General features: G+C 35.5%; 2 non-coding genes across 2 annotated transcripts; one reads left to right on the top strand and one right to left on the bottom strand.

The window, feature by feature from the left end:
• Window positions 1-5902: 5902 nt before the first annotated feature.
• On the top strand, window positions 5903-5974 carry Trnam-cau (transfer RNA methionine (anticodon CAU)). Its single transcript has one exon. It is a non-coding gene; the product is annotated as a tRNA-Met (tRNA).
• Window positions 5975-33591: 27617 nt separating this feature from the next.
• Trnav-aac (transfer RNA valine (anticodon AAC)) lies at window positions 33592-33664 on the bottom strand. Its single transcript has one exon. It is a non-coding gene; the product is annotated as a tRNA-Val (tRNA).
• Window positions 33665-72089: the final 38425 nt, after the last annotated feature.

Consider the following 72089-nt stretch of genomic DNA (forward strand, 5'->3'; position numbering starts at 1 on the left):
ATTTCGATTAAGTTTTATCAAAAACCTTTTAGTCGATTTTCAAGAGTATCGATATCACCACAATTATCGATGGGAGCACTCGAGGGCCGAGATTGCAATCTCTTGATAGGTTAGTTTAATCCACAGATTTATAGCTTTGGTTACCATACTTTAAGCCTTTCACTGGGGAAAATTGAGTATATACTTTGCTTAAAACGTCACTAGTAACTGTTACTTACCGACTTATTTTTGAATATGTAGTGGCAAGATCATAGAATTGATTATTTCATGAAATGTACTTTTCTAAGTAGGTATAATAATTTATTTATTTATTTATTTATTAACACAAATACACAAATTAACACAAATTACATAGACATTACAGGCAGTCCCAATTCGACTATGTAATGCAATTATAACATTAGTACCTAACTAAAGAATTTAATAACTAACTCCGTGAATTCCGTCAACGAACACGTAAATAGGTCGATGTCAGTACACTGCATGCTGAGAAATATCGTTGATGGTCCTAAGTGCGTGCGCTACTGGAGCATATCTGCCGATGTTGGATCGAATCCTTTGACGACACTCCACTTAACTCTAACTTGGACTACGTCTCATATACATACGGCTTCCGAAGGATGCAATATACGATCCTGACGACCGGATAATTTTAACCATACAGGCGGCCAATCAGCCTGCGACAAAAAAACACTTCAGAACCGTGATATAGACCCCGACGACGTGGTGGATGGTTTTCCCTCATTCAGTGCTTACCGCTATCAGACCACTCGCACTGAGGCTCCTTAAATTTTTGTACCGACTGAGAACCCTCAGCGCTCCTCATTTGTCCGACCAAGTAGTTAATGCCATTTGTGACAAACCTACAATAAGTCACGTTAATATAAAGTATAGTAAGTACAGGTAAAGTCACGTTCAAAAAAGAAACGTAATCATACAGGACGTTTTTATTACAAAAAATACTGAATATATACTGTATCTTTGTCCACCTCGTAAGGAAATAACATGGGAAGTAATAAGTACCTATAAAATTAGAGCAATAAACAAATTCACACTTTATTAGATAAGTCTAAAACTTCTATTTCAACAGCTGTCTTTGCCCTGTCGAAACAGTTGGAAATTCCAAAGTTGTGAAGGTACTCAGCACGCAGTGAACCATACTAGGCATACTTCCTTTCATTTCTCGGTTAATTATGTTAATAGGAATGACAAACTTAAATTGAAATAAGGAACACGTTGTTTGACGTAAAGTTTAATAAGATTTGCACTTGTTTAGTCTATCCGGTTAGCATTCCGTATTAAGAACATTCTTGGTAGAATGTTTCCGTTTGCGACGATGAAAACATGTTATATAATAATTAACGAAATTTTTGAAAAAATAATTATTCTTGATAATGCTATTTTAAAAGTTCTTCAAGTTGATGTTAAAGAACTTTAACAAAAAATTTCTTTTTTCAAAATTTCGTTTTAATTATAACTATGTTTTCATCGTCGCAAACTCGATATATGGATAATTTTCAAATTACTTAATGAATAAAGAACTAACTTTAATGTGAAAATAAACCTGTCTACGTAAAAATAGAACTCGTAACAATCAATATTCCCTACATACTATTTAGTATTCCATGGAAGTGTTGCAATGCATACAAACTACACAGAAGTATGCAATAAATAATCGAAAAACACACGGTAATTTCTTTGTTTTTTCGCAAAGAAATGTATCCATGCCATGATTATACAAAAAGCGTTCTTACAAGCACGAGTTGAATAATTCTGATGACTTAATAAGACCAATGTCCGAGTTAACAAGAAAATTGCAAGTCGCAAAACGTTCGCTGCATCGTGGGCCAGGACAGCAGAGCACGGAACGAAAGGTTCGGCCGCTTCTAGAGTCGCTTTTTTCAGTCTATCCATCTCTCGCACAGAGACCGTGACGTCACAGACAGCTCACTGACGTCAAAGCCTTGTAAGTAGTTGACAATGACCGCTGGCTGACACACGGTTACGTATATTGTGCAATAATTTGAATATAAAACATGACTAAAGTTAAGTATGTTCCAAGTTGTCAATCACGAATGTACGTAGTACGTACGGCCTCCGTGGTCCAGTGGTGAGCGTTGGGCTCACGATCCGGAGGTCCTGGGTTCGAATCCCGGTGGGGACATATCACAAAAATCACTTTGTGGTCCCTAGTTTGGTTAGGACATTACAGGCTGATCACCTGATTGTCCGAAAGTAAGCCGATCCGTTCTTCGAAAGGCACGTTAAGCCGTTGGTCCTGGTTTCTACTTATTGATGTATGTACGTAGTTGTCACATGAGTCATGTCAGGGGCCTTTGGCGGCTCAATAGTAACCCTGTAAGGTGTTGGAAATCCACCTCACAACCCACACGATAGAAGAAGAATGTAAGTAGTGACCGACCTAGGACCGCTAATCGCCAACTTGGTCGACACTATTACGACTGCCGTCTCTAGTACCGGCCTAGCTTAACTAACTACCATGCTCTATGGCACGCCAGAACAAACAGTATCTCGTAATTATTTTATGTAGCGCAATTTGGTTGTACCAAAACAACCGCTGGTTATGGTCTTAAATTACCAAAGAAAAAGTTGTACAACAAAAATTTCTGAAAATTCCGAGAGATTTTTCGATTTTTGATTGCTCAATCAATGTGTAAGTTGGCGTAAGCAAATACGTATATATAAATATACCACATTCAAATTATTAATATACTAACTACATCGAAGCAGAACCTGGTGATGTGTCGTCTTATGATAGGTATATATGAAATTCTATTAAAAGGATAATTATGTTCTCTGGACGACGAAACATAAGTAGGTATTATACACAAACACCATGACATGCTGTTTTTTGTGGAAGACTTTATGTATTAAATGACTCAAATATTCCATAGCCGCATTTAATATACAGAAAAATTTCGATAGGATAAAATATTATAACGAGATCAATTATGCTAATTATTTTCTATCATAAACATTTGAGCGGTTTATAAAGCGGCCACTATCCAATCCACCCACTCGATGACATAGATTATAGTTTTCGCCGTAAGGGCCTTTATACACTGGCGACTTTTATAAACCAGCGTCATAATGCGTCATTTTGTAAGCAATCCCTAGCGGGGCAGACAGAGCTACACGTCATTACAAGAGGATTTGCAACTTTAGCTGACATTAAGTCCGAATTAATAACTAAGAAGAATATTAAGTAAACAAGTAAGTAAGCAGGGAGAATAAGTTCACTAGTTGACGCGATAATAATTACTACTCGTACGGTCACGAGCATTAATATGTATACACTTTGGTACCATGTCACATTAACTTTTTTGACAAATTGAACTGTAAGTCTCACTAAATGGCAAATATGTTAGTGCGACAGAGTCCTAAAGTGGGCACTTTTTTTTTGACGTGACTTATTGTAGATTTGCCGCAGATGGCATTAACTACTTGGCCGGAGTGGGCACATTATACTTATTGCTCATGACTGTACGAATTTCACGCAGTAAACACATACAGGCTGTTAGTGACATCGTAACGAAAACTTTGAGGGGTGATTCAGACCAGGATTCTGAGTTGATATCAAGCGCCATTTTCCGTAATTAAAAAAAAAAACACTAATCTTTTCTTGGATTTTCTGAGAGTAAATTCCACTTGTTGTCAACACAGAATCATGGTCTGAATTATCCACCTCAGTATTTGTTACGATGTCACTAACATCCTGTATATAAGTATTAGGTATTATTTATGTTTGTAATTTACCGCTTATTATACCGAATTGTGCCGCCAATTGTACTTCTCTTGTTACATTTGTAACTGTTTTTAGTGTTGTGTTTATAATATGTGCAATAAAGCGTTATTTTATATATAACAAGATCTTTACGTCAGAGAAATGAATGATTTAAATACGTAAGTATATTATTATTTATCTGTACAAAACGCACGAGCTACGGTTCTATGTGGCTCCATGAACACAACAGTGAACTTGCTTTAACGTATTATGCCTCATGCTTCGAGCGCGTTGCGTTCTCGTTAATTTCCCGCCTCGCTGAACTAACGCTTGCAAATCGCCAGTGTGTACAAGAACCCTAAACAGTAACGGCAGAACCAATAAATTATTCCTATAATTCAATAAACACTTCAAACTAAAGCTAAAATACATGTACTCGCAACGGTTATGGTTAATGAATTCTGTGCCGAATAAATACTCGTATAAATGATATTTAAGTAGGTCGAGTTAATAAACAAACCGAGCAATTTTCAGTGTTATTATTACATTAACGTTTTGGTGACTTGTTATTGTTTCTATTCCATGCACGTTTTGGGAGTTATCTAAATTTGTAAACATATGGAATAAAAACATGATATGCGTATCATAATTTGCATGTCGCAAAAATCGCAATGTAATTCTACTTTGTCAAATTTCGTATAACGTGATTGACATAATTATTACTTATTTAAAGCCTAAAGAACTTACTACAAAACACATTGGTTCCGATTCTGGCAGACACAAACATATTTTTTTATTTGCCGCTTCCAAAATTAGCTCTATCTCCTTCTTGCACTTATCGTAAGTAAAGGACGGTGCTATTTTTAAAATGTTCAAAATCGATTGACATTAAATTTTGTTCGCCGGAATCAGCCTCATTACGTCATCTCAAAATTATTACAATACATAATTATTGTCTATAAACATTATATGCATTGGCACAATACAAAGCCACACTTCGCAATAATAATATGAATCGTCGCCTTATAGCGAAAATGACGTCAGCGTCTTTTTGAAAAATCTCTGATTTGATTCTCTTCAACACAACCTCAACTTCTTTCTATTGCATAATATTCTATTCGGGTAAATGTCTTGACCATAAATCCATTTAAATTGTCTACTTTAATAAATGAAAACTTACGGGAATTCCCTTATTCTTTTTCACAATAAGCATATTTAGTTCAAGTGTATAAATATAAACCAACCGTCCGTATTACGGAGTTTATTATTCAACATCTCACTGATTTGTTGTCGTCTTCAATTTATCGGTGTAATTATTTTCTTCCGCTTAACTAGCGTCGAACAAAGACAGAGCACTGTTTCTTCGAGACGAAGCGTTGTCCCGTGAAATTGACAGATGTACAAAATAATAACAGAAAGTCACAGTCGACCGATTACAAAAGACCCTAATTGGGTCGCCGATGGATTTAAATTAATTTTGGAACAAATTGCTTTCTTAAAACAGAAGCCTTTATTTGTAATTCACATGGGTAACGACATCTAATCAGGGTCGTATGTTTATTATCTTCTGAAATATTGTTTACGTAATATCTATAATCTCAATTTCTAGTTTGAAATAAAAATATCTTTATCAATAGGAAGTAAACAACATTATTTTATTCTTATTCATAATTTCTACAACAAGTTCGGCCTCTCGTAGAAATCGGACACTTTCTGCCTTATCACAAAACGAACTCTATAAAAACAAAACCAGGTTTAAAATATTGTCAGGAAAGAACTCCATGGATTTTATTGGCAACTAATTGTCATAAGAATTCTATGTAGGATCTGCGACATTAGCACCGCGGCCGCGGGACTTCTTTAGTTTTCATTTTTGTAATAAAGCTGCTAGTGTCGTATTTGTATATGAAAGCTATCACGATCAATTTAGTTAATAATTATTATTTTAAAATTCGAATAAGTATTACTAAAGTGTTTATCTTACGTCCTTAATGATAAGCGATGTGAGCGTATTCATTTTATCTAGTTGATACGTATTATGATACGAAGTACTGTTATTTTAGATAAAATACCTAATCCGATCACAGGCAGCTCTGTGCTTGTTGGCCAGCCATATGTGCAGGCTTTGGGTTGCTAATTTTCGTCACTGCTCCAACCAGCAGAGTGGCGCAGTGGAAGCGTGCTGGGCCCATAACCCAGAGGTCCGTGGATCGAAACCACGCTCTGCTAAAGAATAAATTATGTTTTTTTTTTGCATTTTATTTTTGTTACACGTGATAACTAGCTTTACAATTTTATTCATGAAAAGATTGTCTAACCTTACACGTGATGGACATTAAGCTCCCGGAAAATTACAGACAAATAAATAATTTCTTGTTATATTTAAGATTCAGAAAATATTTTAAAACCAGAAGCCAGACTGGCTTCTCTACTTCCTACCTTACACGAGAATTTTAAGCTCCCGGAAATCTACAGACATACAAATTCTTCCTTGTTGCGATTCGGATAATATTTTAAAATCAGAAGTAAAAATTCAATTTCGAGTTCTATCTGTTATCTCCAGACTATGTATCCAGGGGATTTCGGCCTACCTGTGTTTACTCTCTGGTATTTTATTACCCTGGCACCGACCTATAATAACATTTTATGATTTCGGTTCTCTATTTGTATAGGATTGCGTAACGAAATTCAGAGAAGTACAAGGTAACATTTGGTGGTATATGTATTGTATTATTGCGTTTGCGACGTCTATTGTGTTCGGATTCCGGCAATCCAGTTTTTGCGGGCTGACTGTGAAGCCGCCTGATTACGTCAGAATGGGTGTCATTACGAAATGTCTGCGACCACCCGCGACACACTGCCTAGCTGGTTCGAAAGTCATCTAAATAAGTAGCTATTTACATATTAATGGAGTTTTAATTTTAATTTGGACAATGTTGTTGCTCGAGACAATGTTTCTTTTTGAGGAAAAATTCTTAGCGTGACAATATAGGAGCATTGTTTAGGAGTTTCTTATTAAAGTAAAAAGCAGTCTGATTAACTAATTCAGGGAATAACTTATTGAATAACAGGTTACATACAGTGCGAGCAAGATGACATTCCATTAAGCTTGGCTATTGTTATGTGACAATTGAGTTACCACTGTATTTAGCTATGTAATTATAATTACAATAATGAACGCCAATTCAAGCAAGTCCAATTATATTTCCTTGCAGGCCCTAGGTATAGGTAATGCAATAGACACTTACATAATAAGAAAATATAACAATCTTTTATATGAATAAAATCAAGTGCTGTTCGTTTGTCTCGTTAAAACTCGAGAACGGCGGAGCCGATTTAGCTGAGTTTGATTCCTTTTAAAATATTAGTTGTAGTCCAGGAAAGATATAAACTGTGAGAAAACACTACAGACACACAGAATAAATAATATAGACATATGTTCTGGCTACCCGTGCGAAGCTGGGGCGGGTCGCTAGTATTATATAAATACTTACAATATTTGAGTGTAGACTGATATCTTTAAGTTTAAATAATAAGACTCTAGGATCACTATATCATTACCGTCAACTGAAGGAGTAACAGACTGACAGACTAATAATTTCAAATGAAATTGTAAGAAGGCCGATTACGTGGGCATTATCGACAAGAAATGCCCTCTGGATCGCGTCGTTGGGGGTAAGAATTAGCGAGGCCCGCCGACCCACTGCCATTCTCATCGGATCGTTGGTGGCCTTCGGTGAGGCTATTCCAAATATTCTACAAATTGCAGGCGCGTTGTCGCCGCGGTCACGACAAAGACAGCGTAGATGTGGCCAGATCGATTCTTCGGCGAACCGATTGGTTTCACGATATTGTGTCTCGCAGGCTCGGTGGATGTATCCGCAATATTAGAGGATTTACTTGTGTGCTCATATTTCAGGATTAGTTCGGATAACAAATAGTTGAATATACCGCATACCGCATGATTGCTAGTCAGCTCATAAAACCTTGATATGGCATCAAATTTTACTCATCCTTTCGCATTTAATATCAAATAAAAGTTACTGAGCAATACGGGAAACAAAGTCCAAAGTTTGTGAATTTGCGTTCTAATAAATAAGCACAACAGCGCCGGACGAAAGCGAAATATTTCAATGACAAATGGTTTTATCCTCTCTAAGCTTTCTTGATAAATTTGCTAAGAATTTATTTAATTTTCTCCATACAGACGCCAGCGTTGTTTTCTTTGAAATATGGTCCTGTCGAAATTTCTTGGAAATAATTGGCCCAAATTTTTCAAGAATCACATTTCGACGAGCTGTCATCCTTTAGGAAGCTACTCCTTATTGTAGTCTGTAAATAATTGGAGAGAACAGGCAGATTTCTGGAATATAATACTCAGAAACCGTGACCGAAAAATAAGTCTAGGATTGTTTCATTTCGAAAAAAAAATATAAAAGTCACTCATTTATTATAACTAGCTTATTTATTAGGTAGTACATTGAATCTACATACAAAAGTTGGAGGACTTGAACTTAAGAACTCAAACAACCTCAGAAATACTTGCAGAAATTAATGCTATTGGTATACTCTCCAAGGAATCCTAGACACAGCTTCATCGGTGTCTAAAAAACGATGGCTGATGGAAGTTTTCAATAGCACAGGATCGGAATAAATCAAATAACTCCAGTGGATTCGCTGTCGCTGGCAAATGTGTCTCCATTCATGACGGCATACCGCCTCTGGAAACCGTGGAGATGCTCCTTCGTCACAGAGCTACATTTTAAATGACTGCTTTTAAATTTTAATGATGATTCCTTAGAGACTTAAACGGGTTGTTATTTAGTTTGGGAATATTTAGTCGGGTTTTGTACAGAGGAGTTGTTGGTGGCGTTAGTTAATCAACTGCTTAGGTGATATAAATGACGATACAGATAATTATAATACACTGCCAAGCTTTAAAGATATTTTCGCCTTCATATTATTATGTTATTATATCTTTTCAATCTTACATGTATCAATAAATACATCTCGTGTTTCACCAAGCACAAAAGCTAGGAGTTTAAAATATCTACAAGTTATTTTATTCGAAAGTTTGTTATAATCCGTCAAAAGAGATGTAAACAGACTTACCAGATTTGCTAAATTTTACAGTATACTCTACAATCAATTTTGTAATTGGTTGGTTAAACAATGAGATTACGTCCTAAGCTATTTTGAGAACAAAGTTTACCTTACCTTTTTATGCTGTGGGTTCTACGAATCTGATTTCTATAACATGAACTTCAAACATTATCTGAAAATCATGTTGCTTTTTACCTTTAAAAAAAATAACTTTGTTTTAACAAAACTCAGTCTAGTGTTTTCATTGGTTGATATTTAAACAGCTGCATGGCAAGAGTATTTTCAGACAAGCATATTTCAGCAGCATCAGTTTGAGATGATCATATTTATTACATAGATAACCTATACAGACTGATATTAATTTTAACTTAGTATATCAATCCAAAAATAATTATAACGATGTCGACTCCACGATTATTCCAATGACAGACACAGACAGGTTTGAGCAAAAATAGTCACGTCGCGATCAGTACGTACGGTCGGACAATGCATTCATTATTGAGATGCAACCGGCGCCCAGCACAGATGTGCAGTTACTCGGCTGAAAACTAGAAACAGAAAAACGGCGCGGCTTGAACGAGGCTTCGAAATCGGCTTATAGCTTAATTTAACGACACATGTCATATTAAAGTGTGAATCATTCAATTGAAACAAATATAGCTGAGTGGATTTTTCTTATTGTGGTAGTATTTAGTATGTTTACTTCATCTATACTTATAATAAATCTGTAGAGAGGTCAATTCTGTACATTAAATATTTTTTTCAAAATAACTATCAGGGGTGATAAGTGATCGATACTGATGCCAAAAATGCAATCAGTAAAATTTTTGTCTGTCTGTCTGTCTGTCTGTCTGTCTGTCTGTCTGTCTGTCTGTCTGTCTGTCTGTATGTTCCTTATAGAAACAAAAACTACTAGACGGATTTTAATGAAACTTGGTATAATTATTCCTCACACTCCTGGACAGGCTATAGTATACTTTTCATCACGCTACAATCAATAGGAGCAGAGTAGTGAAGGGAAATCCTTTTGTATGAAAAATCTAAACCACTCAAGTTAGACGTTTGAAATTTGGCATGCAGGTACCCTAGATACCGTAGAGGTGCACTAAGAAAGGAATTCCCGAAATTCCTACGGGAACGGGAATTAGCGGGAAAATCCTTTTGTATGAAAAATCTAAACCACTCAAGTTAGACGTTTGAAATTTGGCATGCAGGTACCTTAGATACCGTAAAGGTGCACTAAGAAAGGAATTCCCAAAATTCTTACGGGAACGGGAATTAGCGGGAAAATCCTTTTGTATGAAAAATCTAAACCACTTAAGTTAGACGTTTGAAATTTGGCATGCAGATACCTTAGGTACCGTAGAGGTGCACTAAGAAAGGAATTCCCAAAATTCTTACGGGAACGGGAATTAGCGGGAAAATCCTTTTGTATGAAAAATCTAAACCAATCAAGTTAGACGTTTGAAATTTGTCATGCAGGTACCTTAGATACCGTAAAGGTGCACTAAGAAAGGAATTCCCGAAATTCCCACGGGAAAAATCTAAACCGCTTAAGTTAGACGCTTGAAATTTGGCATGCATGTACCTTAGTTAACTTAAAGCTTAGTTGCAACAGGATATTGCAAAATTCCCACGGAAACGGGAGTTAGCGGGAAAAAAACATTTGTATGAAAAAATCGAAACCGCGTAAGATAGATGTTTTCAATTCAATTCAATTAAATTATTTATTACGTACATTCCATTTAGTACAATGGGGTGTTACATAGGCATAGGAACTAAAACATGGACCCTGTAGGGCACAGCAACGTTGAAGGGAAGAGAGGAAGTGTGTATTAAAGTTAAAACTCAATGAACAATCAATTAAAAAAAAATCAATTCAATCAATTGATTCAATCTAGCATGCATGCATACCTTAGTAAATATAAAGTTTATTTTTGGCTGTATTTTGAAAAATGGGAGTTATGGAAAAAAATTGTATGAAAAAATCTAAACTGCATAAGTATGCACTCCCACACACACAAAGATCTCTCTCTTATATAACACGCCACGCGGACGAAGTCGCGGGCAAAAGCTAGTTTCTACTAGGTATCTTATAAGTAGACAATAGGATGGGTCTAAATACTCGAAGTTGATTATGAAGAGATACCTGTGTTGTGATAGATAATTATAATATATTATACCAACTTACTTAGTTGGTTCATATATGTCATACATTTAGAGACAGCATAATGTTGAATGAATTACTTGTAAGAAAACCAACAAACAACATTCTTGACAACATTTATAATAGCGTTTACAATGGCAGAGATCATTGAAAATCATATGGTACAGGTGTCTAACTATTCTCACGTGTCGTTAGTGCCGTGTGAATCACCTATTCTCTTTTCATAGACACCGTTACATAGATCATTAGATACCTAATTGTTTTAGAACAATACGTGGGTAAAGTTACGTTCTATAGAAGTTGTAAGGTGGAGCTATGATTAATAAGAAATTACTTAAGCTCTTTGACACTTCCTACTCTAGTAAAATGAGAATATTACGCACTTGTGTGGAATAATATTGCAAATACAATTCAATCGTTACATCTCACGTTATTCCCTCATATTAGTCTTTTATGAAAGTAATTTATTCACGACCAATTCCGGTCACGTTTCCCCAAATCATTTTCTTTATCTGGCGTTAATATAAAGCCGTTCTATCGCGCTGCGTTGTAAAACGAAATAATAGTCAAAGTTCAGCATTCAAAGACCAAAATAGTATTGGACTCTATTCAAAACTCTTTGGAATTACTACGCTATTTGTTGCCATCGCCCATTCAGTAAGTCAACGCGTCTTGTAATTTGTTACGAGTGGAATTCGACAGATATTAGTTGGGCATAAATTTCGGGGTGTCGACGGCTAAGGTCTCTGTTTACATATTTCTCCGAAGAATTCATGTGATTCTAACAGTTTAAAAGTGGACGCAGTTTTTCGCTGAAAAACTTATTTCGGTGAATACTTGACGTAGATAAACATTTCACGATTAACCCTTTCAATTAAGCCCAAACGAATGAATCCTATTTCCAATCTATTCTTTGTTATTTGAAATTTACATACTTAAGTAACAAACTTGTATAATAATAGTCACCTTTCTATTGATTCTTGCTGGATTATACGTAGTTACAAGAATTATTATTGCCACATATTTGTAATTATAGGAATAATATCATATCGGAAATAGTAGTTATTTCTTATTCGTGTTAATGGTTATGATATATTATATCAGTAACTACATTATATTTTGATGTTTTCATTACCTAATAACTGTAACTTTTTTATATAAGCGAGTTCTATTAATTATGTTTTTCATGTGATTTGTCGTGATAATACGTGGGAGAGCCAGCTCTCTTCAGCTCTTCTGCGTCTTATAATGGTAACACAGTATTTCTAATATCGCGTCGGTTTCAAATCGGTAATTCCACAGAGACTTGAGTAGCTGGCCGCTCGCCTGTGAAGAGTCTTCAATATACAATACGGTGCGGGTTCTAGATACTAGGTCTTGGAGGGTGTCCTGATAGGTACATACATAAACAAGCGCCCGTATTCCTTAGTCAGGCAAATCCGAAAGTAATGAGAAGATGACGTGTACTTAGCCACTTTTGATTCGTAATCTTCAGGCGAATTTAAAAAAAAGCACTTAGATATTACTACACTTACGATTTACTTAAAAAAACCGACTGTTGCTTTTTGTCTCATATCGTTCAGAAAGGAGCTATTGTTCGGCTTGTAACCAACATAACGTCTTATATTGAATCTTCTATATCGAAGCACGGAAGCGATATTACACGCGCACTGGGTTTTTATAGGACTTCTCTCATTTTATGTGAAGCACGTGGTTCAGACCAGCCGTAAACAGAAACAGGAAATAAAGTTACAATGAGTTCATATTCTGCTTGTTGAGGCCCGCATTTGATCTTATAAGGCCGTAGTAGCCAGTTGGAAGACCGCCTTGACTCTCATTGTGAAGTGGTAAGTTCAAATCCGCTCCGGCTTAAGCAAAAGTGTTTCGAATTTATGTTTGGATCATAAATTTTTATTTTTATTATTTTTTTTTTGGGTATACCATGGGTATATACATAAAACTTTAATTATACTTAAAGTAAAATTATAGGAAATTGAATGAATTTATATAATACACGTAATTTTATATTTAAAGTTGGTAAGGGTTTCGTGGAAGATGTCGATGTTATTTGTACATGCTTCGTTATACGTTAGGATACAACGAACGGTTTAATGGAGAGTATTTGCCAACATTAGTGCGATATCGGGAGATGTGCAAACTGTTGCGAATAGGGAACCGTGGAGGCTTTCTAGGCACCGCTAAGCCAATCTGAGACAAAATATTATAAATGATTGTCACGGGCTCTGTGTTGAAGGAAAACCTTGTGAACTTCTAGAGAAATGCATTTGGATATGTATTGTGACCTAACCTAACCTCACGATAGGGAGATTGTTATAAGATTCGGTGTTGTAAACTTCATAATATTCAAATTGAATCACATACATTGATAATATAACCTCAAGGATATATTTCCAATTGGGTAAATCAAAGCTACATCTATTGCAAGATGATCTAGGTATCCACGCTTCATCGAGCTGTCTGCGAGAAAAGTATGATAGATGGGAGGTAATTACCAAAGTTTTAGATATTCAATTACAGTTATATGTATAGTACCATTACCTTTCGTCATATACTCTATTATACTACGTTAAACAGGGGGTCTATAAAGGCTACATCAATTGAATCAATCAATAATACTTTATTGCACAACAACATATGTATATAAAGGATATAAACATACGAATAAACATAAGCACAATAGGCGACCTTATTGCTAAACAGCAATTTCTGCCAGGCAACCTTAGGGTGAAAGAAGATTATTCATTGTATTATTTATTCAATTATTCACCTTAAAAAGCAATATTACTATTTGACATTTGTTGACATGGCGCTCTTACTTTTCTTTTTTATATGGGCAAATGTTAAATTGCAAATTTATTTTAAGGTGAAGTGCTTTATTGTGGCCTGTTTAGGTACCTACTATAATGATCTTGTAATGGACGTGAAACTACAACACTTCAAGCGTTATAAGAACCAATTTATTTAATGAAACGTACCAAAACTGTATTGAGAATACATTGTTAAGGGACGAGCTTATAGTTTCGCACGCCATTTAAATCCGCATTTACTCCGCTGCAGCGTGCAACTGACATTTTACACATTAATTACGTTGAAAAGGAAAACCACTAGCGCTAAACAAAAGGTAATATACATTCCGCTTAATCTGATTCGTATTATTGCAGTCGTAACGCAACATTCCCTACGATTTATTGCAAAAGAGCTGTTAAGAAAGTACTTTACTTCGAAGACGGCATCTTGCACTGAATCGGCAAAATGAAGCGTTAGAATGTTTTAAAGTAAAATGATTTATCGAGTACGCCCCGACTTAAGAGCGCTTTGATGCTTACGCGAACTTACTTCGTGCAAAATGGAATTCTAGTTTCACACGCAACAAATGTACTCATTATCTGATGAACTTTGCGAAGCGTGCCGGTAAGTGTACAGAATAATTATGACTGCAGAGAAAAGCTGTAAATTGCGCTTATGTCACTTTTGACGTAGTATGTATGCACTACTTAGTAGGTACTTACTTAAACAGCCTATATACGTCCCACTGCTGGGCACAGGCCTCCCCTCAATCAACCGGAGGGGGTATGAAGCATACTCCACCACGCTGCTCCATTGCGGATTGGTGGAGGTTTTTTTACGGCTAATAGCCGGAACCAACGGCCCTCCGAAGCACAGAATCATCTTACTTTTTCAGACAATCAGGTGATTCAAGCCTGAAAAGTCCTTACCAAACAAAGGACAGTCTGTGAGACTGTCCTTTCCTTGTCCTTTTTTTTAAGTGTTTTCGACAGTGAGCCTAACGCTCTAACCACTAGACCACGGAGGCTGTTACTTGGTAGGTAACGACAGTTTTATTATAATCGAGGGATTTCGTTTTGAATTATATAAATGATTATAGTACTACTTATATTGTTTGATTGACTTGCACGAATCGGAATATAATAAGTCCAAAATTAACAGATGATAAAATTACAAACCTTTATCATACCTTTGTTACACACCCACATCCATAAAAGTTACTAGCTAAATAAACACATAATTAAAATAGATTGCAAAACATTTTTTTTTACAGATTCGTGTTTGTTCACAATTACAGATGCAGCCTAAAACGGAACACGCTTACCTACCTAGTTCGTCAATTTGAAACTCATTCAGAGCTCCGTAACATTTTACTAAAAGATTGTGCAGTGCAGGTACTGGCTCCAGTACAAATTAGAGCAGTATTCGCACTATTCCATTCCTTGCAAATTGACATCCGCCTCTGGGACCCATTACTCTGTGTCCCCTGCGTGTCGTCGCGGCTCGATTCGCGATCGAAACGCGCAATGGATGAGAACCTGGATCGCCCGCAAAATTCCCGGCAACCGCAGATATCATTACGATGATTGCCCATCATGCCGTTAATTACTTTGTTCTTCAAAAAGTAAAAATGGAGGTTTCTTTGAAAGGCATGAAAGGATATGAACAACCAGATGCCTTTATTTATAAATTATCATGCATTTGCGGAATATTCAGCAACTTAGCTAAAAGTGAAATTCATAACAGGACTACCGCTCTTCAGAAAAAGATGAAAAATAAATATTTAGATCTAGTTAGGTTAGGTTATTAATGCAAATTGGAGCACTGTTATTTGCATTTTTTACCATTCGCCTGCCATGACGTGTAAGAGGTGCAATCCACAACCCCAGATAGCATGGACTTCTCAAATACACGTTTGATTTTGTTAACAACATTACATTAGGTTTTACAGCCGTGTACGGTCACGAGTACTAATATGTACATGTACACTTTCTGAAACCATGTCACATTGCCTTTTTTGACAAATTAAACCATAAGTATCATTAATTGTCTGATATGATGTGCGACAGGGTTCTAAAGTGGGTACATGATATTGCTCGTGACTGTACACCACGAACAGGTGAGATAGACATTGATCCGTAAAAGTAATGGTTGGGAGGCAAACGAAAGTCCATTCTTTAGTGAGGTAGTGTTTGGTTGCTCCATCATGGTGTTTTAGTAAGAGGACCATTAATGTTAAAAAATGACTAGTCTTTTATATTGGTTTAACTACAAATACTATTTATTTCAAAGTTAAAAAACTTAGCGTAAGACAAATGTAAAACTGTATAAAATTTTAAAGAAGACATTATTATAACAGTTACAACAAAGAGTAATTTTTCATTTAAAAAAACAATGGTACTTTCACAAAATTTTCTTTTTGCGACCAGTTCCAGCGCCATTTGAATAAGTTTCAATATTACGAGTATCTGTGCAGCGTTCCATTACTTTTCAGAATAAGTTTTTTAACGAATGTAATTTGCATTCACAGTGAAACTCTATTCGAAACATAGTAGAGTTGTTGTTCACTTTTTGTGTGACCATTATTTTTGCAACTGTGGGAATGGCGAAACAAGCAAAAATCTCCAAAAGCCTATTATCAAACCGCTCAGGGGCGCTTAGAATTAGATCAGGAGCGAAATTCTAAAAACTTCATAATGATGTTAAGTCCACCAAAACATGCACTTCGAATGGAAATTATGCGGAATTACGAAAATTTGCCCCAATTATCGTTGGAGATGGTTGCTTTTCTGCCGGCGGTGGCGAAACACTTAACTGTGCCCGTGGGCTGATCTGCTCGCGTGACAGAAGCAAAATATTAATAATTATTATAAATAATTACGGACGATCAGAATTTCCAGAGTCCACAATCTTGTTTTTTCAAGCGAGAATCGTTTATTTTAAAAGAAATTAAAATAAAATTAGAGCGGCTCTTAAGTGCGCGCAGTACGAAAATATTTTGAGCATAAGCATTAATTACAAACCTTTTCGACCGAGCCTTCGCGGAATATGCAACATAAAATTTTAATTTACTTGGAATATTAAGGTATCGTCTGACACAAAGTACGCCGTTTTATAAGTGATATCTACTTATTTGTCCAACGAATGTATTCCTCGAAATTAACAATGGCTAGGTGTTATTAGAAAGTCAATAAACAGAATTTATAACATCAATCCGTGTGAATGTGAATATGAAACTGATACCACCTGTACAGATAATCAAAATAGATGGAGCGTAATCAAAGCTTACCTTTAATGTAATAAAATATCTATTTTCGATATGTGTCAACATTATAAGATATTCTTATTTCATATTTGTGTGGTCTACGAATCATAAGACGAGGATTTATTTACAAGTGCCGGCCGAGGCGGTCGTACGGGGATTATGGACCCGTCTCAAATTTTAAAAGAGAAAAAGTTTAATGTAAAGATCACTGACAAATTTGTAACAGAACAATGAATCGGATATTAAAGTATCTCCTTTCATGACACGGGCGAGCGGATGGGATTCTAAGGCTATGCACTCTGTGGTGCAATACACTGCAAAACAAAACATTTCTTCATCATTTGAGGCGATTATTACATGCATAATCGGCAAATTATGCATACGAACGCAAATCCTCAAAATTCCAAAAAACAAATCGTCAATTTAGGTAATATGATCAGCGAATTAAGATAAAAGAATAATAATGGTATCATTTATTATGAATTCAACGTAAAATAAACCAAGAATTCCATTCTAGAAATATATCTATGGTTTTCTATGTCAGTAAAATATTAAAATGTGTTATTTAAAAATACTTAATATTGTAATAATGTACGTGTCAATATACAACATAGACAAGTTTATATTATCAATTCCATTGAGTTTTGCAATTATATGCTCCAAGCCTTAAGCCACATGGCTTAGTGCTATTATTATCTTCTTCTATAATCAGACCTTGCAAAATCCCGGGTGCGTGCCGCTCAGCAGTCTCCTATTAGATTACCGTCGCGACAGTACCACTTACTCGTGCTAAACTATCGACATTCACCAAACCCGCATCGCTCATCGCTCCGCTAATGCTCAGTACACACGCGATACCTCCTTGCGAACCTCTCTCAGTGTTAATGTATCCGCCTGCTTGTATCAAGTTACTACCAAAGGCGTGGGCATTGACATGTCCAGCTTGTTTTGTTCTGTTCACAGCAAAGGTTGGCTTTCTACGCTCATTGACGTGACGTCCCCGCTTGAGTTACGTTAAACTTTATAGAAGACGCTTGTCAAATGTCAACTCGAAGCCGTTACAAAGTCCCGGACAATAAATTCGGTGTTGGAAAAATAGACGACAATTTTTGGTTCAACTTTGTACCGTTTGGATGCACATTTTGCTCCAATCGTACAAGTACATTGCCTTTGTCTTGTACGCAATCAATTTTTTGTTTTAATTTATTCGCGTATTCAAATTAATGCAGTCGTAATTTCAGAGTACATCTGAGTGTTTCCACGTAAAATGTCGTTGCGTTGAAAAATAATGACAGCGCGTTGAGAATGCGTCATGCTGGGCGTACACGACCCTTCATCGGATTATTAAGATGTTAGAGTTGAACATTCACCGGGTTGTCTCTCATTGTTGACTGAGCGAAGATAATGCCAACCGATAATCGGAACATCCGAACTTGGACGACTCATTTAATGCTTGTCGGGTTGAATAATCTGCAATTCCAATGGCTATAATTAATTTTGCGGATTGTTGTTCTCAGTTGTACGAGTCACCCTTTACCTTATAAAATTGAATTTGTTCTTGGTATTATTAGTTTAGTTTTATACTTAAATTTTTATTTAGTTCATTTATATTTTAACTCATGAGAATTCTTGATGGTTTTGTTGAGTTATTTAGATGGAAGTTACAAAAATAATGTTAGGTACACAACATATTTTCTCAGGTCAGTTTTGCTTAGGTACGCAGAAATAATATTTTATTATGATAAATAGCTTAAAAAAACAAACCATCCAATCTATACCATCTTTACGATACACATTAAACTACCTGAAGCAACCCAATGCAGCATTACATTATTCATAGTCTGTCCATGCATTACTTTTATAACAACATCAGAGAAAACCCTTTTATGACGTAATAAAGAAAATAATCATGTTTTATACTACCATGCATCATTTATGAGGTGATAAGGGCAAGGAACTTTGACTGAACTATAGCTCCGTTACCATCATATTGTCCGTGAGACTGTACTAGACATACTACCACAATCCTATCCATACTAATATTATAAATGGGAAAGTGTATGTGTGTGTCTGTATGTTTATTTGTCCGTCTTCCACGGCAAAACGGAACGACGAATTGACGTCTTTTCGTCTTTTTGTCTTTTTCTAGTCCCCACTTCCCTAAAATGGGGGGTGGAAATTTATATGGAGCATTCCACAATTTTCAATGTAGAAAGCTAAAAATTTGTACCTATGCGGACTATTTGACTAACAAAAAAATCGTTCTTATTTTTTCTGGAATTCTGCCATCAACCCCTTCCAAGAGTGGGTGAAATTTTATATAGGACTTTTCGCAGTTTTCAAGGTAGGACGTTAAAAATTGGTACATTAGGAAAGGGGAACCGTGTTACCCCGAATTTAACGCGAGCGAAACCGCGAACAAAAGCTAGTTGGTTTATAAAGAAGCTTTACTATAATCACAATAGTGCCTAGATAGAGCCACAAAGCATGTTGACAATGTTAACACTATAGAATATACATTCCTATATTATGTAGATGTAAATATGACCGTGGTTTAAAGTGATTCACGACATGACTTGAAGCGTAATGGTTTTATTATAATTATTTTTTACTACTGTAATAATAGGTAAAATATAAACAGTTTACGCACGTTCTATTATTAGGCACAGACCTAATATCAACTGGAGTGGAATGTCATATATTTGTTAATATTATACAGGGTGTTAGTGACATCGTAACGAAAACTTTGAGGGATGATTCAGACCATGATTCTGAGTTGATATCAAGTGGAATTTTCCGTCGCAAAAGTATGGATAGGCAAATAAATAACAAAAAAACACAAAAAAATTCATGAATTTATTGACAAGAAATTCCACTTACACCCCTTACAAGTACATACGTACTTGTAAGGGGTGTAAGTGACATCGTAACGAATACTGAGAGGGATGATTCAGCTGATTATTCTGAGTTAATATCAAGTGGAATTTTTCATCGCAAAAGTACATATAGAATTGAAAATAATTTTAAAAAACTAAAAAAAATACATGATTTTTGCGACGGAAAAATCCACTTCATATCGACTCAGAATCATGGTCTGACTCATCCCTCAAAGTTTTCGTTACGATGTCACTAACACCCTGTATATAAATATGCAGTTGCTTCTTCTTATTCTAATTTATATTCAGTGACTGCAAATAGTATGACAAAACTTCTAAATAAGCTCTTTACTTTGCTGATATGAAAAATGAAGCAATTTATATACAAAAATCGCAGTCCAAATAGTTTAATAAATATAGAGTATTGTCAACTGGAACAGTATACATCACTTTACAAAATCCTCTGCTTACTTATTCAATAAACGTTTACAGTGTGGGAACGAAATATAACCCACTTTGTTCTAAAGAAACTACAACTATTTGTCAATGTGCATCCGTATTCTGTGAACTTTGTGCGGTGTACAGCCACAACTACAGAAGTTCAAGTCGTTGAAGCGGAGAATGTAAAAGATAAATTGCGTGAAGAAGAGAATTATCTGTTTGTTAACTTAAGTGTAAAAGTAAAAGAAAACATTAACGTTATCCGATTAGTTACAGATTTGTTTACAAATTTAGAGGTTCAATTAAAAGTCACTGCACGTTCAAAAATTTTTGACTTTTTGCCCAATAGTGGTGGGACCAATCCGTCTGCTTTACGACTAACATAAACAAATATGAGACACTCCATCATTCACATACCTTTATGTCGTGCCAACAAAAAAAGAGGACAACTTCGCAGCAACATTTTCTCCAAAAACACGATTACATTCAAATATTCTCGCATTTGGAGAGTCAGTATGACAAATCCTACACCATCATAAGGTTTTAGCCAAGCAAGAAACGCCTTCAAAAATTTACAGTAATACGGGCTTTCACAAACAAATGCCTTCTATTCGCAAAACAATTTCACGCCCTATTTTATCCACGAATTTTCTAGTTCCGCAATTGAATGTGTCCCGTAAACGCGCCAAGTCTTTTGTGTGTGGATTTTTTATAACGTACTATTTTAGTGTTTCTGTGGATAAATGACGTTCATTCTTTATTCAATTTAACATCGCAGTTGCCGGACAAGGAAATAGGAAAATTAAAGAGGAGAAAAACGATGGAAATAAGAATGAGTAAGACCAGCTGTTAACTAGCCGGAAGGACATGAATAATCTTGCAGCAATTTTGCTAGTTATGCAATTTTTTTTTTGCTTCGTGTATCAAGTTCGTAGAGAGCAAAAAGAGTAAGTATGGATCAGAGTAAATAAGTTCCGAAGGTGTGTTAACAGTGACAGAAATAAAAACAGTGTCTTGATGGGCGCAATAGGATCTGATAATATCAATACTGGTGTTGAATCCGACGCTTCTAGCTTCATTTTATTTCAATACGACGCAGTAAGCGGTAGATGTGCTCGGCGGGGCGCCACTCTGCGGCTAAGTGATTTTATTTGTGTCCACATTCCAATGTGTATCAAATTACGCGGCCCTGAGGCCAGCTGGTTGATCGATTGTCTACGGCGTTGCTAAAAGCACAACATTGACTCAAATAATTAACTCTGCTGGACGCGGGAACGATAAAATTACTCGCGTTTTTAAGGGGTCCTCTATGAAACTGATACTTACTACTATCTTCTTCTTACGATCTATTTCTTTAACGATAGTATCTATTTCATTACAGCTTTTAATTAGGTTCAGCTTTTATGGACTGTAAATTAGATGTGCTATTTAAATGTAGCTAGGATAATAAAATACAGTCTACTAATAAAGTTAGTAACAAATACTAGTAATAAGGAACATAAACATGAATATGTTTTATAGTTATTTCGGAGCCACTATCGGAAGTCTGTACAGATTGAATTCAATGACGAACACCGACGGTACAAAATTTCTATTTTTGTGTTATCGACCCAGAAATATCTTTATTTTATAAATTATCATATTTCTCTTTACTTAATTATAACTATAATGTAGCGTGGTTTAAGGATTACGCCTTCATTTAACAAAGCAAGATTATAAGTTACGTAACTGAACTCACAATTAGTTTTGCTACCTTATAAGCACACGCAAAGAAACCCCTTTGCACGATTAAGTATTTCCACTTAATAATTGTGATTATTTTTATGAAAAAATGGTGGCAATGATTGGTGAATACGTTTCATTGCGAGTGCTCAGTGGTTTTATGTAACTACTACTAGCTTTGTGAAGCTATTGCAAATGATTTATGAGACAGGGATTCTGTTGTTTGATATGACATGAAAAATGTCTGGAGGATGGACTTCTTTGTTCAATTAATTCAAACGTTTTATTGCTTGTTAAAAATCACAAAGACCCAGTCAAAACTGGTGTTGTAGGTATTCATCCCCTAGCAATATCCCGTTTTTCACAAGGTTTTTCACGACTGCCAGTCTGACCTTCCAATCCGCGAAGGGAAAACCAGCCCAATACAGGTTCGGTCACATGCCTCCGAAAATGCATTTATAGGGAATGTGGGTTTCTTCACGATGTTATCCTTCACCGCTGAGCGCGTGATAATCATTTATGATCCAAACATGAATTCGAAAATAAATTCGACAATCATTGAGTATATAGGTGGCCGCCTATTGTGCTTATGTTTTATTCGTATGTTTATGTCCTTTATATAATGTTCTTGTGCAATAAAGTATTATTGATTGATTGATAGGTATTATTTAATAAATAAATAATCATTAATTAAGAGTACCAACAGTATTATTACATATTTAAATTACAAATGATTATTATTCACTTGTGTATGCCATACAAATAGTCCAATAATATTCGTAACATTATTGGTAATACACTAAATTGTGAAATGTGCATTTCACGCCAACAATTTCGGTACAAATTTAAAACTACACCAGGGGCGTAAAATGGTAAATTTTGACAAAACGACGCTCCCGCAACCCTCAAATGGCCTCGATGTGTTAAATGACGCGAATCGGGATACAATAAAACAGTTGCGGGTGGCATGATGTTAACATTTGACATTTTTATAACCACTTTACGCGAATAAAGGCCGATGTTTTGCTTAATATCTCTTATTACACCATGTCGCGCGCCGCGTTTTGTTCTCTGGCATATAACATGGTGTAACTGCTTTTGTAGAACTAGGTACTAAATTATTCATTTCTTTAAGAACGAATATTAGAACACGATCACTCGTCTTATAATATTCTACGATCACTCGTCTTATAATATTCTTTAATTGTTTGATTCATTCGTATCTGGCTTTATTTATTTTAAATAATATATAACAGTAATTCTAATATATCAGAATTGTAGACTTATAAAATGAATACCTATTTTATTTCAACAGTACCCAAAGTCGAAAACTGTATCTAACGGTATGAGAAATTATTTATTGAACGTCAGAACGAATTTCTATCTAAACCGCGTCTTCGCAGAACAGAGCACTGCACAATATCCTTATATTCAAATACGGCTTGCTATTCTTTATGCAAATGCAGAAACGCGGGTAAACCCTATCCAGGAGTGTCACTCTCAGCTGCCGAATCGATTTGGAAGTTTATTCGGCCTGACAACGCGTGAAGCAGAGCTGAGCTCGAATCTATTCCACTCTGTACCTATAAGCTCCGTCTCGACTCCGAACACGCATTACCGTTCACGACGATTCGGAAAATGGGACGCAATCGCGCGTTCCAAATAAAATCCACCAAAAAATATTGCATTCGCATCGCTAGGTAACTAAACGTGATCGTCGTTGAATGTATTCTTTTATCCACTTTAAACGAAACGGCGAGATAAGAAAGTTCTCAACCTGTACTTTGAGATTGGTTACCTGACTTCTCATGAAAGGGTGAATACCCCAGCTCCGACGTGAAGTGTAAGTATTATGAAATTTCAAGAACTGAAAATATAGCGTAAACTTTAGCAGCCTTCACACACAAAGAAAGCTGACTTCTGTAATTTTCAGAAATGTTTCGCTGGAGAACCTTTGAGCTCGGTCCAACGTTTTACTCAGAATTTCTAAATTAGAAAACAGGACGGGTTGTAATTTCAAATCGGCCGCTTAGCGTTAATATCTTTTGTGATGTTGTACATTTAAATAAGTCGGTTGACGGTTGCGCTGTTAGAGATAGCATCGAAATTTATGTGGCAGGGTTGCGAAACGGTGACTGCGTACAATTGGATGTGACAGACAACGCGCGCCGTTTCCCAGAACAGTTCTCTGGAATACAACCGAGTGTTATGTGAATATTTTATAAAACAAACTGGACTGTCATGTACAGCACCTACACTTATATTAACATGCTAGCTCGACTACTCCGGAGACGGTATCAATTCCTTAACAGTTTTGACACTGTACAAAATAGAGGCATATTATTATCAAAGTTATATTCAGTTGAGTACTTCCTTTGCGGCGGAAAGTAAAAAAGAATACGAAAGAGCCCATTCCACTTACATGGATATCTGGTTTTAATAACCTTTAAACACAATCTCCAATTGATACTTCTTAAAATATCAAAAACTATATTATCATGTATAATGCAAATCAATCTTCGCACGTCGAGTTTATTTATTGGAAGTACCTAACAAATAATTATAATCAATATGTTACTATGATTATACTTCTTTGTATGCCTAAGTAGAGGTATATAAAATGTAGTGTATCTTCATTATTTCAACGTGTTGTTTTAATACCATGTTACCGCAACCGTAACAGACTGCAATATTTATTGACTGTATATTGGACAACGAATTTTTTACACCCGCAGTTAAAAACTTTATTGGTTCGCGTTAGTGATGTGGCGGATACGAGTGTTTCATAATTTGCTACTGAAAACAATAATATATTTATAAATGTAGACATGGAAAATCAAGCACCAATTTATTAGGTATACACAGAAGCTGACACAGAATTTCACTCATTTTAGTGTATTTTAAATTTTATCGAGTTTTCAATCAATCAATCAATCAATAATACTTTATTGCACAACGACATATACAAAGCACATAAACATACGAATAAAAACATAAGTACAATAGGCGGCCTTAGTTTTCTACAATTTATATTTCATTTCTACGCTTCTTTGCTCGTTTTCTTTAAGACTCGTTAATAAATTAATTGAACTTAGTTGTAAGTACAAATCATAACGAACGGAACACTCTTTACACTATACACAACCCACACGGGGTTGTGAGATGGATGAGCAACCTCATCAACCCTGGTGTCAGGGTTATTTTTGGCCCGCCAAATGTTCCTGACGTGACTCAAGTAACGAATACGTACTTACATCAGTAGTGTCTTCCAAAGCACGGAAAGTACACTATACTAACCATTTATGTAGGTATCCGATACCTTTGTTATTCTTTTTTAGTAACTTAAATAAAATTTTAGCGTTGTGAATCGCAAATATTAACATACAAAATGTAAAATATTTAGGTGCTTAGGTTACAGTAATCCTTTTCAAAAATATGTGTTCCACGCATTAATTCCACGTACCAACACTAGTCAGTACATTGTAGTGGCGGTGTAGTTTCGCACACATGTAAACCGTAGTCGTGAGGAGACCCAACCGTGCTTCCTAATTTCTGTCGGGTCTTTGCTCATTACACGGTTAAAAGCTTGTCTGGGTGGGCCCAGTCAACGACAGAGTTATTGGGAATTGTCGCTTCGGATATATTTAACGTGTAGACGTTGTAAGTGACGATATTGCCTTCTTGACTATTTATTTGCCTTTGATGTTCCTTCTGTGAGTATTTGTTGTTTTTGTTGATGCTATAATCACACGTTTCGTTTTTTAAAGGTACTGAGACTTATTCTTAAATACACATCGTGTATTTTGTTTTTAATTTTGTCTTGTTTTACCATTTTATACTTATTTTAGAAAAAATAAATTGTAATAGTATAAAGTAAGTACAATAAAAACAGGTGAATCGTTAAAATGAACGAGTTAAAGGTAGCATTAGAGGCTCCAACATTATGATAATAGATACAAACCTTTAGCAAGCTGTAATTTGTTTATATTAATAAAAAGCTAACATTTAATATCAATATTATACAGGGTGTTAGTGACATCGTAACGAATACTCAGGGGGTTGATTCAGACCATGATTCTGAGTTAATATCAAGTGGAATTTTTCGTCGCACAATTCATGATTTTCTTTTAGTACATACATACATACATACATAAACTCACGCCCGTAATCCCTAATGGGGTGGGCAGAGCCACAAGTAATCAAAGACAACTTGCAGCCACTGTTGATACGAAGTCCAAAGATGGATATGATGAACCTTATGGTGATAAGGGATCAGCCTATCGCCCATAACATTAGTCCATCATGTTAGAGGACACAATCCCTCTGTCGGTTTTTACGACATGCCCGGGAAGAGAAGCAGCTGAACGTGTTTCTTCTTATTTTCTTTTAGTATTTTTAAATTATTTTCAATTATATACGTACTTTTGCGATGGAAAATTCACATTACACCTCGCACAAGTACATACAGTACCCATACACATAGGTATGGGTGTTAGTGACACCGTAACGAATACTGAGGGGGATGGTTCAGACCATGATTCTGAGTTGATATCAAGTGGAATTTTCAGTCGGAATATTCATGAAAATTTTTGTTTTTTTTTTTATTATTTTCAGTTCCATACTTTTGCGACGGAAAATTCCACTTGATATCAACTCAGAATCATGGCCTCAATCAACCCTCAAAGTTTTCGTTACGATGTCACTAACACCCTGTATATATGATGTAAATACTTTACAATAGGTACATAAATAGTGCTAACAAGCAACATGTATTTACGTTTTTTTTTTGCTCTAAAATTAAAACAGACTAATTACACCACGATGATTGACATGCTTACAAAGATTCATCTGTTCTTTACACAAAATAATTTCTTCCAATAAGTAAATTATGACAAAACTTTTCTCTATTTGTAAATAAACGCGCATAACGCGATTATTGCAAAACCAAAATACAACGTCAACGCCAGTCCTACGTAACCATACACGACAGAAGCAAAGCCTCGCCCATCCGGCTTAAGCCGTTCAGCTCGAAGCCGATTGGCCGAGCTACTCCGGCTTTTGGCTTGTATAAGGTTTCAGAACCACGTGAACCACAATGGTGTAATTCTATAACCCCAGTGACAAAGCTGTTTTTAAGCTGCTTTAGAATTGGAGGTGACCCATTTTGTGTTTTGTATGAGTTCGCTGGATGTACGGTTGCCGCGGGTTCATAAATCTAATTAAATTAATTCCCTTTGCCTGGTAATACAGATACCAAACAACAACGAATATCTACCATGACGTTCCTATACAACTTCAGAATTATGCTAAAGTCAAGTAAGATATTGTTAAACTGATATGATAAGCCATGGCCCAATGTCAAATAGCGAAATTTTTGAAATAAAATTATAACCTGATTTCCAAAATGGCATCCGTACATTGCCAAAACTTCACAAATACACCGACGAGTCATAACACAGATAACAGGTGTAGCGGAAATTTACGATGGCCACGTGCTTATCTCGCGTCAGAAACACATTCGACATCCGCGAAAACAAGAACAATAAAACGCGACCTCGTAATCGCATCTTCGGAAAGTTCGCAACCTTATAGCCAATTGACATCCAGACACGAATACTTGGTCGTGATCGAAAGAAAGAAAGATCCTCGTTATTTGCGAGCGGCGTCTGGCCATAAACGTTATCACTAACTAGCGATCGGGGCGGATCGATCCCTTGATTCGCCTCACGAAATTAAGGAAATCGCTCATGGGGATATTATTCCCGTCTCTAGATACCATCTGCTCTGGATATAGGAGATTTGCGCTGTACTTTTACTTTTTTCCAGCTGTTAGGTTAGGTTAAGTTAGATAGATCGTCGTTTTTTCTTCATGTCCGCTCCCTTTATCGCCTTGACGATCGTAAGTTCGGCGTTTTTGTGATTTCTTTCTTTATTACGTGTAGTCGTGTCGTATTTTAACACTTTGCCAGTTACAGTTGGGAAATATTGCTGGAGTTTTATTTATCTACATCAACAAGGTTTTATTTAATATTGTTTACAATGTGTATCTGCTTACAGGAGTATTCGTCCACGTGTATAGTAACCCGAATTATAAAATCAAGAATGTTCATAAATAGTTATTATATTACTTACCCAGAAAGAAGGCGCATTGTATTTTTAGATTTCAATGGCCCTTTCTTAATATTACAGAATAAGTATATAATATTATATTCAGTCATTATGTGAACTCCGTGTGACGTCAGTAGTAAAGTTTCCTACAGTGGGGCCATAAGATTCTACTGCTACATTTTTTAAATTAGAGTAATAACCAACCGCGAAAGTTTAATATTTAGCATGTAATATTTAAAAATAGGATTTATAATATTATAATTATCTTGCCAGTACTTGATTACAATCCCCTGGTTTATGACAATATGCTCGTATTTCACGCTGTGGTTATTCCGACTGTGCCAGACACGTTATGCTGACTTTGACAGCTTTCACATAGTGAAACAAGTGAGTGGATGTTTTATGTGAACGCTATGTGAAGTCAGATGTTATGAGCCAGTAGCTCAGATGAAAGTGCAGGGTTCAAATTCAAAAGTTTGAGCGTTGTGTTTTAGTTGCTACTTTGCTATTTTTTAAACTTCTGCTTATATATTATTCTACCGCAGCTTAGACATGTCATTCATCTATCACAGTCTTTTACATATTCAGAATTTGCAACATAACTGCGCATTGCCTTTTGTAGGATTGAAGTTTACTTAGTAAACATTCCAAAATTGTACGACTCTCCCAGATCATTCATGTTTATTAGTAAATAATTCAATATGTTGAGAGATCATCTGACCATATTACCAATATTCAAAAACAATTGTTCATGAAATGTAATAAATCAAAACACTTGTTGTGACTGTGGTCCTCTCGTATACCTAGACGTGGGAAAAGATAACCAAAGACAGTCCAGGTGTAAATCCTACTTTCAAGAAATCGTTTTGCGTAAATCTTCGCGATTTATAGGGAATATATCAAAACATCGAAGCTTGAAAGCGGCACTAAACTGATTAATATGCATTTATTATCCTTCTGTGCCCGCTAGGGTAATTTCCGTCAAATTACCAATGCATTATTTATATGTAAACGAAACCATATCATATTCCATGGAGATTCATCATTGCTCAAACCAGCAAAAAATTCATAAAGTCTAAAACACAAATGATTATTGATGGACTATTTTGGTGATTAGCTTCGTTATCGGACGGCTAATTAAAACGAAATGATGTAACCAATCATTTTAAGCTCCATTAAGCATCGTTCATGGCGAAATTAAAAAGAAGAATGTTTTTCTATGGCCGTGGTGGTCATTGATCAAATGTGGGTGTTATCTTTACCTGTCTGATTCCGATTTGTCACCAGTTCTGGGCGCGAGAGGGCAATTAGTGGGACCACCCAAAGTCACGCTCGTCAAACGTTAGCTTGCATTGTCAGCTAGCCAGCTAAAACAATTTGTTGCCACACTGTTAGAAAAAAAGACGACGCGACAGCTGTTTTGAGAGGTGTTGTTTGAGTTACAAGTTTTTAGTTGCTGTTAAATATTTATGACAGTGATATATGTGCGGTGATATGTTAGTCTTGGTAGGTATGATCCTTCCGTGGCTTTATTTGGGACGCCAATTAGTTTACCTATACTCGAATGTTCATAATTATATTAATATATATTTTTTTGCAATAGGTTGTACACGAGGTGAACATTTATTAACTTTACCACCAAAGAAGCAAATTTACACGTGCCATAAAAACGCACTCAACATAATTATAGTTATACTCAAGAGTAATTACCGCACTCGGCAAGATTGTTTAGTCTGGGTTTACATTTGGTACAACTTAGACAGAGGACAACAGTTGGTTAGAAATACTCGATAAAATGGGCCACAAAGCTGTCATTATCATTTACAAGCACATGTCCAGCCATTTGCCTCCCGTCTGGTACAGTCGGCAATTATTTTTGTCTGGTGACAAAAAGACTTGGGGTTAGTTTTCGACGAACAGATACTGATCGTGACTTTAATTGTACGTGGCGCTAACGCAACGTTTCATCTACTGCTCTTAACGTTTGGCCTACATAACGACTTCTAGCGTATTGAGAATACTGAGATAAAGATTAATTTTAAAGCGCAAGAAATCAGTTTTAAAAATATAGATATGTTGGTCGTTGCTCAGAATAAGAATATAAGTATGCCATATTAATAGGTAATTGTCTATGTAGATAAAACAACAATAGGTAATAATAATCAATCTTGGAATTAATACACAAACAGAAAAGGACAGCTGTCCTATTTATTTAAAGTATTGAAGGAAATACAATGAAGATAGAAAGACCCAAACGGAATCGCCCATTCACACGACAATTTATTGTTATAAATGACCAAATTGGTAGAACTAAGCGTTCCTAATAGTACAGTTTAACCCTTTACTGGTTCATTAATAGAAATAAATTACTTTAAATGTGTTGAAATATGTTCGGATCTACAGTTTTACTGCGTACAGACACGGATGATTTGACAGAGGAAGAAATTTAGAAGGGAGCGTCTATTTTTATTGTTTACCAATGATAGATTCGAAATAACTATTCTGTGATTATACTAACATTATTATTGTTCCTAATGAGAAAACTTACGTAAGCATGGAAGAACAAAATGAAATACTTAGAATATTGTTGAAGGTCCCTTTACGAACAATGAGTCCAATTTTGGTACTAATTCGTAGTCTATTATTGCTTTAATAATAAAGCATCTAATATATTTTAAGTATTTTCCTAGTAAGTATAACAAGAAAGCAGAGTACAAGGTAACGGTAAGTATACATAATTATAGAGAATAGTGAGTCAGTTTACTTCAGTACTTGAGCATGGAATTTATATTAAGCAAATTTGTTCATATTTCATTAAAATAATTTTGTTTAATGCGGTAAAAGAGATGCAAAAAAAAGTTAATATTACCGAAAAATGGACAAGCTTGCCAATCATACTACCATGACTCATCATCGTTGACAAATTTTATCACGGCAATAAATTCCACAGAAACCTAAACTTGATTTTGTGGGCAATTATTTTGTCGTTTCCTTACGAAACATTATAAAAAGATGCCGTTATAATTATCAAAATGGCGGTCCTCGTAATCGGCGGCATATAAACTGCTCTTGCGTCTAATTTGGGCCAAGTCAATTTTGTCTTTTTCTCATCATGGCGAATACGGGTGGCCAACGGATGACGAGAGGAAATTGTCCTCAAGGATATATAAAATTTGTTTCGAAATTGCCACATTAATATTGTTTATGACCTAAATATATCTCGGAACTCGAAATTCAATGCTCTCTCATTTTAGTTCTAGGAAATTAAGTGCGTAGGTAGTTTGATTTAGGCGCAATAAAATTCCTTTTAAACGATTTTGGAAAATTCACATTTGCGTAGGAGTTATTATATTATATACCCTTTGAGTTCCAGTCTTGATCGTTGTAGAAACACTTCTCGACTACATATTAAATTTTAGTAATCACGACTAAGGATATAGTTGCTGAAGATAGCGTAAGTACTTTAGAATTATTACAAAAAAATCTAAAGTACTTATGCTACGTTCGGCCCATACAAAATCTCGTTACATTTAGCACGAATTCATTATACAATGGAGAAAAAGATTGCTAAACTGAACCGCCGAACAGCCGAAGAGCGTTATATTTTAACACGTGTTGTGTATAAAAGGACATGATCATACTAAACTAATGATGTAGCTGTAAGAAATAATCACTTATAAGCTACCATTCCGTTACCCGCCTAGTGTGTTCGCTTTAGTGCAAATTAAAAAAGAAACAACTGAACCGTCGTCGAACGGGCATGTACGCAATTACCAGCGTACACCCAACAAATTGGACCACTTATTTATGGTTAATGAAATTCAGATTTTATAATAACGCGCCGTGTTTAACGCTCTCGTTTACGTTTATGTACTACAGGCGTAATACTCGACCCTACGCGCTTCTTCACAGACCATGGAACCAATCTCGCTCGGATGCTACTAGAATCGCCATTAGCAGAACATGTTTTATGAAAACAGCATATCAGGTGGCCTACTACAAACGTTAAGGTTAGGTATATAATTCCAAGTTATCACTCAAAAATGCGAAGATAAAGCAAAACATAAAGATAATTAGCGTGGTCTTTGTAGCTAATTTGACCTCTAGTAGCCACCGAGCTTCTTTAGGCTCCTTGCTCTGTGCACTCCATGTAAACTTTTAATATCGCCTGTCGTCTTTGTGCTCTAGAGTTTTCAGATTTATTACTTATTATCCTGGTAAATGAGTGTACACGCGTTTAGGTGCTTCCTTAGTAATAATTTAATGCTAAGTACTGACGTGGGCCTTTGCGAAAGTTGCTTAACTTCAACAATCGCAGACCGAGCGCGTTTACCGCTGCGCCACCGAGCTACTCCCGGCCGGTCATAGGATGGGTAATCTCGAGCTCCTCCGTGCTTCGGAAGGCACGTTAAGCTGTTGGTCCCGGCTGCATTAGCAGTCGTTAATAACCATCAATACGCACTGGGCCCGCGTGATGGTTTAAGGCCCGATCTCCCTATCCATCCATAGGGAAGGCCCGTGCCCCAGCAGTGGGGACGTTTATATGGGTTGATGATGATGATGATGACTGACGTGGGTGCTTTTGCCAGCCTTTTAACGTAACCCCTGAACAAAATTTATGTCAAGTATCAGGTTTATTAAGTTATATTTTTTCATATTTTTAATGTCTGGAACGAAAATAAAAATAATATTCTCTCCTTCTTATCATCCATATCTAACAGGACTGATATGAATACACATTTATACAACAAAAAATGTTTGACCTCTGCTAAATGGAGGGATATTCCGAAAAAGTAATTAAGATGAATGAACGATCACAAAATTTCTACCGACCTCTGTAACCCTTACTCCTGCTAATTGGCTCCCACGCCACATAATTTTTACAGCAAATTACTGGACTAACGATTCCTTCACTCGATGTCTAATTTTCTGGGACAATAGTCGACTTTGAATTAAAGAAATATGTTAATTTCGTCTTTGTCTCGGGCCGTCAGAGCGGAAGATTATAATTATTAGAAAATTGACGGGAATAGACCGCCTTATCTATCTATCTATTAAAATTATTACAATATCTAATTCGACGCATATGATATAGGTATAAAAAAATATACTTACCTCTTCTTATCGTGTGGGTTGTGAGGTAGAATACCAACCTCATCAACCCTGGTGTCAGGGTTATAACTAAGCCGCCAAAGACCCCTGACATGGCTCACATCATTACTCACTTACATCAGTAAATAGTAACCGGGACCAACAGCTTAACGTGCCTTCCGAAGCACGGATCATCTTAATTTCGGAGGTGATCAGCCTGTACTGTCCTAACCAAACTAGGGATCACAAAGTGATTTTTGTGATATGTACCCCACCGGGATTCGAACCCGGGGCCTCCGGATCGTTAGTCCAACGCTCAACCACTGGACCACAGAGGCCGTTTACTTACCTAATTATAATTACTTATAGGAAATGTTTATTGTCCAAAGAAAGTAGATGTCTAAAACATAATTATTTTTTGTAGCAAATCTGGGAAATGGAGACATTAAAATTGAGATTCGTGCAGTATTAATCATAAAGACATAGACATCGTATTTAAAATTTACAAAGCATAACATAATCTCACGACTATATTAATAAATTGGCTAGACAGAAGTAAATCTATCGCTAGATGAACTAAGTACCCACGCTTTACCGAGCCATCTGTTAGACCAACGTGATAGCTGAATCATCCGCCTATAATGGTCGAGCTAACTGTGTTAGTGAAAACTGCACTTAAGAATAATTAATAATACCGTACAAAAACAGCATCGATAGACATTAAACAACTTTAAATAAGACAATGGCCCCGATTCCTTCAAACCCTAATTTTATTTTAAGTTATTACCGTCATTTTCTTATTCGCCGAAATGTAATTCTAATTAAGATTGACAGCTGTTGCATTGCATTTTAAAATGAATGAATAAACCGGGTGAATAAAATAGGCACCTCGGTCATGTGCAATCCGTTTGACGTGTGTTGTCAATTCTATCGGGATATTGGCCAATATAATATTTTAGAAGGGTTTTTTAAATTTCTGCCTAAAACTTCACGTGTGTTCCATAAATGTTATGCCTGTCGATTACCTGTCCCTTTCCTTTTCGGCGGATAAGAAAATGACTGGTATAACTTAAAATAAACTTCGATGATGTATTGGAATCGGCACCATAGCTGAATGTTTGATTATAATCTCACCTTATTAAACTCTAGCTTGCTAAAATACGATTGGAAAGCAACTCTAATGTCTCGAAATGTCTGCACAAAAATACAGTAAATACAATCAGACAATTAAAATGTAGAAAACGTTTCATAGCTTTACTTGTATTTCTAAGCTACAAAATAAATTCTACAATTGATAATAACATCCACGTGCAAAGTATTACGACTGTTAATAAATTAAAAGCTTGTAAGCGTAATAATAACGGTATTTTTGGGTTGACAGAACACCCGACATTACTCTACACTTTAGCCAGACGAAACAATAGATAATAAACCGTCCCATGTAAAAAAACCTTTTTTGTTACTTTGTTAGACTTGTATCTTTCCCTCTCATATAGTGAAAACCCATGTCTCGTTAATTAAAGTAACAACAATGAATGTAACACGTGCGCTGGCCCAGGGGTCAAGAGTGGATGAAAACCCTCTCATGTTCCGTAAGTGACCACTCAAGGGAGACCTCTGTGGTTTAATAAAAACGAGTCGTTCCTGAGTTCATAATCTGCCGTTTTCTAGCCTTTTTTTAAATATATTACCTTGTTGGACGAAAATAGGTGTAAATAGGCAGTAATTTTATTTGTCCCCAAAATAAAAGCGTGTATTTGATATTTTATAAGTAGAGTTGTTAACACTTGTCTTCCGAAGACTGTCGGCTTTTCTACCCCAGAATGGACTATTAATTAGTCAAGATGTATAATTTAACACCACTTTACTTAATTAATACTTTTATTCCGGTCCCCATACAAAACCATAAATGACACTACCCACTATCAGTTAACACAGAAATGGAGGTAAAAGGCGAACAAATAGAGAAGGGTGCTGGAACCGTAGTGAACCGTAGTCTTGCTTATCTGAAGACGCAGGACGGTAGGTAAATATTACACTTCTAGCCACCAGAGGGCGTTGCTTCTATAGGAATACAGCCCATTATCTACAGATGGTGACCATTTTCGTACGAGTCCGAGAGACAGCTATATAATCTTATTTCACTAACTCTCGTGCCTAACGTGCGCTCTCCCTATCGTTACCGCGTTTCTACAAGGTCCGCTTACCTAACTTAAAGATTTGACAGGTCCGGTTTCGCCCGGCAGAATCTATTGCCTATTTGACCTTTCAATCCAACCAGGGACGGGAAAACTAGCCCAATACAAGTTAGGTCACATACCTCCCAAACGCATTCGGAAGTATGTGAGACCTAACCTGGCTAGTTATACTTTCACCCCCGAGCAAGTTATAATCATTTGATAAACAGTGAAACACTCTCCAACAACGTAGCCACCGTAGTCTAGTAGTTAAAGCGTTAGGTTAGGTTAGGTTAGGTCACAATCTGGCAGCCCAGGTTCGATTCCCAATGAGGACATTGTCGAAATCCTTTGTATGGTAAGGACATTGCAGTCTTGAATGCGATTGTCCAAAAAGTAAGATGATCCCGAGTTTTGGAGGCACGTTAAGCCGTTGGTCCTGGCTAAAAAACACCTCCACCAATCCGCAGTGGAGCAGCGTGGTGGAGGTTGTTCCATACTCGTTCCGGTTAATTGAGGGGAGGCCTGTGCCCAGCAGTGGGACGTATGTAGGCTGTTTTATGTTATATTATGTACACTTGCATAAAACAGTTACAGGTCAGTTAATTACAATTTCTTAAAATATATCTACTTTTATTCCAATGTTAAAGAATTTTACGCTACAGATAAAATCCTTACAATCCACTGGTTCGAAAACGAAAATAATTTAACCAATTACAAAACGAATTTCAATTCGTAAAATTTTACATCGGACATTCAAGTAGTGTTAATTTAATTTTGCAATAAAATGATCACGTCCCTTTTAATTATACGAGTAAGTGCTTTAATATAACACAGACAGATTGACACAACCCACGTCTGTAATCCCGATCTAGGTGGACAGAGTGACAAGTCACCAGAAGACAAATTAATGTTGCCACGCAAAAATAATTAATGTCATACAGAATTTTGTTTTAGGGAAACTCACAAAAATATTTCTGAACTTGAATCCGCTGCTCAAATCAAGCCGAGCGTGTTAACCATTACTCCGGGTATTCATCCTGTCTATGCGAAGTAGTGCATAACTTTATAACATAATGTTAGACAAACATTTTTAACGCTCTTGTCTCCGCTTAAAAATCACTTGTTTTGATTCAAAGCACAATTTTTGCGTTTACGAAGCCATACTGCCTAAATAAAAGTCCTCTTAAAGGAATGAGGGTCACTTTTACATTTACTTAGATAAAAACATTTCAAGTCCTGCCGATTAAAGCGAATTACTTGAATGAGAATGGCTGGGAGTGATCCAAGTAATATCTAATAATGAGACACATAATCCGTCCCGATCGCCTCTTCGCTTATTGAGTCGGAATTTTCGATTAGTCTGTGATTGATTGAGGGAACTTCTCTTCGGGGACGTGCATTTTATGATCCGCTCTACTTCTGCGATCGGTTCTTTTGTACCAGTAAATGGGAAACTGAGATGCTACGTTCCGTTTTCTATTTTCTATTGTGTTGACCGCGTTCCGTTGCTTGCTCAGCTTAAATCTATTTTTATTCCGCCTTCTAGAGTTTCTATTATCGAAGTACTTCAATGAAAATTCTTGTGAATTCCTGAATGAAGTTTGATTTAGTAGCTTCGTTGATCTTCTAAGACAAAGTTGCTTGTTCAAAGAAAATTTAAATTTATAAAATATGCGCGAAGGAGCAAATAAAATTCAGCCTGAAACAAGAAGTTCTAACAAATTTTATTTTCATAACATATAGCTTCCAAACTTTACTGAACTTGGAAAACCTTGTCGAATCTTAGCATATACTGCAACATATCCACGTAAGCCTTAATGCAATTTGCGGTAATGTAGCTACAACCAGACCGGCGTCGTCCACGAAACGTGTCCACACAGTCCTCCGCAATCTAGTACACTCCACCACACGTTAGTATCCAGTCGACTCTCTCTTATGTCATAGAAATTAAAGCTACATCGCTTTGATCTGATGGCACTTGGGTGGCATGCCGTACACTGCCGATAGAATGTGTTTCTGAATTACTGTCACGCCTGTATCGTCATGTAGGATTACTGACGATCATGTTAGTAGTCGTCAGTTTCAATTGCTACTTTAGTAGTTTCTGGTATGTCAGTCGTGTCAGTATGTCCCCACACCCAAGTAGAAAAAAAAACTATACTCTTTCAAAACGACTCTTCTGACGCAATACGAATGCACTTATACAGATTAAACCGCATTTATTATGGTAATATCAATTTCTCTTACGTTGAAAACAAGCCACTATTTCATTTTGTAAGTGCAAAAGCCGTGCGGTGAAAATTTTATGGCTCCATGCGTCTGCTTCCGTGGAAATTTTTAAAAGGTTTTTTCAAATTTTGTGATTCATCTTCCCCTTCCCTGGAGACTAAAAACCATCGTTCCCCGTATATTTGCTTACCCTGGACACATTAAACGTTTGTTCTTTGCAAATATTTGAAGGGATTCGTTCGTGTAACACGCTTCGAAAAATAGGAGGTTGTACAATACCTTCTTTTTCCCAATAGACAATTTGACCTGAAATTACTTCATGACATTGGGGACATGTAGTATAGATTGCCATGGAACAGATGTTAGGTTGTTTGAATATTACTCACGAGTAACATTACCAATATATCTCGAGATGGAAAATTCAATAATAAAGTGTCGAATGACACATCCTTAGAGTTAGGTATACTTACATATAATCTGGACGGGGTGTACATCGCTTACTTCATTTCTTTAAGTATATTTCTCACAAGTCTTTGATCGCACAAATTGTAATTAGCTTTGCTCAGCAATACCCGAGAGATATATCACGACACACATGATTAACTGCTGCATTAATTAGGCATTCGAACAAGCAGCAAATACGTCTGTTTCACTTTGATTTGGTGTCGTCTGGCTTTATTTATGTGGAGGGCATTTTTCCACAAAAGCACGCGAGGTCAGCTTAAGAGGGAAGAAACGACTTCGGCCTAATCCGCTGACTTTTATTTATTCAGTGAATTAATCTCGGCGAGGGGTGGGGACACTGGCCCTTATTTCCTGCGGAGATACCAGCGGTTCTCGACTGGACGTCGCGATAAAGTTAAGCCAGTGAGTTTGCAGACAAGTAATAAATTTATTGGAGTCAGCTTCTACTTTGTCATCTTTGTCTGAGACCTGCTAGTGAAGTGGAAATATAGTTTTTGGTTTCTCTAGGCTAGATACTTAGGTCATGTTGACAGCCAGCTATATAAGTAGGTACTTTTTGTAAAGTGAACGAGGCATAATAATGTCAAATGTGCGATGTATAATACTGAAGTTGTTTATTAAGTAGGCATTATATTGTTCTACTAAGTAAATAAAAATACTTTATAGCAGTTTATAGTTATGAAAGTTATTTTTGGCCCAAATGCCCTTAGTTGCATTGTTTTTAAATAGAAAAGATTAAAAGCAAAATTAAAGCGTCAAGATTTCATTGGCTTGCGGGATTAAAATTCAATTCTTTCAATTTATTTACTCCACACCATTCTAACTGGCTCAGGCGTGAGTTACGTTTCATTTTTATTGGCAAAATGCAATTTATGTCGAATCGCATATTTTCCTATTTCTCAATTTTCATAAAGGCCACAGCATTGGCTTGTGCTTTTCACTTCGGTTCGTTTCTACTTTTTATTCAATTGTAATATGATTTACCACTTGCATCGATTTGTCTTTATGAAAAAGCTCTTACGTCATATTTTTTTCAATGCAAAGATTTCTCTCGATACGGTACATTATTATGGTATTTATTAATAAATTTATTTATTTATTGTATTTTTGTAATCACAAAATATACATTTAAAAGAATTTTGAACTACGTCCTTGAGCCAGTAAGTAATAGATTAAAATACGTGACTAGATGTGGTACTTAAAAAGAATTTCAGCGCTGTAGTAACCCTGGCACCAGGGTTGATGAGGTCGGTCATCCACTTCACAACCCACAGGATAGAAGATCGTAATAGTTTAGAGAAAGTAGTGATTTTTGGTTGTCACTTATGATAATATACTTAACAAAGACTGCCTATGTAAGCCCCACTGCTGGGCACAAGCCTACTATCCATCAACCGAAGTTGGTATCGTGCATACGTGAACGTAATTGTACGCTGCTCCACGGCGGGTTGTTGGTACGTAAAAAGACACGATGCTATTTATTCGCCATTTTCCAACATTATACAATACAACGTAACCGACTCAACGATGATCTTTCTTCTGTATATTATTACAGCTGCATCCCATAGTCGAATTGCAGGAACTTTTTGATTTACAGTCCCATTCATCTCATGAATTTTATTTTGCGTCTAAAACCCAAACAGGGCTAGACGGTATAAAACCAGAAAACCAATGGAATGGGCAGTAAAATGAAATTAATTGTTAACTGCTGATATGTTTATTATCACTGCAGTTGAAAACACACGGAAATCGAATGTAGCTATTTTTGAAAACAGATTCCTTGTTTCATACTGTTTTATTCTTGTATTCTTTGGTCGTGGGTGGTCGAGTTCGAGTTTGGCTTCACTAGTTGTACAAAAGTGTGTGAGTTCGATTCCCGGCTTCAATATTTTATTGTAAGCACTTACTTCTGTTTTACTGTTCTAATTATAAAATACTTCTTCATTACACTAGTTGGAACTTTCAGCGTGCGTTTCATCATATCCATCTTAAGACGAATGTCAGGTGCGACTACGGATTGTATTGTTATGTCTGTGGTTCTGTTCATTCCGATAGGGATAGGTACAGTCGTCACTTATGTACACTTAGAAGTACTTTCTAGCTCCAGATAAGTATTTCCTTTGTAATGTGTTTTTCAGGCATCCTTAGGGTAAAAGACGTGTTCTTTTCTCTCCGCCTACTTCCAAGGCTACGGTGGCGTGAAGATTCCTTATTTATTTGATACTGTTTTATTTTAGTTTGCTTTGATCGTGTGTGGTCTAATTACCGCTTAAAGCTAATGAGGCTACTTTATCATTAAACTGTAATTTTATTTTAAATGTTATCTTTTGACTAATTTTACAGATTGCTCGAAAAGATTTGTTTACGCAATTAATTCCTTATTGATGTTGCTTTCTTTTTTGATTTTATTTTAAATGTAGACGGACAGAATATTAAAGCTAGAATAAATTCTATAAACATTTATTAGGTAAGCGTGTTCCGTCATTTAGAGCCCTATCACTCTCTGAGTCAATATGGTTGCGCCGCCAAAAAAATATTGGGGATACAATTCCGGCAACTTTTTTGCGCAACCAAAGAGGTACTATTTACACAACTACCTATGGTGCATACCTACATTATAGTGGCGCCACTATGGTATCATAGTGAGTTATGATGCCTCCTACGATCAAGTTAGATTGAAAGGAAATGGGTTAGGTGGCAAGTCGCCCACTTGATATCTGGCCTGCGGGCGAGTTTACTAAAATGTTGTAAGTAAATTACATAACGACCTCCGTGGTCCAGTGGTTGAGCGTTGGGCTCACGATCCATAGGTCCCGGGTTCGAATCTCGGGGGACATACCACAAAAAATACTTTGTGATCCCTAGTTTGGTGAGGACATTACAGGCTGATAACCTGATTGTCTGGAAGTAAGATGATCCATGCTTCGGAAGGCACATTAAGCCGTTGGTCTACTATTTACTGCTGTAAGTATGTAGTCGTTACATGAGCCATGTCAGTGGCCTTTGGCGGCTCAATAATAACCCTGACACCAGGATTGATGAAGTTGGTAATCCACCTCACAACCTACACGATAGAAGAAGAAGAAGTAAATTACATTTTTCTATCTTCTAACAATCGATAGAAGATTTTTCTATGTGGGAAATAAACAAATTACCCCCTTCATTTTTTCGGACTAAGCGGGCCTAGTCTCATGAAATCATTCAGGCGAGAAGACTAGAAATAAATATAAAAAGTGTAAACTCACCCGCATGAATAATATTTAGTGGGCGACCTGCCCACATAACCAAAGAAAATATTCAAACTTTTTTTAAACCGTGACCTGCTTTATGAACAAGTGCGCAGAAATTGAGTTGTAAGCGTATATTTCGTCGGCCTATAATTTCAAATTTACAGTAAAACCAAATTGACGATTGTCAAGCCTCTTAGACAGAAACTATTTCATGGTACTACAGTCTACATTCGAGATAAAAATGTCACTGCCTGTCGTGTTCTTGTCTCCTCCTCTCAGAGACACTTCGAGATTCGAAACAACGAAATGTGGATTTCTTAAACCACTGTGTTGTCACGTCTAAAATTAAATAGGTACCTTTCCTTCTATTGTATGATATTTAGAAATAAAAATCTACGATGATAACTTGTGGCAGTGTGTAAAGTTCAGAGCTATTTTTTTAAACGCTTCACAACTTTGTCATTTCAAATCAATGCATTTTCTAGATCAGGATAAATAGACAGTTATCTTTACCCTGTGATTTAGCTCAAAATAAAATATAAATGAAGTGACAAAAATCTTTTCGAATATATTTAAGGTTATTTATTTTATATTACTGCCACATGGTGTATTGTAAGTTAAGTAATTGATAAGAAATTATTCTTTTTTTTGTGATAAAGATATTGTAGATTTCTACCAAGCTGCCCTGAAGCAGCGTGCTGGTGGAATATGCTACAAACCCCATCCCTGTCGATTGAAGGAAGACCGGTGTCCAGCCAGGCTTAATGTTTTAGATTTGCCTCTGAAGGCTTTGAGAACACTCAAATTCTCAATATAGTTGTATTTACATATGTTTCAGAATGATAAGTAATAAAGAAATTAATATTATAATTATACGTTTGACAGAATTCAGAATTACTTATTCAACTTAATTAATCATGAATAAACTTGTTGAAGGTATATTCTTATTCCTTGACGCTACGTCATTTCTCAATTTTCAAGGACTGGTCTATTTAAAACACGCGTACCAAAACACGCACCCAAAAGGTAAGTAAAAGGTCCTGTTACAAACAGGAACACCGTCACATAAAATTAAGTGAGTGCCCAACGCTATTCAATTATCAAAACACAAAGGTGACTGAGCCACTAAGTGGACTTATTTGTACCCAAAACCCACCACAGGAAACACTCAGCTTTGTTCTAATGCCACGCAACGAATAAAACCGAATATAAAAACAAACGACGGTTCCTCAGACTCACGACACGCTGTGTAATAATTGTATTAAGTAAGCCTTCGAACATTAAGATGTGATAAGGCAATAGTCGTTCATATTTATTGTTCGGTTTTGGTCAAGTTATTTTGTTATATTTGCGTAAAATTCTATGGGTATTGACCGCAGTTACACCTGGAAAAAGATCCGGCCCAAAGGAGTGGGACAACTTATAAAATATTATGTACAAGAAACATGTAATATCTCAGAATCGTGGTCAGAATCATCCCTAAAGTTTTCGTCACGGTGTCTTGCACTTTTTGTATCGAATAAAATATTTGTGACTTTTTTTCTCTGAATCTTTTTACACAAGAACAACGTTTCCTAGATCTTTGAGTCTCTTTCAGAGTTTCACACGTTTCGAAAAGTTATTGTTATAATGAGTACAAAAAGAGACCAATATCTTGGTCTCAGATTCGTAGGTTTCGTTGAAGAATAAAAGGAATTAAGAAAAACTCTCACAAGCCTCTCTGACAGGACTGTTCGGAATCTGAAAACTTTTTCCATGATAAATATAAGGACGAACTGAAATCTATTGTTTCACTTAAGAGCCCAATTTGCATATCAAAGCTTCTCAAGGAATGTCTAATAGAAGTTTTTGCATTCGTAACGAACCACAAGAATCGATAAGTATTAAATGAACCGTATTCGGACCGCCCTTGGAGTTTTTAAGTCTCTCCAATTTGACTGAATTAGCTTATTTCGACAAAAACAAAATTTTATTTTGGGTGCGTCTGTGTACATATTTTTCCAGTAACTTTTGCAGTATTATGTAATTGACTATTAAAGAAACTTGAGAAAGACATACATACTTACGAAAGGAACATCGTTCAGTTAATAAAGTTCTGTGACCTTGAATAGTACCTATGCTTCCAAGCACCGCATGAAATCGCATTGTTCAGCGTGCTGGAATACTTACTCAGACATCTTGTTACTATGAAATATTGTTTGCTTGGAACAACAATACAAAAACGCTCTATTGCTCATATAAACACAACATTTAAAACAATTACATAAGTGACAAGAGAAGCACAATCGACGTCCTTATTGCTAAATGGCATTTCTTCCAGGCAACCTTAGGGTGAAAGAATTTGCTAAATGTTGGAGTCGGGGACGGTGCAATACAGGTATAAGTAGATGATGCAATATAAATTGACAAAAAACTGTATCTATTATACCGATTTTAATGTTTATTTTTGAAGCAAAAATAATTTATGTTATTCTTTTATTTATTGATATTTTTGACACTAAAACAAGTTCTACAATATCGAATGAAATGATGCCACTCAGACAATTAAGTACAGCTATAGATGTCATTTGGCGCAAATGAATTTCATTACGACTGTAACAGTTTTAAAATGCAGTCTCGCAGCCAAGTTCGATTTAATAAACACCGAATAATTTAATTTAGTGTACCACTCATGCACGGAGGATGGCCAATAAAGGAGATTTTATTGCAATTTTATTGTGATGCATAAACGTGAATCACTTATAATGGGCAGCAATATTATGAGAAATGCCGGATGCAGTATTTTTTTAGTACATTTTTTTTTAACTAGAGTTTTATCTTTACATCTTTTATAAATACTACGTTTTTGTTTGTCAATTAAACAGTACCTACATGGCAATATTAAATGTCATGTGGAGTAAGACTTTCGCAGGTTGGAAGGTCAGACAGGCAGACGCTTCTGTAAATACCGGACCTGTCAAATCTTAAGTAAGCGGACCATGTGAAAAACCAGAATAATGCTTGAATAACGCTTGGGAGATGATGATGGTAATGTTGTATAAGACCTAATATAGAAGAGATGCAGTTACAGATTAGTAAAAGTCATATAGAAAGCATGCAAGTGAAAGATTTTAAGAAGCCATATCGAGTCTTCTTGAAACATCCCCCATGTGAGTCGTACAACAATCTTGTAATTAAGTGTCATCTTTGAATTGGTTGTAGGTAATAAAAGTACAGATATTTCTTTTGTGTATCATAACATGCGTTCTGTTGTTAGCGTCTCTGGCTGCAACTGAAGATCTCATGTTGGATTCTTCACCACGGAAACATTTGTAAAGCAGCAGATATATTTCGGTATCCGTTTTTGCATAGAAATTTCCTTTGAGTCTTTAGATCTGTGTCTGTGAAACTGTTCTAAGCACCTTTTGATGAACTACCCTACTCGATTAACCGTACATTACTTCAAAGAAACAATATTTATCATCCAATAATTCAAAGGACTAGGTTGGCATTCTTGTCTCTAGAATCGTACAGTGCGAGAGATGAACGCATCTTTATATAGGTAGGTACTGTGCCTGAGATTTATACCAATTGTTTAATAGGTATAAAATATATTTGCCGTGGCGTTTCGAATAGCGCTCCCGGCATTGAAATATATTAAACGCAAACAGCCCCCGGCTCCATAGAACAATAATTTATCTCTAAATCAATTTCTAATACAGCTCATACGTTATCGGTTAGGAAGTTGCATTGAATTGCGAAAGGAGTGTGAAGTTTTTTATAGTTTGCATAGTGAGCCAAATCTTATTGTGATGTGATTGTGAGACGGTTTGTTGAAATACTCACTCATTACTTTTTTCAAAGAAGGTTTTTAAAAACTTTAGAGACTTTATTTTAGAAAAACGTATTAAAATAATAGTAAGTATCTACAATGCCTATATATCGTGTAAACAAACATAGGTGGTAGTGGAGAAATTTTAGTTAAACTTAGTTTATTCTTATTTCGTTTGACGTGTGTTTATTTTTTAATAACCAAGAGATTAATAAATATTATTTTCACTGATTTCCTCACTCACATCATATCACTTTGAAATCGAGTTGTGAAACTAATTAAGCAGCATCAATGACATCGAACTTCCTATTAAAACCTATTAAAATGGCAAACGATAGAATTAAACGACTCAATCTCAATCTTGCATTCCCAAACCTAGTTGTAGGAGTTGAGTGGTATTTCACCTGCAATATTTATCGCGTTACATTATTAACTGCATATCGGCCGTAGATGGCTATCGTGTGCACTACACGCCAGGGCGTGGTGCACGCGCTTTCCAGTGAGGAGATATGGATCGCGGTGCGCGAGCGCATTGTATCAGACGATACGGGATCGAGAACATTCTTACAGGTAAAGGTTTCTGACGGATGGCTGAATTATTCATATTTGGTGTAACAGACACACAAACACATTACTTAAAATAAAAAAATACACATTTTTTTTAATATAAATAACGTATAAGGAACGTGTAGGGGGCGTTGTACTTCAGTAGTAACAGCCGCCGAAAAGGTTATGAAATTAACATGTTGTATCCTCTGACTTCGCTACACGTTTAGTTTGTTTAGTAAAATATTTAAGTGGGAACCTTTAACGAAATTCTCATTTTCAACCTTACCTGTATGTCTGTATATTGTTTATTTTTGTCTGTGTAATGTTTATTTTTATTTTTTTAAAGAACGTCTAGGGCCCTGTGCCGAGGTTTTTCTTGCAGCTTCTTTTCCCCGGCTATACAGGTTGTGAGAAGCTGCAGTAGTTTTAGGCGGATGAGACGTTCGTTATGTAAAATTGACGATTCAAAGTGTAACTATGTTACCTACTGAATAAAGATATTTTTGAATTTGAATTTGAATTATAATGTACAAAATTCGTTGAAGCTCTGGCGAGCGACTGTCATGTCAGAGTGATAAAACTATTCATCGAACATAATTCTACGGATACTTAAGAACTTTGCTTTCAAAGGAAGTTAATCCAGCAAAAAAAAAACACTTATTCTTCATAATTTTCAGGGCAGTCAAATACATGAAACGCCAAATTTTCCTACAGGCAAACAAGGAATTATTCAACCTGTCGTCTCTGTCCCTTTCCCTCTTGTCACATGTGCACAAAGAATTCAATAAATTTCGATAATAATTATACAGGAACGTTAATAATAGTGTTATGGAAACATGCAGCTTTGAACCAGCCCGCACATATTTCTTTTGTCTCAGCAATTATACTTAAAAATATTGATTCCATCTTTGCCTTTATTTGAAGAGTATTTTTTTTATATTTCTTAGATTGTAGACGTTATTTTTATATTTGAAATACTTTCTTGTTTTCATTGAACGATATGTTTGATTTATATTCTATTCCTACTTAATAAATTGATAACAAGCAATTTACAGATCACTAAAGATTTGAGAATTCGAAGAATGAAATTAAAGTCAAAACGTAGTAAGTAATGTCTATTTTCACTCTTAAACCTATGGATGTTTATTTTTAGTCTTTTTAGTTTTAGTTTCTTGCTAAAACTAAAAAGACTAAAGTTTTTATAGTATAAGTGAATTTTTAATATTTGCATGCTAATAATAATTAGTAAGATAGAGATTCTGTGACACTGAGTACCATTTTGTGCCTCTGTACCTACCTATCCTAAGCGAATAAATGATTTCTGATTTTGAAGTGGAATCTAGGTAGGTACGTATATTATTATGATAAAAGTATGGATATTATTAACCTATTAAATAATACTTTTTTACGATTCGATAGATATATCTCGGGGGACTGCCGTATTGGACTACTTTAATGAGAACTAAATCGATACCTACGTACGATATTAAAATTATGTTGCCATTTACAATAATGATTGCAGCAGTACTTATTATTGCATTCCGATACCGCAGGAATGAACATGTCCGCTTTTAAAATAACTGTTTCATTTACACTCACATTTTAAATATAAATTCAATTAGCAAATGAAAATGCTACAGTTATCTTCCTAAAGTTTAATTCTCGATAATCAAGCAGATATCCCGTTTCCGACGCAGCATAATTATTCAATCTTCTTCTTCTCTCGTGTGGGTTGTGAGGTGGATTATTACCAACCTCATCAACCCTGGTGTCACCGTAACTACTGCGCCGCCAAAGGCCCCTGACATAACTCATGTAAAGACTACTTACTTAAATTAGTAAGTACTCGTAGTAACTGGGACCAACGGCTTAACGTGCCTTCCGAAGCACGGATCATCTTACTTTCGGACAATCTGGTGATCAGCCTGTAATGTCCTAACCAAATTAGGGATCACAAAGTATTTTTTTTGTGATATTTCCCCACCGAAATTCAAACCCGGGACCTCCGGATCGTGAGCCTTACGCTCAACCACTGGACCATGGAGGACGTCAGCGTATTCAATAAAAATATTCAATACTTATATACAGGAGATGGTTCTGCGACATCGAGTAACATCATCTCCCTAGGATTATCCCAGCCAGAAAACCAGCTCAATAGAGGTTAAGTCACATACCACCGAAAATGCATGTCTCGGGAATGTGGGTTTCCTCACGATGTTTTCCTTCACCGTTGAGCACAATACATGATAATCATTTATGATCCAAATATGAATACGAAAACAAATTCGAAAATCATTGGTTTAGACCTGTGCTGGATTCGAACCTATGACTTCAAAGTGAGCAGCTAGCGTTCTACCAACTAAGTTACCGCGGCTCTGCGACATCGAGTAATATAGTCACGTAATCCTTCTTCAGTCATCTCTTATTGCGATTGAATTTTCAATCGCCCCGTGATTGATTGGAACGACTGCTCCGAGACCGGATTGATTTTTAAGTAGACTCAAAGCAAGAAAAAGCTCTAATAAATTGAGCAACATTCGATACAAAGAAACAAGGGTGGAATTCTATTTACAGGGATTTGAGGAAATGCGATTAAGGATTTTCTTGACTGGAACGGTTTTGCGTATTTTAATTTATACTCGTAAATATTTTAGATAGATGTTAACTTCAAGCTTTTTATTGTTTGAAGATACAGATCGATTTTGAATTAAGATTCTTGAAACGAAAACTCTTTACATACATGTTTTTAGATTCTTTCTTACCTGTTCGGTTTTAAGTTTGACGCTCTACTATCAAGAAGTAAATTCACTCTCGCGCTATATAAAAGCCGGTCAAGTGCGAGTCTAACTCGCGTACCGAGAGTTCCGTACAAATTGCCACCTGGCAGACCTTGAATACCAACCACCAACAGCCACTTGGCTATATAGAGTGTTCATCAAGAGAAATGAAACAAATCCAAACTCGGGTATCTTGAGTCATTTAAATGTTGATGCCCTATTCCATAATCACCTCGTCATCATTAGACGCTGAATACCAGCCACATTCTCCCGAAATGCGCATCCATATATATCAAACTAGCCCTAAGGGGTTGCAGTTTATTTTAATGTCGAGTTCCTGTCCTATTATCACCTGGTGATATTAGAAACTTCAATATCATTTTTGAAGACCCATCCATAGATAACTTACACCTATGGGTTTGATAAAAAAAATAATTCAATTCTAAGTATGAGGAATCCCAGCATTTATTGTTTATTTTTTAGTTATTTTTGTGTAAAAATTTTGTGTAATCTTGATGCGGTTCACAGAATAAATCTACTTACCAAGTTTCAACAGTATAGTTTCGGAAAAAAAGTGGATGTGTGGACAGACAGACAGACATGACGAATCCATAAGTGTTCATTTTTTTAACATTTGGCTAAGGAACCCTAAAATGGTACCGAGAGTAATGATGCCAACTGTGATCTAATTTTGAAACATAATACACAACTAAGTTTTATACTGGTCGTATAGTCGTAACATAACTTACACCTAATTAAAATATTTGCTTTAAATACATTAGATCTCTTACAGCTCAGTTTATGAACAAATTACATGGACAATAAATTACGTAATATCCTCTGTTACGAGTTAATTTATAGGATTCCTATTCGAGTACGTCTTAATGTGTTAGATAAAAGCAACTATGTCTTTAAAGATCAAAGTGGGCTTTCAAAATTTACAACATAGCTGGTGCCGTGGTGTGTAAGCATGCCGATACAATATTTATAACGTCTATTCCCTTTAGTGCCACATCGACATTCAGGTAAGACCCAGAATTACCATGAACATGGGCCCAGTTCATTTAGAGAAGACAGAGGTGAACATTGATGTAAAGATACCTACTCTAGAAGTGTCTGTCAATTTAAACGTGGGAGAATAATAAAGGTATATTCCTTTTGTATCTTTAAAGTGTTAACGCCATTTTTAAAGTGTTCAACTGGATGAGATAATATTTTGAGTGCAATCTACGACTGGAACTCAAATAGAGGTATGAATTTCTACATTAATTTTACCAGCGCTATAGCATGGCTCCATCACAGCACAAGCTGAGCCATTTCCTTTTGCCCGTATTCGTAATATTCATAATTACCTTGTTCTTATAGCAAATGTAAATTGTTACTGGCAATAAATGTATTTTATTCTTATCCTTATTCTATAGGTAAGTCCTATTTTATTTAGTAAAACACCTACAAGTCTCGACAATTACTAAATAAAAATACAAGCACAACACATAAAAACGACATAACAATGTATTCTGTTACACTTTTTCTAAACAAACAAACAACAACGGAAACTCACACCACTGTCACTTCCATATAAAGTCCAGCTATATCCGCACTTGTGGTCGCCTCGCCTCGGGACTTGTCCCGTCCCGTAATTACCACTGCACACCCTACTAGCGCAAATAGAAACAAAACCGCACATCCCCGTATGTAAATACGGTACGGTACCGAAATTCGTGTTTAGTGCCTTGGATAGCGGCTGGCTTGGGAAAAGTAACGGACTTATTTTACGCAGGTTCGGCTTAAAACTTTATTAGTCGTGGTTGTTAAAATGTATCCTGGGACAGGATATATTCAGTCTTTTGGTATAAAAAATATAATTTCGAGAGAATTATAAAATCGTATTGGGATAAGTATACAGAAAGTGCCCCGAAGTTAGAGTAAACCCATCACAGTATTGTTATACCTAAACAAATAACTATACATATTACTTGACATTTTTCATAAATTTTAAAAGAGGTCATTATTTCTGTACCTGCCACGATAGATAAAAGTATTAGTAAAGCAACCCGACTGAAGAGATGAATACCCTAGTCTTAACGATTTAGGTTAATAACAAATTGGTCTTAAAACTAGGTGGTGTTAATCGAGCGACAGATTTACTAGTAGTAGGCTTCGGCCGTGAAAGGTTACCTACCACCCTACAGACAAAACCTTGGCGCCAAGCGACGAATCTCGTGTTCCGGCTTGATGTCTGGAGTTAACCGTTAGAGGAGAGAGGTCCGGACAGTCGATCCCAGTGCCCTGGTGTACACACTGCTTACCCAACTTCATAGTAGGTACCCCGCCTCCCTGCCACCTACACTCACTCACACACTCACTTTTCCCACATATTCACTCTTCCTTAGAACTAGGTACGACGCGTGTACCACCTTAGGCTATGTCCTTACTTATCACCAGGTGAGATTATAGCCAAACGCATCCTTTTTGATAGACGAAACTCAATGCTGACTATACTGCTTATTTTACTTCGTGATAATAAAGCTTGAAATTGAAAACCAAATGCGCAGATTAAGGTGAAACGGAATCTTATCACGATGCACGTGAATGGGGGATAAATGAAGTTCTAAATTTATGAGATCACAAAAGAAATGTGTAGGTTTTTGGAAATTATAGCGCATCGTACGTGTTGTAACAATTTCAGTCTTAAGTATATGGAATTAAAATCAATATCACAGAACAGAGAAAGTACATTTCAGTTATGTTAATTTCAAAAATTCAGATGCCATCCAGTGTAATTATTGGCCGAATACTTCTGATAACGTCATCGGAAATATACAGATTTATAAAACAAAAATCGACTTTATCTGTGACATATTATTAGCGATTATAATTCTAGATAAAACTGGAAATTGTAATAATACGTACGATACAAAATAATTTTCTGCTCTCAGCGCTATGTCCGATTAAAGGTACTTCTCCTTTTTACACCCTAAATTATTGTATCGTGACATAAAACATAATTGGAAACCGGCGGGATCACACACGATAGAAGAAGAAGATAAGCATGCATTTTAGAGTCAATGTGGTCTGTGAGTAAGGGCCAGTTCAATCCCCGCGATTTCTTACGTGAAATTTTCACAAACACAGCTGGTTTCATCATCATAGACGATGATACGGTGCAGTACCCACCACGTTGGTTTAACAGAGAGCTTGGTGAGGCATAGACTGCCCGGGTAGGTACTTAGTTTATCATGCGATGAATGTACCTCGGATTACCCCAACTGGAAATATGGTCGTACATACATACATACATAAACTCACGCCCGTAATCCCTAATGGGCTGGGCAGAGTCACAAGTAATCAAAGAGAACTTGCAGCTACTGTTAATATGATGTCTGTGTCGAATATAAGTTAAAAGTTAATAAGTTTCCATTGTATTATCTATGTCTGACCTGTGTCTGAAAATAAATAATTTGAATTTGAATTTGAATATGGTTGTGAGCTTATGTTATATGTTATTTTAGGCAAGAAATATAAATCACATTTAAAGCGTTTCTGAATCTAATCTGCAACGATGAGAGACGCCGCGGCTTACCAGCTGACCGCCCAGATTTAAAAAAAAACCTGTGTTTTGTTAAACTTTTTCCACCTGACATTAAGCTGGTGTTGACATGAGCTGAAATAATTGCTTAAATTTTAAATATTTTTTTCACCACTACCACACAAGTGCGGTTCAATGACCCCTAAGCGGATTAGAGTATATGATTAAAGTCATTGAATAAAACTTAACTAAGTTATTTGTTTATTATTCATGAGTTTCTAATAGACAGATTTCGAAATATGCGGTGGTAATACAAAGATTTACTTTTCTAAATAAGACGGTAACTGGTTTTTAAGATTTGCATGATTCAGATTATAGAGGTATAAATTGTATTTTATAATAAAAGCTCTTTTGCTACATTTATCAAAATATGTCACTTTAAAATGCTTTATTACATAAATCTGACTACGTTTGCGTCGATAATAGCCCAAAGATCGTTTTGATTTGTATTTTATTAAACTTTGATGAGACATATACAGGTATATTTTCAAGTGTATATAAGTAGGTACTTAGTAGTTCAATTTGTAAGTATGCTCGTGTGCTTATTTCATTATAAAACTCCATAAAAAACTTAAGTCAACTTCAAGTTGTCTTTGATTACTTGTGGCTCTGCCCACCCCATTTGGGATTACGGGCGTGAGTTTATGTATGTGTGTATGTATGTATGTATAAAAAACTTAGATATAATGTTAACATTTATGCCACTTTTGTCTTTTTTATCTCGTAGCTAATGTTCAAAATACATCTTATAAGAACTAAAGCTGGATACCAAAGAGGGTTCCTTGATAACGCGTAGTATTTGCTCTAAGGTGGTGGTGTTCGTGTGGTGTTGGAATCCGTAATCAGTGCTCAAATGTACACAATCAAGGACCCTGCTGGCTGAGTAGACGGGCGGGTGAAACGCGTTTAATAATAATCATAATAGCCCAGTTCCCTTTCTTCCAATAATCTGCAATAGTCCTACACGAACCGGGGATTATCTTTGGGTGCACTCCCATAGTACATACAGGGATAATCGCCGGTTGGTGTCACACAACATTTAAGTTAAATTGCCTCTACGTGTTGGCTTCGGCCCCACGCACGCCTTCCAAAAGTCCGGGACGACATACAAATAATAATAATCATAAACAGCCTATATACGTCACTTCGGAGCACAGACCTCTCCTCAATCAACTGGAGATATGGAGCATACTCCACTGCCGGTTGGTGAATAATAATAATATACCTCTTTAATGCACACTCACTTACAAGATATTTACAGGTTTATATTTACAAGATATGCACTTTATACTAAGATGGGCAAAGGCACCTTTATTGCGGTAAGTCACAGACGTTGCTTACATCGTCTTTAGGAAAGGTGTCTTGATAATCATTGATTTAAATAAGGAATAAAAAAGGACCACATCAAAACATTTTATTTAAAAAAAATCTTTTTATTAAACTATTTATTTTGTTGTGTGTTTGTGCTGTTGATGTGCCTAATAAATAAAATAAAATAAAATAAAAATAAAACAATATTGCTATTGGACGTATGTTTGCACTTCTTCTTCTTCTCTCTCTTTCTTTTATTATGCGTAAATGTCAAATTGCAATATTGCTTCTTTAGATTAATTGCTTCGATGTGACCCTTTTAACCACCCAGATATAAACGAAAAAATGAAATGAGATATAATCATACAGATTATTATTTAAAAAAAAAACTCTCAAGAAATCAGATAACAATATAAACTACGTAAATATACGTGATATACGTTATAACGCTCGTATACAAAGCACGGACTCCCCACATTTTAATATTTAACTAGGGACCACAAATTATTTATTCACACCATAGACCAAACATCCCCAGAGTTATACACTAACCGCAAAATAAACAAATACCCAATGAACCTGCCTATAATTTCTATTATATTAGTTACCGTCTGTTGAGTTTACGACTTTAGATATAGATTACCATGTTATTTTTCTTTATTTTACGAGTATCTATTTTTCATAAATAAATTAGGTGTTTCTTTTTTTATGAAATTAATTGATATATAACACAGGTAAATTCGGAATCAAGTCTCCGCTAAATCAGCGGGATCGGTGAGGTGTCGGTACTTAGTTCATCTTGTGATGGATGTACCTCAGACTACACCAATAGCGGGCCATGAATACTTATAAATATATTGTATATAGGAGACTCTCGTGTACCCCGAAGAATAATTAAAAAAAACTTTCGATGGTAGGTAGTTAAAGTAGTCGAAATAAGGAATAGATGAAAATCTTTGTACAACTTTGCGATCACTTCATTAACAGGGCCTGTTAGTAACTATAATATTGTTATTTGTAAAAGTATTTCTTTTTATAAGTATTGTAGAAGAAATGAAGGTGAAGTATACTCTAGCCGCTTTACCGATAAAAATAAAACAAGCGATGAACGTGTACAGTCATCAGCAATACCTATAATGTACCCACACTAGGACTCTGTCGTACTAACATATTTGACATTTAGTGAGACTTACAGTTCAATTTGTCAAAAAAGTTAATGTGACATGGTACCAAAATGTATACATATTAATGCTCGTGACCGTATATATAAATATCAAGTATATAGAGCTCTCAAACTCTGAGTACTTCTCCTTCTTCTTATCGTTTCGATGGCATTCAGATTTTTCCAGCAGTTGTTGCCACCCGGACAACATTTTTGGCAGCATCAGTAGATGTCAGAGCACGCGGGGCAACACGTCAGGTGCGCCATAGTCTGTGGTTGAGTACTTAGAATTAAACATTGTAATAATTATAACCCTTTTCATTCATTACTTCACTGGACAAATGAAGAGTGACAACCACTTCCCAATCTACTGCCTGAAAACGAATTATTTTTATATTCACCAACTTTTTTTACTAGTTCCAAGAACACCTAAACATCAACGTAAGATAAATAATGAAGTATGACTTTCATAAAAGGGCCTGACATAAATAAAAGATGAAATATCGTTCAATTGTGTAGTTTCTTAGGTCAATGACAAAATTATGAAATTCCGATAACTAAATAAAGACAGATTTATAACGAAAAAACGTTTTCTTTTTTCTATTTTACTTATTTTTATCAAGAAAAACGCAATACTAAGTGCGACATTTATTTGTCACGTTTTTCTATGACGTCACAGTGTGCTTTTTCATACAAAGTCCATAGTAGTTTCGTACTTACTTAAGTTACGAAAGTAACTGATTTGACTAGTTGGAAACTAGCCTATTACCTATTTTAAATATTATTACCCGTTATTAAGGCTTAACGATGATAGGGCTTTTAATTGATATGGCTCCTGTACTATAAATTTTCACAGTTACAGAGCCTAGTGGTGCGTTAAACTATTACCTGATTTATGCGACAGTAACTACTTACGGTACAAAATAATAATCGTTTTCCTTGGTGGTTAATGAGTATTAAGTAAGTATTTATAAGCTTTGGATGCCTATTAATTTTCTGAAGAAAAACATTTAGGTATCAGTACCTACACAATGTTAGATAGAAAAGAATCGAACGACATAAACTCGACTGATACATTATTATGCAAATGAACGTCACCACACTAGCGTACTTTAACAGATCTAATTCTTACCGTGCATTGAAGTTATTGTAAAATATTATGTTTATTGAAATACTTATAATTACTTATTGTACTGAACTGGTTTAGCGCTATAATAAGCGTTTAAATTTGAAATATATAATGTTAATATTCGAAATTCAAATATAAACTTTAAATGACTCGTCATCTGTTATATTTCAATATTATAACAATTTTACAATAGCTTCAGTGCGCGGTACGAGTTAGATCTGTCAAAGTTCAGAATTTAGTGTTGTGACGTTCATTAGCATAGTGATGTTTCAACAAAATCAAACAGGAAAAAACAAAAGAGAAATAGAATGAGTACAATAGGCGGCCCTATTGCTAAGTAGAAATCTCTTCCAGGAACCTTTAAGTATAGGAGATATTATATTTGTTTCAATCGAAATTAGGCCGACCGATTTTGTTTTATCTAACAGTACCTAAATACATATTATAATACAGTATAGCCTAAAGAGCGCTTAGTGTGAAATTCGATTCCCTATTATTCGTTACCAATGTTTACTGGTAGTCATTTGTTTTTTTTCAAAGCCGATGGTCACAATCGACGGTCGTATAAAATAAACAGTATAACATTCATTTTATACAACCCCATCATTACCCCATCTAATGCCACGTGCAGCCAAATGACCTGAGACGGGAAGCAATAAACCTATTGTTTACCAGTTTTGTTATCGTTTATCAATATTTATATTATAATGCACGCATTGATAACGCCTAAGTATGATTTATCGACAGTTTCCGTGTTCATAATTTACTTACTCTAGTAATATAGATTGTATGGGTATGCCAATATTGAGCTGTTTATTGTTTCTTTTATAGAGAGAAAAATATTAATAGTTTATAAATATCGAAATGTCAATGCTGGAAAACATTGCCTCTGCATCCCTCTTTTTAATCCTGTACGAATTCGAAACGAAGTATTTTTTTCTTTCAAATATCCAAGTTTCAAGTTACCCTCATCGACAACCACTCATCTCGTACATACATAGGCCATACATACATTAATAGGCCATCCATTGACTGTGAAAAACAAAAGACGCACTGCACATACGCTGCATAAAAGAAGCCCGCTGATTGGCTAGTTAGACAGAATAACTTCAACCCTCCACGGTATCAAGTTGCGGTTATAGAGCCGTATCAATTAACCAAAATGGCCGCTGCAAAGGTTGACATGACCGCCAATGAGACCGGTCAATATTTAAACCGTAATTTGATAACCGAACCGGGTATATTACAAACTAGTTTGAAGGTTCGTAAATTAATTTGTACTTGTAGTTGTGTCTTTGACGTCAGATGTTATTTCGATGTTTCGGTATTAGGTTTGCATTAAGATAACATAATACCTTAAGACAACCAAAACCTTACCTATTATTTCGTTTAGTTAATATTTTATACCAAAGATAAAATTAATAAGTACTATATAAACTCACGACTGTTTTCCCAATTGGGATAATTAGAGATACGTCCATCGCAAAACTATCTGATTACCAACGCTTCGCCGAGCTTACAATTAATAAAACGCAAGCAGAATAAGGAAACTCTCATTGTTAAGTTGCTTTGGTGCGCAGTTCTTAAGTCGTCAACCCTACTTATTGTTATTGATAATCATATAGCTAAGTTGGATATTTTTTAATACTAACAATCTTTAAACAAGAAAAGTTAATTGTAACTGTTTCCAAAGAAAAAAATCCCTTTGAAAGATCAACACATCCTCAGAAATAGTTATACAGAAAAGCGCGCTTTAGTTTCCTATGCCTTCCTAGTCCTAGTGTTTCATACGCAAACTACCCTCACTAGGTAGGGGGAAAACAGCCGCTTGTAAAACAATACGTGGCGTTTACAAGGGAGCTCTCCACCAATCAGAGCTCGTCTTTCCACTTTGTTTTAGGAGCACTAGGCAGGATTAGTTTTAAAGTGCTCTAAACAACGGTTCCTGCGTACGCATACCGCCATGTTGGATATATGAATATGTGCAGGAAATTGTAAAAGCGGGCACTTTAATACTTTTTGCTTGCTTACTTTTCGCTTATGTATTTTGAAGCTACTGAAATTGCAAAAAACATATTTAAATATTGATGAAGCCGTAGCAACATTTTGCAATATTTTCGTACAAACCCAAATACGCGTACTTCTGTATTCCCAACAGGTAGAGCAAATATTTTCCGAAAATGAACACACTTCTCTGACGAATGTATAGTTTTTCCGTCCATCGATTTATCTTCAATTTGACTCTTGATTGAATTTTACGACCTGTCATCAGCATGATCAATCAGCTTGCATCATTCCACTGTTGAGTATTTATAAGTCTCCTTTATTTGGCACCACCTTTTCGGTCCTACGCTAACCTCACCCACAACTTTCCCACTGCTACGCTGATGTCAACTACTGCCGCTGGTCAGTACCACCACTTATCATTGTGGCATAATAGTGTTGACAAGTATCTACTTAGCTGTACCTCATATCTATTGTAATGATGGTCCCTTATAACAAAAAATATGTTTCTGGAACATAGAACGAAATAAAACGAAGTCCACTCTGGCATGTATGAATTTTGTAATTTGCAAAAATCCCAGGATTATACGCATTTGAGTAAAACTGGAAAGCTACAAATCCTCACTGAAAACGGTGAGGGATTTGCACGGATTTGCTGTTTTAAAAAGTGTCGTATGTTATCGCTTGTAATTTAAATTTTTATTAGGTTGTTTTTGTAATCCATGTACTTTTTATACCACAAAAAATAAATAATTCCGCATGCCAACAAGTAAATTCGAATTTAAAATTGGAACAAAGCGCATTGTTTACTGTTACTCAGTATTTATTTACAATTTTAAATTGGACGAATGTGGAAAAATATGACCTATTTCACTAATGGTTTGCATTTTATTTAACTTTGTAATGTAATTTATTTTTCCTACTTATTTATTTAAACTTTGTCTCGATGAAATGCATGCAGATTGCATATCGTCATTTTGCTTTTAAATTATGAGTTGTGTGTGTGTTTATGTGTGTTGTGTTCTTAAATGCATTTGCCTTATAAAATAAAAATAAAAAACTTATTATGCAAGTTTCAAAGTACGCTGTTAATTCCTTAACTACCGCATATTCAATTATTTAGGTATAATCAAGTTTTTAATAGCACAACAGAACTTCGAAGGTAAAACAATGAAAATACTTCACAAATAATTTCCCTCGAACCGAATCACGATAAACAATCTCTTCGACGAGGAAATAAAACTTGGCAAAGACAACTTACAATGCAATGCAGAAATCCAATCTCTGACAATACCCGTTTTGGCCGGTAAAGTGACCTTTGTCAAATATTATTAGTTGAACATGCCAACTCAACGTCAACTTGAAGAAAAACCCAGCGCTGGCGCCGCGCCTTAAGTAGCCGAACTATCTATCGATAGTCGACTATCGTCCGACTATCGATACTTTGAAAATCTACAACTTACTGCATCGTTACTTCTTCTTCGATAATAACGATAACGATATACGACCTCCGTGGTCCAGTGGTTGAGCGTTGGGCTCACGATCTGGAGGGCCTGGGTTTGATTCCCGGTGGGAACACATCACAAAAATTACTTACTTCCGAAAGTAAGATGATCCGTGCTTCGGAAGGCACCTTAAACCGTTGGTCCTGGTTACTACTTACTGAGGTAAGTAAGTAGACGTTGCATGAGCCATGTCAGGGGTCTTTGGCGGCTCAATAATAGTAACCCTTACACCAGGGTTGATGAGGTTGGTACTCCACCTCACAACTCACACGATAGAAGAAGAGAGAGAAGAGACTGCATCGATGGGGATATTATCGATAGTAGGAATAAATATTGCTGTATTAGAATAATATAAATATAACTTATTCCTGAATAATTGTACCAGGATCCTATGGATAGTAAAAAAAGCGGTATTGCTTTTTCATGCTAGAGTCTCATATTTTTTAATTAAGAGAATTTCTATATTATTGTTTTGGGCTGTCTTCTCTCGATTTTATCGATGACGATTGGCAACACTAGTCGGCGCCAGTTGTTTTATTCCATTTACCGGACACCCTGACCCTTTTTTGCAACATACGTTATTGATATGAATTTTAGACCCTTTAGAATCGATCGTCTCAGTCTTCAAGACTTCAAGACGAATTTGTAAAACGATATTTCTTTGGAAAAAATACAACTCTGGTCGTTGTTTTGCCATTCAATATAGTCCAATGAATACAACAGATCTATTATTATCACATTTTACTTACCAGTAATACCAATCACTGGCAAAGGCTTATATTTTTATTAATATTATTGCATTATATATTAGGGTTATCAGGAAACCTGTAATTCGTTTTCAACTGTTATGTTTGTTGTCTACTTTCTGTATTGTATAAATGTTGGTTTTCCCTAAATACAATAAATAAATAAATATTTTTTTAGTAAATATACCAGCACACAGGTTTGCTGGTAGTAAACGTACGTGGATAAGTAGATACTTTCTTAGAAATACTTATTTGTTCACTCACAAATAAAGAATAAGGAAGCTTTCACAACATTGAGATATATTGAGATATATAAAGCACAAAATCGTAAAAATACTTACGTCTGATATTAATCAGACTAAGTATACGTATAAGTAATGTTAATAAACAGACCTTTAACTTCCAAAAACCTGCCATTCATTCCTTCACTACTTTCACTCATTGATGATATTAGTAATTTAATCAACCGAACAAAAAAGTACACAATAATACCAACCACAGACAGATGGTCAAAATTCACGCAAAATCGTCGTAAAAATTGTTCACTTCCTTTGTGAAACGACAGCATACAAAGTTTCGTGTTTGATTGACAGTGCCATTATACTGAATCCCAATACGTTAAATGTAGCATTTACGTATTTAAATAGTGATAAACGATTGAAATTTCTTTATAAATTAGAGTACAATAATTTGCACAGGATTGCAACTGTTGCAAAACACTGCGTAGAAGGGTCGTTAATGAATTAATTAAGTAATTGGATCATAATATCTGTATTACTCCTCATCGTGTAGTGCCAATGAATCAATAGAATAAGGAGAAACAACTTCAAACACAGTAAGTTAGTACCTAGTAGACCGTAGTAATGTATAGACCATTTTATAAAATAATAGCGAAGCCTTATTTAGATAAACAAAGCAAAAAATATTGTTCATGTTCGTAACGTGCATGTCTTTATTCTTCGAAACGCACCCACGGTACTTAAAAGTTACCCGAACAATCGCTAATTTACTTAATTTTACTTAATGCACCACCATTATCTTTGATGCGGTATTGAATACGTCTTCATAATTTCTTTGGAAGCCATTCTGAATACGGCTGAGATCGAATTTGAATAACAATACCTTGTATTTGGAGTTGGGCCAAAAAACACACCTGACCTAAAAACTTTTGCTTGCGAAGACACAAAATGTGGAAGAAACAACGTCACTTAGTTTGCTATTTTGTATATTAGTGACGTAGAAGAAAATGTAACTCCTGCCATTTTATTTTTAATTATAGGAGTAGGTTCGTTTATCTAAACCTTCGACACTTGGTCGAAAATGCTCACACATACACACACATTCACATTTACACACATTCTTAATGTACAAGGCACAAGATTTGTAGTACCTAATAAGTAGGTATAACATTTCATTTAACCATTAAAACAAACACTGTAACAATAAGGCTGCCATTTGAACCATTTATATTCTTATGTTGTGTGTGTTATAGGTAAAGTGCTTTATTATAATTAAATACTACTATTCAAAAAATCTTCCAATTTCCACAAACCACAAAATTACACTTTTTTAGACATCAGAGCGGTGGTTATAGAGAATACATCCCGATACTGCTTTAAAGTAGGCACTAAGAATTCCTGAAGCGGACTACCACTCGTCAAAACTTTCAAGTGACCTGAAGACTGAAGACTTGACTGGATTTAACAATGCAGCAAAAGTTACATACGATTCTGAGTCACAATGGAGTTTGACACAAACCAAATATGCATGTTGAACAAATTATTCATTCAAATATTCTCTGAAATGTAGTATTTATCAGTAGAGTTTGAACGTTGATTTTTTGAATGAAAAAAGCAGAATTCAGTCACGTAGTTATATATTTTTGCTTTTCACGTGCTTTACAGAGACTACTGGTTAGACCTACCGATACTTCCTGTTATAATAGTACTTTTATGAAAGGCTAGCTCGCCGGTTTATTTAAAAGTGTTTGGTAATTACAAATGTTCAGGACCTCCGCGATACAGGGTTTCCCTAGTGCGGGGTCAGCCAGTAATGTATACATGTTTAAGTTTATTTGGTAAATAAACATATTCTAAAGAAATTCTAAACAAATCTCAATCTGTCAGCCGTGTCCTTTTAAATCTACTTCATGTTTTATACTGATTCCACTGAAACATAACATAAATACCCATACAAATATATTAGTTGATAATATTTGACAAACACCAATCAATATACAAGTCACGTGTAACTCAAACATGCAAGAAACACAAAACAGCAAGCCATCAATTTGTCTAACTACACCTCTTGTTATATTACAGTATTTAATTCAATTCTAATATATACGCCAATACTGTAAGCCACATCAAAGGTTGAAATTAGCATGAGTGAGCACGTTTGAGGGATAATAAAGTGCCAGTAGTTGTCTGTTAGAGTACCTTAGGGGCTAATTTTACTTGGCGAGTAATGATTATGAACCCAACAAGCGGCTTGGTAGAGGCCGCAATATGCAAATGATTTTGGCCTTTAGCGTACCGGGATGTTTGCGGGCTTCTGTACAATATCTGGTCAAATAATATGTTTTTATGTTTTTAGAAGGAGCAGAGTTGAAGCTAAATTGCATATTGATGGTGTATCCCGTTTTTTGCTGCTTTAGAATTTTGATTTCGGTAGGGAATATGACTTTATAAAAAATAAATGAGAATACGTTATGGTACATTCCAATATGAGCGATATCTTCTTGTGTCTGATTAACAATAAAGGATGTTTTTTTTTGGTCTACCCTACCCACAAAAATGTGATTAAGTACTCTCCTAATAGACCTTTACATTTAATGTAAGAATTTTTTAATGTACAAATTTATAACGTAAACCAGGTGCCATGAAATGGAAAAAAATAAAAAAGAAAGGAAATCAGAACCGACCACTAAATAAGATGGAAAGTTACGAACATAAGTCAATAAAAAAAACGAAACACTTCCGAATTTTCGTTTAATAAAACACGAGTATAATTAAATTTAAAATTTGATTTTGAAACATCAACATTTAGAATTATTAACGTTATAATAAGTACCGACTATAGAATTTAATTTATTTTTTACCTAAGAAATATTTAATAACGTAGCGAGGTGTTTCGATTTTTTTATGAGAAGTGTATAACAAAAATAATTTTCCAAATATAAGTAGCTAAATTAGTCCTGGACAAGAATTTGGCAACGACTTATAAAAGCCAGATATTACGGCAGTAAAATATTCAATTAAAACACAAATACAACAGTTTACTAAGTGCACAGATTAAACTGGGACAACAAAAGCACAGATTTATGCTCCCAGTTAAATATACCTTTTACAAAGATTAACTAAGACGAGAATGCTCCATTTAGACGATTAAGCTTTTGTTAATAAGCATTCTGTTGGACTAAACAAAGGGTTGACAAATAATTCGTTTATGTTAGCTTTAAAGTGGGATAATCGTTCGAAGGTAATAATGGCAGTTGATGAGTTTTTGTTTTCAAGAGTCGTCAAAGATTCATGTGCGGAAGCCGATTATGAAACATTTATTCAATAGGGATGTAATGAATGATATAAAAAATCGGATACGCATACACACACTTATTTTAATATAAATGTCAGATTAAAAAGAGATAATAAAATTTTAGATCATCACCAGCCCATTAACGTCCCCACTGCTGGGGCACGGGCTTTCCCTATGGATGGATAGGGAGATCGGGCCTTAAACCATCACGCGGGCCCAGTGCGGATTGGTGGTTATTAATGACTGCTAATGTAGCCGGGACCAACGGCTTAACGTGCCTTCCGAAGTACGGAGGAGCTCGAGATGAAAACTTTTTTTTGTGGTCACCCATCCTATGACCGGCCTTTGCGAAAGTTGCTTAACTTCAACAATCGCAGACTGAGCGCGTTTACCGCTGCGCCACCGAGCTCCTCAAAAAAGTAATAAAAAAGTTAGATAAATTGTACTAATATTTCAATAATAAAATGCAAATCAATTTAATAATAGCAAAAAAGCTACAGTTAATGACTCGTCATTATTAGTTACATGTTAAAATAATAAGGCAAACAGTACTCATATATAAATGTAAAATTATTTTGAATTTTCATTATAATATTCTTGTCATTATTTTGTGTCTTACCAATAACATATTCCGATTGCAATCATTCACATGCACAACAATCAATAATGCGTACTGACAGATGTCCGCATTCAAGATCAAAAGGATTTCAGTAAGAATGTGGCATTGCGCATTGGCGATCGTAATGATACGACATATGCCAATTGATATTTTAATCTTAAGGGACATCTTTTAGGGAAAAATCATCAGAACAAAAATATTTTTGCAGCTATGCTTGAACCAATAAAATTAGTTATGACACATGTTGATGGTGACTTTGAATACTTGATGCGATAAGATACACAACTAGCCTACATTTTGCCTTCAGTGTTACCTTAGCACAGTCGAATTTCATATGCTATTAATAGCATAATCCCAAAAAGTACCATAAACTACATAATCCTAAAAATAAATTAAAAAAACGGAAGCTAACATTTTGCTTTTTATATATTTGTATATATATTCAGAGAAGTTTTTTAGCGTCCAACACGAATTCACGTCAATATTTAAACACCCGAAAGAACCGAAGCTGCATCGTCATTTCTAATGGGGCCATTATTTCAGGAAAGAAGAAAAAGTGTTCCACTTTTAAAGTTACAAGGCTACGCCTACACTTTCGCCATCTAATTGGCCAACTGCTCGGCTGTTCAGGATAATTGGATTATCGCCGAGTGTTCCGACGAAGCTTGTTCGGTTAACTCATGTCGATTAGACCTATTAGGTGGAGACATTCTTTTCTGAGTTCAGTTAATATTATTTGTCCCTATTTTGCTTCGACAGCTAATGTTACGCAGACATGTCACGCGGTTGAAACAATCGAATTTGTTGAATTTGTTCCTGTGAGCTAAATGGTAGACTGGAAAATGTTGAAGGGGAACTGTTAAACAGTCTGACAATAAATAATAATTATAGACACGTAACGATTTCTAAAGTCAGTAAAGTTACTTTATCAGTACAACTGACTTTAATAGAATTAATAATTTTTGACCTTGTCGTGCGAAGACAAAGTCTTTTTTATGCTTACATTATTCTGTTACCAAAGCTAGTGATGTGAATCAAATGCTCATTATAAAAGCCAAATTTAAATATTGCCTTAAAATGAGATCGGTAGTAGGTACATAGTATCGTGTAAAACCAAGATGAACTCCGAGAACGAAATAAAGAGAGGCATTCTCCAAAAAATATACACCAAGAAATTGTGAGAAAAATGTTTTACTCAATAATGTAACATACGCTGCTCGCCGACAAAGGAGCTAGAACATACATTTTCATAATGAGAAGACTATGTATGCGAAACAAAATGGACCTGTCTGTGTCATCTGTGAAGTTGTCTTTAGAATTGTAGCTCAGATTGTTTACTCAGGCAAATTGCTTTGTAAGGCTTGAGGCGGTTAAAAAATGTTTCTGTATCCGTCATAAGGACTTGGAACACAATCATCTTACGTCAGCAACGTTATTTAAACAGAAAATGTGTTTTTATCTGAAATGTTTATCGTGGACTTACGTATATTGACAAAATAATGGACCTCGCTTTACTATTTATCATTGGTAATTTCTTCGAAGTCCTTGGGTTGTCTAAACCATATTACAATATTATTGTGATGAATTTAGGTTAGATAAACTAGGTACTTACATAAAAATAAACCGGGTATAGGAGTACTGTGTAACACAACACGACTAATCCTAATTGGGATAGTTAGAGGTACATCCATCGTAAGATGAACTAAGTACCCACACCACGCCGAGCTTTCTGTTAGACCAACGTGATTGGTATTATGTAGGTAACAATATCAGAACCTTCAAAACTAAAGTGAATAGGCATTTATTAGGTAAGCGTGTACCACCTCAGTCTACATCTTATATACGTTCATTATATATTTTACATGATTAGTTATGTATATGCAAAAAGACATTATGTTATATGGACTATATAGTTTAATATAGTTGTATGTATATTGTATATCCAATGAGTACTCTTGTTATTATTTGCAGATACGAGACTGTTGTATTACTAAAAGCTTCAGCTTTCTACCTCAAAACATTTGAAACATGATTTAAGCGGTTCGAAACCACATTCTGTCTTTGTGGAGGATCTTTGTAGTACAAGAGCTCAGAATTGCTTATAAAACCGAGTTCTCAAAATACTAGTTCCTACAGCCATGATCCAAGTTGGTTGATTGTCTTCAGAACTTGCTCATTCAGTTTATAATTAAACTTGGGTCAAGTCCTCGAGTTGGCTGCCGCGTCTCAAAGTTTGTTTGTCTCTAGTCAGCGTTAACTACTCTTTAATTGTTTGATAAATTAATAAAATCTCTTTTTAGGTAATTGAAAGTATTATTAGAGCGACATAAAGCGAGTACGATGTTTTTATTATAATATATTTTTTGCAGGGTTTGTAAAATACTATGAAATTTGTAAATAAAATATTGAAATAAATAAGCATGTGGCATAATATTTATTATTTTCTAGAAGTTTAGTCTCGTAAGTTTAGTCTAGTATATACTATGTAAGTATAAACTAACGGTTCTACAAAATAAAAAAAAACAATATCAGATCTGTTTCAAAATCAAATAACAATAAACGTATGAACGAGTAGTGTGTTATATTCGATTTAAAAACGTACCTACTTAAATAAAATAGAAAACAATTACATACAAATAGGGCATGTACTAAACCCCTCAATTTATTAAAAAAATATATAAGCTACGGTACCCCTAGGTGAAATTCAGAGTGGAAACCACGTCGAAAAGGGTAGTGGAATAGATTTTAATTTTAGATTAGGCTCACATGTAAACCGATATTTTTAACGATTCGGAAAACTGTATTGGCCGGTGATAAAGATTTCACTGTCACTATTAGATTAAGCTGTTACTGTTAGTATTATAAGCACAGATAACTAAATAATCACGTAAGTAGAGTAAGTAAATGTACCTAGAGATATAAATGTTTTATCGTGATTGATTCCTTGCTTTAGTGCAGTAAAGTATTCCTGTTTGTATTCTTCTTCTTCTATCGTGTGGGTTCTGAGGTGGATTACCAACCCCATCAACCCTGGTGTCAGGGTGTTTACTGAGCCGCCATAGGCCCCTGACATGGCTCATGTAACGGCTACGAACTTACATCAGTAAGTAGTAACCGAGACCAACGGCTTAACTTGCCTTCCGAAGCACGGATCATCTTACTTTTGGACAATCAGGTGATCAGCCTGTAATGTCCTAACCCAACTAGGGATTTATTTTGTTTGTATTGTAAAGGCGTTACTGTAAAAATATATACCTACAACTATAATAATGAATGATAATGCTGCCACTGATGATTGTGTCATCGTCATAAGCGCAATACGACATATACAGTGTCGATTGGAAACGATCAACAACAAAATCTATGATACTGTCTAAAAGCTTGCGATTGAAATGATGGAAATGCGCATGTTTATCGTAATTTCGCAATTCCCCTAGAAATACTCACATCGAAAGGGTGTGTGGCGTGAAACGTATGTACATAAGATCTTATGAAGCTTAATTTTCTCAAACTCTAATTAGTAAGTATTAGACAAATTACTCACGAATATTATAGGTACTTACGTAGAACTTTTCACTTCATGTAAACTCAACTTGAGCCACCCCAGACAGGATGTATTAAAATTTCCCCAGTTTAACTTTGGGGTGCGCGAGATGCGTTCGGTGTGCACACACACACACACCGAAGTTTTATACTAGAAGTGCAAATACGTAGCAAGATATTTCAAATAATAATAGGTAACGTTTTGCCTACGAAGAAGAAGAGTGTTGTGTCTAGGACCTCTTGTAAGCATGTGATATAAAATGAAAAGGGACTCTCGTAGTCACAAATAGCTATACCAAACACAAGTAAAACACAAAATCGAAAGATGACAAATAACATAAACATTATTGTCATTGCCATTAAAATTTCACACCTTACACATATACGTTGTACATCTTTACATCGGATTTCTATATCAGTGAAACAATCTCCCCAAATTCAAACCCTACCGCAGTAACAATAAGTCCGACATTCGTGGAAAAAGGCAAACCACATGAGCGTTAGGAAGTTGTTGAAATATTAATAGGTGCGTTATGCTCAATTTCCTGGTTTTCAACGGAAAGCTATCGGTAACTCTGTCCCGAAATTTTAATCGGTTTTGTGGCTCTTGAGTGCTTGTTAAATTTCCGAAAATTGTTAATGGGCCCAAATATTCTTCAGAACATCCCCCTTTTATTAATGAGGTTAAGTATGCTTGGCTTTGTTATCTCTTTGCTTTTGTTACCGCTGAATATGTATGTGATGACGATATGCTGTTAATTGATTTTTTCGTTTTGTTTCAAACGATGAAGTGGAGAAAATATTTGATATAGAGATCGTTATCAGATAGAGATAAAAGTTTATGTATATCCGACCAACACATTTATTCATGTACCTACTGCGTGAGATGTCTAATTAGATTTGAATGAATTTTCGTCGCGATGAAAGTAAAAAGTATTTTACTCTTTATCATATTACTAGTACCGTTGAAAAGTCTCAATATACCTTCTCATCTCTGACCATGCGAAAACGTTGATTAAACTGATTAACTCGTTCAATATTGATGAATAAAAAACAAGAGTAGATCTTGTTCATTCTGGTATAATTGTGTTACCAGGTCAACCATCCAAATATGAGTGATGGAACAGCAAAGAGAACTCTTTTGAAAAATTACATTTACCGAATTCCAACTTTGTTTCCTGCATTCTGATTATATCAATTTTTCGCATACACCAGCCCTGTTAATTGTTTTCGAAGTTCATCCAATCGCTCTTCAGTTAGCTTTACAATTTCAAAGTGTCATTTGATTCGTGATGGATTCCGAAGTTTTTTGGCAATTTCACGCTTCGCAGCGATTCCCTGATGGATTCTGTTTTGTTTCATCGTGTACCTGGATTGTTTGAGTGGAGCTGTGGGAAATCGAAGCGACCCCTCCATATCGGACAGAATTCATTTTATTTTAATACAAAACACAGTTGAAATATACGTTCACTGTATCTAGAATGGTACGGGATTGCGAAATGTATTTTTATATATCTACAATTCAATTTTAGTTTTACGCATATTGTACGAGTAAGTTACAAGTTAAAAAGTTCCTTCGTTCGTTTCATGTTAGTCCATTGCTCATATACGCCCTCTGCTAAATGCATCATTGAATTCGGGATTCAGCTATCCCCTTTACAATAACCCCATATTGAGAACAATTAAATTACTAAGTTCCAAAATTGCGTCACTTTTTAGAATAACTTACAATTTAAACGTGTTAAATAAAGTTAAAATTAGTCCGCATTACGAAGCGAAATGTCTCAATTTATTTACCAACGCGTGACAAAAGCTGTAACACTGAATGGTCACTTAAAACATTTGACCCACTGCTAGCGTTATTGTTAGTTTTATAGCTAGAGACGAATAATTTCAATAAAAGTTGTTACAGGGCAAAGTCCTCAATCAACTAAAAGGTCTATACGAACACTTTATAAAACTGCATCGATACATGCGGATTGATCGAAACGGCTGAGCTAAAAAGTCGTCAGGATTTTGGTTGTTATTTAGCTCGACGACCACTATTATTAAGTACTCTAATTATATTTGATTATTAATTTTGTTGAAATGGTAAACTCAAACTTAACCAATTTTTCTTTATTTAAAAAATATTTACGTAATTTACGATTCGAATTAGACGATTATATTTTTTGGTCGAACGTCTCGTATGCCTAAAAATACTGCAGTTTCTAAACCTGTAAAGCCAAGCAGCATCCACAGAGTTCCAAAGAAGTCTGTAATACCTTTTTTACATACACGTACCTATTCGCTCTCGCTAATCGCCAGCAGTCAGTGACGTAACTTAATCACAACTATTGCCACGCCTTCTGACCAAAATTGTGTTTTCATGTAAAATTGCGTGTGATGTTGTGTGTTATTACCTAATTCATTCCACTAGAACATAACCAATTAAGATAAGGGTCCACTACTTGGAATTAGTGGACTTTTGTTATAATATTTGCACTTGACATGGAAACAATAATGGCGTCGTTTTTTTTACTTATTGTAGATTTGCCACAGATGGCATTAACTACTAACTTCCCGGTACATCTTTTAAGACAACAAGCCTCAGGGTGCCCAGTTTAATGGCGTCGGAAATGATAAGAGTAAAAATAATAAGGATGTCATAATATTATACCTAAAGAACATAACACAAGCTCACGACTATATTCCAATAGGGGTAATCAGAGGTACATACATTGCAAGATGAACTTAGTACCCATACGTGACCGAGCTTTCTGTTAGACTAACACGATAGGTGGTATCGCCTTCTATAATTCAAATTCAAATTATTTATTTTCAGACACAGGTCCATAGATGTTAGTATTAATGGTCGAGCCAACTGTATTAGTGAAAACTGCACTTACGATAAGTTGTTAAGTCAATGATGCAAGTCCGGTGTGTTCGAACTGGCCTTTCTCGTTTGGGAAGCAAGCCTAACCCCAGGACCACAGTGACCCTGTAGAAGTGTATAGGTATCTATTACTCGACAGGTCCATAATTAGATACATGCAAAAAATAAAAAGCAGGTTGCTTAATAAATGCACAAATCAAAAATTTGTATTGTACTGCCTGATTTTTATTTTTCGCCTATATTTAATTATGGACCTGTCGAGCAAACATTTTTGCGCTTGAGTAGCTAAAATAATTATCGGCGTGTTTAGTAGGACTACTTTTTTGAAAGGCTTTTTAGTGCCTTCTTATTTATTGAAGTTGCAAATGTGCTGTATGTTATGACAAAGTGTTTGTTTTATTATTCTGTCATGCGAATCTGCACCGCATCTCCTCCGTATACAGGCAAACATTTTTTACGAGTGTTTATTGTCGCGGGTGCTACCCTCTGTGGATACCTCGTGTGAAAATAAACACTTCTATGAAAATCTGCGTTTTTGTGAAATACACAAACGTAGCACTTTTTATTGTTTTTTTTTTAAATTTTGCTGCAAGATCTATGGAAAGTCTTTTCGTCTGAAAGTTGTGTCATCTACTGACATAACGTACATACTAGTCAAGCGTAAAGTAGCAACATTCGGATAAAATAGAATAGAAATGAATAGAAATTGTTTATTATAAAAGGACGCCACACACAAAGACAAGACAATAACATCACTTAAAAAAAAATCACAAAACAATTACAAAAAGCATAGGATAACAGGATAGGGGATAATATGTTGGTCATAATACAAACAGCTTAGGTACATATTTGCTTTTGTTCTGTAGTCTATTTAAACATATCGAAACTATCTGATTCGGGACGGGACTTGAACCCACACACACCATGTCAAGCTGGAAATTTTCTCTTTGTGAGTTTGTGAGCACGGGTGAATACTACGAATAAAAAACGAAAATCTTCTAACATAGGTAAAACATTATAATAGGGTAGCTTCTAACTAGTCAAATCAGTTACTTATTAACAAACGTCAAAAAGCTAAATTACTATGAAACTTTTATGAAAAAGCAACCTGTGACGTCATAAACAATCGTGACAAAATGTCACACTGATTATTACATTTTTTATTTTATTCCCTTTTTTACAAAACCGTAAAATGAAAGTCATTTTACAAGGAGTATGTAGGTATAAACAGAAAGTGGCACTTGTTTCGCATAATCCTATCGCGGGCAGTAAAGCTTTGACCAAATGACCGATGCTTCTGGGGTAAAGAGCTCTTCATGACTCTTATCCATGCGAATTACAGCTAGTGGGTCGTTTGATGATTGAATAATTGTTAACAGAGCTTTAGAAAGCCTTTGTAGCACTGAAATCAGAAGTACGCGTATGTATTTACGTATATTTAGGTGATGAGTACTATAGGTAATAAGATACTTTGTCTCACTTACCCATCTACTCAAAACCTTTCG

Source organism: Pectinophora gossypiella, chromosome 15 (genome assembly GCF_024362695.1).
Source record: "Pectinophora gossypiella chromosome 15, ilPecGoss1.1, whole genome shotgun sequence".
Taxonomy (NCBI): Eukaryota; Metazoa; Arthropoda; class Insecta; order Lepidoptera; family Gelechiidae; genus Pectinophora; species Pectinophora gossypiella.